This window comes from Dromiciops gliroides, chromosome 3 (genome assembly GCF_019393635.1).
Source record: "Dromiciops gliroides isolate mDroGli1 chromosome 3, mDroGli1.pri, whole genome shotgun sequence".
NCBI lineage: Eukaryota > Metazoa > Chordata > Mammalia > Microbiotheria > Microbiotheriidae > Dromiciops > Dromiciops gliroides.
In genome coordinates, this window is record NC_057863.1 from 521,983,970 (window position 1) to 522,041,278 (window position 57,309).

General features: G+C 37.3%; 1 protein-coding gene across 1 annotated transcript; it reads left to right on the forward strand.

Annotated features, from left to right (window-relative positions):
* The first annotated feature begins 45,794 nt into the window (after window positions 1–45,794).
* LOC122749208 (baculoviral IAP repeat-containing protein 2-like) lies at window positions 45,795–56,581 on the forward strand. The gene is made up of 7 exons (XM_043995444.1): window positions 45,795–46,778; window positions 46,886–46,985; window positions 51,432–51,510; window positions 52,987–53,035; window positions 53,454–53,696; window positions 56,123–56,164; window positions 56,267–56,581. The coding sequence occupies exons 1-7, from the start codon at window positions 45,926–45,928 to the stop codon at window positions 56,458–56,460; spliced, it is 1,560 nt and encodes a 519-aa protein (XP_043851379.1). The 5' UTR covers window positions 45,795–45,925; the 3' UTR covers window positions 56,461–56,581.
* The last annotated feature ends 728 nt before the right edge of the window (window positions 56,582–57,309 follow it).

Genomic DNA, 57,309 nt, shown 5'->3' on the forward strand with positions numbered 1-57,309 from the left:
TCAGTCATCTATAAAAGTACCTGCCAGTCTCCTGCTCGAGGAGATTGGTATCTCAGAGCCACTCTCTCTGTGCCTTTCTCCCCATGAGAAGTCCAAGGACTTCTTTCATGGTTTCCCTTCCCCTCCCTTCCCCTTCCTCTAAATAAACTACCATCTTATTTTAACTGCTTTTGTGTGCAAGAGGGTGTAATTCTTTGTTTTTGTTTTTGTTTTGGTGGGGCAATGAGGGTTAAGTGACTTGCCCAGGGTCACACAGCTAGTAAGTGTCAAGTGTCTGAAACTAAATTTGAACTCGGGTCCTCCTGAATCCAGGACTGGTGCTTTATCCACTGCGCCACCTAGCTGCCCCTGGGTGTAATTCTTTAAAGAGGAATTCCTAAGGACCCCAAACCCCTATCCCTTCCCAAACCCCCTACCCTATTTTCCCCATGACATAAGCATCATAGACTATAATAAATGTTAGCGATTTTTATTGTTGTTGTTATTGTTACTATTTCTTTCCTTCACACACTCTCTTTTTTTTTTTTTTTTTTTTTTTTTGCGGGGCAATGGGGGTTAAGTGACTTGCCCACCGTCACACAGCTAGTTAGTGTCAAGTGTCAGACTGGATTTGAACTCAGGTACTCCTGAATCCAGGGCCGGTGCTTTATCCACTGTGCCATCTAGCTGCCCCCCTTCACACACTCTTGAATCCATCCAAACTGGCTTTCTGGGTGTTCCTCACACCTGATACTCCATCTCCTATCTTTGTACAGACTGTCCCCCACACACAGAATGTAGGGTTGTTTTTGTTGTTGCTCATCCTTTGTTTTCTTTGTTTTCTTTTTTTTTTTTAGTGAGGCAATTGGGGTTAAGTGACTTGCTCAGGGTCAGTCACATAGCTAGTAAGTGTTAAGTGTCTGAGGCTGGATTTGAACTCAGGTACTCCTGACTCCAGGGCCAGTGCTCTATCCACTGCGCCATCTAGCTGCCCCTCGTCCTTTGTTTTCAAAGAGGACCAGTGACATCTCAGGATGATGGCTTGATTTGTGCATGAATTGTATTTAAGTGAGTCAGAGCTGTACAAAGTCATCAGCCTTACTCTCTCTTCCAGAGTCACTGAATTCCAGTGGTAAGACAAAAGTCAGGAAGACTGTCATTGGCCCAGGATGCAATGGATGGCCATAGCATCTTTGCTGTCTGACCAAGCTCTAAATGCTTTTGTGACCATTGGAATAAGTTGTTTTTATCTGCCTATTCCACCAGGGGAGGTCTTCACATGCTTGGGGTAGACATCCCCCTGCCTCACCAATGAGTTTGAGGTCTGTTGGTTACCTTCAACTTGGTTTATGGCGTATATGCGATGTTCAGGGAGGACTAGCACCTTTCCTGTGAGGGCTTCCAAGCCCTTTTCAGGGCTGTTTTCCACTTTTGGGGTCACAAAGAGTTGGATGTGACTGAAACAACTGAACAACAACTACACTTAAAATATGTAAAATTTGGGGTTATAATTATGTGAGAAATTCAGTTATATTTTAATGTGACAACAGCAAAATGTTGGTCAACTGATACCTTTTTTGGAAACCTCTTCCTCATGGGAGGGTGAATGGACTTTCTCAAACTCATTCAGGATTTCTTAAATTAAAAGGCAGCAGTAATAACACTAAGGAAATGGGATTCTACAACTTCTAGGATCACATTGAGTAGTCTAGAACTTGGAATGGAGCCTTAGTTTTCTTTAGAAATACAATTGAATTAGTGTTCCCTTCTAGCCTTATGACTTTTTTTCACATGTTTTTTTCTTTTCTCTTCAATGTTCACACTTAAGGAAAATCAGGTTTTAATTAGGTAAGAATAAGGAGGTAGATGGAAACATTTGCAGAGATTATGTAGGGGACTTCTGGACTTTTTGTCTTGGTCAGAATGCGTGATTTCTTTGGTATTGGAAGCCCCCTCATGAGGAAATTCCCTCTACCAACACAGATTGGCAACTGCTCTGAAACTTACAGTCTGAGTACCTGGGGAATCAAAAGGTTAAATGACTTGCTTATGGTCACAAGACTAACACGTGTCAGAGGCAGCACGTGAGTCCAGTGTGTCCAAATTCTGAGGCTAGCTCTCTCTCTCTCTCTCTCCACTGTCAAGCTACTTCTGGTTATTTTCAAGAGTTTTGGAGATTGATGACACCAGTTCTTTATTATGCCTAATTTCACTTCAAAACTTATAATTTTCCTTCCCTGTACTAAATATTGATGGTAGCACTTCCTGAAAATAAGTCAAAAATGAAATGGGAGTAATAAGTTCCTTGTCTTAAAGAGGTCTTAAGGCAGAAGTTGGAATATCATTATCTGGAACACTGTAGTAGGGATTTATGGTAAAGTTGGGGGTGGAACTGACTTTTAAAGTTCCTTCCAATGCTCAGATTCTATTATTTAGCCTATATCTTGCTTCTGAAGTCACACTAGTATAACCTGAGGTTCAAGCCTGGGTATTTGCATAAGATTCTCCTCCTTGGTAAAGAGAATGATTACTCAATACTAAATACTTGAATGAGGGGGCAGAGAGTTCCCAGGAACTTGGGAGAGCTTTTCTTCTGACTTCTGGCTTTGAGAGATGACACATAGAGTTCCAGGATTTCTTCAGAGACAGGTCCCTGGGGCAGTGAAAGACTGGAAATAAGCCAAATATGTAGAGGAGCTGGTTCCTTGACATGTCCCTCATAGTTTGCCTCACTAGAGACTTCAGGAAATTTCTCCTTGGCACCTATGAGACTGAGGAATCTATCTCTGCCTTGGTTGAGTTGAGATATCTCACCCCCAGTGGGAAAGTTTATTCACTCTCTGTATTGTCTGCTGTTTTCTAATCTATATAACATCTCTTATATAAGTAGTGTTTGGTGGAAAGTGAGTCAAGCCTTTCAATACATCTTGTGGCATTCCCTCTTTGTTAAGTAATAGTGACTAGGAAAGAATTTTGAACCTAAAAACCATTTCCCCTAGACTAGTAATATTGGGGTGGGTGGGTGGGGAACAGACAGATGGCATTCTGTTCCAGTGTCCCTTATATGAGGAGGACAGAGAGAGCTAGCCCCATGACCCAAGTCACCTGCTTCCCTCTGGGCAGAAATCAATCGCCCTTGGAATGAGGTATTTGAGATTTGAGAGATATTTCATGTCTCTGTGAGTTGAATTTACATGTGGATGTACACATAACTGTGTTGTGTGTACATGGGCATACACTAGTAAAATAATTGTGGACACTTTTAAAATACCAGAGAAAGAAAGGCTACAACTTACTTGACAGACCTATTTCAGTACTCCTGCTAAAATTTAAACTTATTTTGTCTTGCCTTGGCCATACATAATCATTCATTCACTCATTCACTCATTCACTCATTCACTCATTCACTCATTCATTCATTCATTCATTCATTCATTCATTCATTCATTCATTCATTCATTCAAATATTTAAAAACTATTGCTGAGGGCAGCTAGGTAGATAAAGCACCGGCCCTGGATTCAGGAGGACCTGAGTTCAAATATGGCCTCAGACACTTAACACTTACTAGCTGTGTGCCCCACAAAAAACAAAACAAAACAAAACTATTGCTGATGATGAGAAGGCAGAGCTAGGATGGTAGAGAGGCAGGAAAAAATATGGCTGAATTCCACCTCTCTCCCCAGCAAAACCAAAACTACCCCCCCCCCAAAAAAACCCAACCCTCTTCCAAAAAACTCTAGAAAATGCTCCAGACCAAATCTGGAGGGAGAAATCCAATAAAAAATCATAGTGATTCATTTTTCAGCCCAGGTATGCATAGAGAGACAGCTGGAGATAAGGTCTGGCTTGTGTGCTTTCCATGGAAAATTCTCCAGCATAAGGAAGAAGGAATGTGGCAAGGTGTGGCCTCAAACCCAATTGGGACACCTTGATCTTATGCAGGCTGGGGGTGACAGAAGTCATATGGTTTGTCACCCACTACCCAGTTCTGGATCACAGATGTCGGGCAGAATGAAGAGGGGACTGCGCTGAGGGTGCAGTCTTCCTGGGTAAGAAGCATCAGTTTAAGGCCCTGGGCTATGTATTGAAAGGAGACAATTAGGAGCAAGCAGCAGGTGTGTGACTCTGACCCTAGGGTGGAACAGCATCTCAGTTCCAACCTCTAGCCTGTAGAGGAATCAGCAGGACAAAAATACTGGAACAAAGGGGAGCCTACAGTTTTGTCACTCAACCAGCAGAGTTTCCTGAACTGGCTGAAAGGAGCTGAGTCCAGGGACAGTTTATTGTTACCCAGACCCAAAGCCAGGTCAGGAACTTTCAGAGCTCAAACTGGGAGGGGGAGGTGAGAGTGGGTGTGTAGGAGGGTAATGATCAGACTTTGTCCTGAATCAGAACACTTTGGGATTGCTGAGCTGTCCCTGAGACCCTGGAATAATTAAACAACATTTAAGAATCTTGAGTAGGCAGAAGTGCAGAGTCTAGCCCTAACATAAAGTCCAAAATTAGGGAGTAGGCTAATTTAACGTGGGCCATTTATAAAGTTCCACCACACTGATCCACTCCCAAATTGATAAGCAAAATATTAAGAAGCCTTTTAACTAAATAATCAAAGCAGAGTTTATTTATGAGATACTATTGAAAATTAAGAGTACAGGGAAATAAAATGTACAACCTGACTGCATTGCAGTGTGTCTCTTTCCACTGCATCTCTTTCCCACCTGCTGCACTTCAAACTTCTTGAATACAATAAAGGCCTTAGCTGCCTCCTGCCTCAGGGCACATTGCTCAACTACTTTCTTCTAACTCCTCTTAATCTTCACTTTCTCCAACCTATACCCTGTGCTGACTGCTTCTGTGCTCTCCGCTGCCTCCTGTTCAGTCTGTCTTCTGCCGCCTTTGCTCCTAGTCCTGCGTTGCTGTCCGTCTTGTTACCGTTCATCTGGTCCCCCCTGATAGATCCTAACTAATCTAACTCCCAGGTCTAAATATACCTTTTCTTCTCTCCACTCAAATCTCAGGGCTTCCTGCGCCCCCACAGACCAAGCTAATCTGCCAGTCAGGGCTGCGGCTGGGGGAGGTGGTGCTCCTCCAGCTTCACATGCCTCAGCACAGGCTACACCAGAGCCCCAAATCTCTCAGATACCTCCGCTCAGGTCAGAGGGAGCTGGGGGCTTTTTCCCCCCAGCTGTCTGACCTGGCATCTTGTACAGCCCACGGGGCTTTTTGGCTCAGCTGAAGCTGAGGAGGAGGGGAAGAGACCCTGAGGGTCTAAGGCTTTCTAATCTCAGCCTAAAGGTAGGGTCCCCAAATCAAAATAAATTTCCACAGTCTGAGGCTGGATTTGAACTCAGGTACTCCTGACTCCAGGGCTGGTGCTATATCCACTGCGCCACCTAGCTGCCCAAGTTCCGTTATGTCTTGATGATCTTGAGAGAAAAATGGAAAGAGGGGAGAGGGAAGAAGAGGGGAAGGAAAGGAAGTTTAGGAAAATTATCTCATTATCAGGTAGACACAAGTAGATATCTATACAAACAAGGAGGAGAGGGTAGAAGAGGATGGATGTAGCTGACATTTGACCATCACTCTCATCTGCACTGTTCAAAGGAGTGGAAAATACATACTCCCATACATACACATTTGGGTATAGAAGTACAAACTGTTTAATCCTGTTTGCCTCACTTTCCTCCTCTGTACAATGAGCTGGAGAAAGAAATGAAAAAGCACTCCAGAATCTTTGCCAAGAAAACCTCAAATGGGGTCATGAAGAGTCTAATATGATTGAAACAACTGAACAATAACAAAATCCTAAGCAAAATAAACTCTAAGAATGTATAAAAATATTTATAGCTTTTTTTGAAGCAGCAAAGAATGGGAACCTGAGGACATTCCCATAAATTGGGGAATGACTGAACAAGTTATGATATATAAATGTGATATAATTGTGTTCTAAGAAATGATGAAGGGGATAGTTTCAGAGGAAACTGGGAAGACTGATAAGAATTTATGCAGAGTGAAGTGAAATGAACTGGGTGAACAATTTCTACTATGATAATAATATGGTAAAGACGGACAACTTTGAAAGCATTAGGAACTCTGATCAGCAAACACCTTCAGAGAACTAATGATGAAACATGTTAACCCACCTCCTGATACAGAGATGAAGGACTCAGAGTGTAGAAAGAGATGTATGTATTTTTTGAACATGGTCAATGTAGAAATTTGTTTGGTTTAACTATAGATGTTTGCAGTAGGTTGGGTTTTTTTTCCCCTTTCATTCTCAATGAAGGCAGGTTAAGGGGGGGTGAGGATTGGAGAGAAGGAAGATTTTTACTAATTGGAATATATATATATATATATATATATAATTTTTTAAAGACTATTACTTGTTTAAAATACCCACTCTAGTCTTCATGAAGTAAGCATGGTTATTTTGTTCTTTCCACATAATAACTATTTTTTCATATCTCTTAATCATGGTTTAGTTGGTCATTCTGACTTCTAAGTTTCTTGCTTCAGTAATAGGGCTCAAAGTTGAATACAGTAGTCATAAGGGTCTGATCAGTGCTGAATAATTGCCTTGCTTCTATGTCAATGCTCCTATTCATAAAACCTGTGATTTTGCTTGGTATAATACTATACTGCTGACTCATAGTACATATTATACTTCTGACTCAGCTTGCAGTATATTAATTTCCTGAATCCTTTTTTTTTTTTTTTTGGCTAGGCTTGTGAAAAAACTAGGCCAGCTTCAAATCTTCCTTTGTTTCAGCTCCTTTATATCCACTTATTATACATGTTTAACGGAATTTTAATCTAGTTCTTGAAGGTGTTGGTTATCCCACTAAATTTGAGATCAGCAGACTTAATGCGTACTTGTCTGTTTTATCATCTTCTGCAGTTGGGACGGTCACTAATATGGATTAGTACTATCACTACGATTACTAAACACAGCATTTACATAGCACTTTATAGAGCACACAGCTATATAATGCAGGTAACGCAGTAGATAGAGTGCCAGGTTTGGAGTCAGGAAGACTGTTCTTCCTGAATTCAAATCTAGCCTCAGACACTTACTAACTATGTGACCCTAGGCAAGTCACTCAACGCTGTTTACCTAGTTTCCTCATCTATAAAATTAGTTATAGAAGAAAATGGTCTACCATCCCAATATCTTTGTCAGGAAAATCCCAAAATGGGGGCACAAAGACTCAGGTACAAATGAAAAAAATGACAACTTAACAAGTGCTTTAAGGTTTGCAATATTCTATGCATATGTTGTTATTAGCTACTTTGCTTTCCATCAAATTCAGGCTTCTGACTTTAATATTACAGTAAATTTAATATATTACATATTATAGTATACTTTATAGTACATTATATCCCACCTTCTCTATTTCCATTTCACCTCCATCATTCTTCTTATTTCTTTGCCAAAACCAATGTTCTTTATTCTTCATCCTTTTTGCCCTGTATACACAAATATTCACCATACTACCTTAAAACTATAGCTCAAGTCAACTTTTAAGAATTTTTAAACTACCTGCCTGACTAAATATCTAAGGTCAAAAACAGCATAACCTTCTACAAATGGTTCTTTCCTTTGTTACTCCATAAAATGTCACTAGGAAGGCTTTTGCAAATTGATTTTGCTTTGACATAGTGTACATTTCCCAAAGAAGCATGCAATTAAATCTTCCACAAAGTATAATCTTTTCACAAGTGAAAAATGAAGCAAAACAGCATGAAAGAGTGATTGAAGATCATAGTTATGTTAGTTCAGGGATGAGGACTGGATCTATGATGTCATTGATATAGGGATCTGCCAGCTGAGGAAACTCCCTCCATTGCAACTCCTCTTTAACTTCTAGTTTTAGACTATTACTGGGGACATCGAGAGGTTAAGTAATAAGCAACTGGTATGTTTCAGAGGTAGAACTTGAACTTCAGTCTTCAGTTTTTGAAACCGACTCTTTTTTATTATACCATATGGTCTCATATACTTTAGCTCACTGCTTGTTAAAAGAAAGGAGACATGTATGCTTTAACGTAAATTAGAATCAACAATGTCCAACCAATACCTTTTTTTTTTTCCAGAGCAACAAGGGTTAAGTGACTTGCTCAGGGTCACACAGCTAGTAAGTGTCAAGTGTCTGAGGCCAGATTTGAACTCAGGCCCTCCTGACTCCAAGGCCAGTGCTCTATCTACTGTACTACCTAGCTGCTCCTATTTTTCTTCTATATTATTCTCAGTATAATAATAATAAGACTCTTGCATTTGAATTTTAATTTCCTCCTCAGTTCTGGTCTTTTGGTCAGAAATCCTTGAATTGAAAGTCCTCTGTTCTATGAAAGGCCCCTTTTGTTCCCCTATAGGGTTATACTCAGCTTTTGAAGATAAGTTGTTCTTAGTTGTAGTTCTTTTGTCTTTTGGAATATTATATTCCAACATCTCCTCTTGCTCATAGAAGAAACTGCCAGGTCTTGTGTGATCTTGACTATAGTTCCTTTGAATTTAAATTGCTCCTTTCTTTGTTCTCATAGTATTTTTTCTTTGACAGTAGAGCTTTTGATTTGGACTGTAACATTCCTAGAACTATTCCTTTTGTTATTCTTTTTAGGAAATGATTCTGAAGTTCCTACCTTTGCTTTTTTGGTTCTAATAGAATTGAGCAATTTTCATTTGAGTTCTTGAAATATGGTGTCCAGTCATTTTTTAAATGATAATTTTCAGAGAATCCAGTCAATCTTATATTAATCTCTCCTTGATCTATTTTCCAGATCAGTCATTTTTTATATCAGATATTAAAATATATTTTATTTTCTTAAAATTCTTAAATGCTTGGATTTTGTTCTAATATTTCTTGCTATCTCATGGAATTGTTGATTTCTTTTCTATACTAATTTTTAAAGAGTCTATTTTTGGGGGTAAATTTTACAACTTTCTCTTCTAAGCTATTTATTCTCTTTACAATTCTTTCCTCCAGAGCTTTGCTTAATTTTGTATGCCTTACTTCATTTCTTCTAGACATTCATGTAGTCCTTATAGAAAATACATTCAACCAATAAACTCTTCAAGGTCAAATTCAACTGTCTCTTATTGGTTCTCATCTTTTATTGTCTTCTCCCTGTTTTTGATACTGCCAACCACTCCCTCTTTCTTCAAGTTCTATGATTGACTTTTTTTTTTTGCAGGGCAATTGGGGTTAAGTGACTTGCCCAGGGTCACATAGCTAGTTTAGTGTCAAGTGTCTGAGGCCAGACCAGGGCCAGTGCTTTATCCACTGTGCCACCTAGCTGTCCCTCTGTGATTGACTTTTAAAACGTGGTTTTGAAGATGGTGGAGGAAAGGTAGTAAGCTCTCAGAACTCACAACACGATTGCTCCAGAAAAACTCCAAATAATGCCATAGGAAAAATCTTGGAGCAGAAAAACCCACAAAAGAATGGGCTGGATAATTTTCTATCCAAAGACGACATAGAAGGTCGGCAGGAGGGGGGCTGCTGTGCCGAGACATGAATGGAGCCCAACCCTGAGGTCACACTGACACAGATCCAGTCCCAGGGAGGCTGAGACAGGGAAAGAGACCCCCTGAGCCTTTGAATCAGCTGCAGTGCCAGTGTCATCTGGAACCAAGCTCACAGTCTGGTGAGAGGGCTGAGCCCTTGGCAGGAGGAAGATTACAGAGGTCTCTGCTGGTGCTGAGGAGGAACTTGGGTTTTTCACCCCTGCTGGGAACCAGAAAGTAGTCTTGAGTAGCAGTGGCCCAGGTTGGGGAGGGGTGCAGGCTTGTCAGAACTAACAACCACAGCACAAAAAGTTTTGCTGCCAGATTAATTTGCAAGTTGGCAACAGGGAAGGCAAGTGAAGAACCTGCCCCTCCTTAAATCATACCACCTGGGATACCTTGAAGCTTGGGACAATGCAGCCTACAAACAGTGCCCCACTTTAAGGAGTTAAGAGTCAAGTAAAAGACAGGCATGATGAACAGACAGAGAAAGGTGAGAACCATAGAAAGTTCCTTTAGTGACAAGGAAGATAGAGGTATAACCTCAGAAGAGGATAGTAACATCCAAAGCTTCCAAGAAAAATGTGAATTGGTCTCAGGCCATAGAGGTGCTCAAAAAGGACATTGAAAATAAAGTAAGAGAGGTAGAGAAAAATGGAAAGAGAAATGAGAGTGATACAGGAGGGTCATGAAAAAAAGTCAACAGCTTGAAAAGCCAAATTGGCCAAATGGAAAAGGAGGAACAAAAGCTCTCTGAAGAAAATCATTGCTTAAAAACTAGTACTGAGCAAATAGAAGCTAATGACTTTATGAGAAATCAAGACACAATAAAACAAATCCAAATGAATAAAAAAAATAGTGGGCAATGTGAAATATCTCCTTGGAAAAACAGCTGACCTGGAAAATAGATCCAGAAGAGATCATTTGAAAATTATTGGACTACCTGAAAACCATGATCAAAATAATAGCTTAGACATCATCTTCCATGAAATTGTCAAGGAAAATTGCCCTGATATTCTAGAAGCAGAAGGTAAAATAGAAATTGAAATAATCAACTGATCACCTCCTGAAAGAGATCCCAAAATGAGAACTTCCAGGAATGTTATAGCCAAATTCCAGAGATCCCAGGTCAAGGAGAAAATATTGCAAGTAGCCAGAAAGAAACAGTTCACATACTGTGGAGCCACAGTCAGGATAGCACAAGATCTAGCAGCTTCTACACTAAAAGATCAGAGGGCATGGAATATGATATTCCAGAGGGCAAAGGAATTGGGACTACAACAAAGAATCACCTATCTAGAAAAACTGAGTATAATCTTTCAGGGGAAAAATGGGACTTCAATGAAAAAGAGTGTTCATGATGAAAAGACCTGAACTGAATAGAAAATTTTACTTTCAAATATATAGAGACCATAGAGAAACATAAAAAGGTAAATAGGAAAAAGAAATTAAGAGGGATGTTAAAAGGTTAAACTGTTTACATTCCTACATGGGAATGATACTTATAACTCATAAGAACTTTCTCAGTATTAGGGTAAATGATAGAAATAAATTTATACAGAGGGCACAGGTGGGAATTGATTATGAAGGGATGATATCTGTAAAGTATTTATTTTTTGTTTATCTTTTTTTTTGTGGGGTGGTTGGAGTTGGGTGACATGCCTGGGGTCACACAGTGGGTGAGTGTCTTGTGTCTGAAGCTAGATTTGGGGTTGGGTCCTCCTGGGTCCAGTGTGGGTGCTTTGTCCACTGTGTCACTGAGCTGCCCCATGACATCTTTAGGGTAAAATTTAGGGGTGAGATAAATGCAATGGGGGAGGTGGAAGGGGAGAGGCAGAATGGGGTGAAATCCCACATGAAAGAAACAGGAAAGGCCTTATGGAGTGGGGGAAGAGATGGGGAAGGAACAGGGCAGTAAATGAACCTTACACTCATCAGAATAGGTTCAAAGACATTAATCTCATCAGAGTTGGCTCAGTATGGGAATAGGTAGATTAATCTATCTAAACTGGGCAGGGAGGGAATAACATACACACTCAATTGGGTGGAGTAATCTATCTAACCTTGCAGGCAAGTAGGAGGAGAAGGGGATAAGGAGGGAGGGGTAAAAGAAGGGAGGGCAGATTGGTGAAGGGGGCAGTCAGAAGCAAATCCCTTTTGAGGAGGAATAGGGTGAAAGAAGATAGAAAATAGAGTAAATATCATGGGGAAGGGAATAGGATGAAGTGAAACAGTTAACAATAGTAATTGTGAAAAAAGAGAAAAGGAAAAAAATACACAAAAAATATTTATGGCAACTTTGTGGTGGATAAGAATTGGAAAATGAAGGAATGTCCATCAACTGGGGAATGACTGAAGAAGCTGTGGTATATGATTGTAATGGAATATTATTGTGCTATAAGAAATGACAAGCAGGATGATTTCAGAAAAACCTGGAAAGACTCATATGAACTGAAGTATATTGAAGTGAGCAGAACCAGGAGAACATTGTGCACAGTGACAGCATTATCGCTCTATGAGCAATTGTGAATGACTCAACTACTCTCATCAATGCAGTGATCCAGGACAATCCCAAAGGACTAACGATGACGTATACTATCCACCTCCAGAGAAAGAACTGATATTGATTGAACACAGACTGAAGCATGCTATTTTGAGGGTTCTTTTTTTTTCTTTACTTGAGTCTTTTTATGTAAAATGACTAATATGGTAATGTTTTACATAATTGCACATGTAAAACCTATACTGATTGCTTGCAACCTTGGTGAGGGGGAGGGTAGGGAAGGAGGGAATGAGAGAGGGATAGAATTTGGAATTCAAAACTTTAAATAAGTAAATAAATAAATTCAGAAAGATGAAAAAAAATTTAAAAACCTGGTATTTTGATAGCTTCTGTCTTTTCTATCTCATTTCTCTTCCTACTGCTCTTAAAACACTGTATCCTTTTTTCTTTTTGTGAATTCATCTGATTATAATGAACTAGTTACTATATATAAATATATAATTTTAAATCCCCTTCTCTAACTCTAAACTCTGATACTTTTTTCATAATAAAAAATCATCCCCCAACTCCCATCCCCAGTTTGTGTAGATGCTTTGGGGAAAGAAGCCTTTATTTCGTAAAAGGGATCCATTTCTAAAGAGGCTGTTTGATCCCTTGAAACCAAAATGATGCTTTGCTCTAGCCAGAATGGAGTTTTGTAAGACTTAAAGCTTTCCCTAATCCTAAAAAAAGAAATTAGAAGGAATCTATCTAGAGATTTGTTTCTTTTGCACAGACCTTGGACTCTAAGGGATTGATTGGGCTACATGGTGTTAAAGTACATGCTCTTATCATGGAGACTCAGAATGGACTGGGTTAAATGCACTAATGCCTGCTAGCATCATGGAGGATGACTCTTTAGATCTGATGAGCTATTTATTCCCAAAAGACTATTGACAGAGACCTGGATCCATCTGGGTAAGGAGAGACCTGGTGAGATGTACATGTATAATCATGTTGATTGTTTATATTCAATAAACATGGTGTTCTGTAATTATTTGCTTCATTGATTTAATCTTCCCATCATGAACTTGAACTTAGAGGCAGTCTAAAACTGGCCAAAGACCAGTTAGTATATAACTAAATAATACAAATGGCCAATATCCATTGTTGAGAAATGTGAGCTCAGTGTGATACAATAGTGAATTTAATTCTCTCTTGAACAAGACCCAAGATTCATTCCCTTGCTAATGCACTGGTATTAAGATATATTGTGGCAAAATGAGTAGGGGGAAGCAGTGTTGGAGACTGCAAATCATTGTTTAAAAAAGATGAACAGTAGGCACAGAGAGACTTAAAGTCCTCACTGACCTCATAGTAACCATAAGAGAATGGGAAAAGCAAAGTAGACACATGATGTACTATTTCAATAGAGAAAAATTCAATAGATAGAATATCAAAGGGAGACTTTTACAAATAGTATTCTGTAGTAGATCACATCTTTATTATCACACAATTGACTAAAAGGTGCAGAAAATACAAAATCACCCCATGCTTATTTTTGTAGTTTTTTTTAAAAGCATGTAACTTGAGATAGCAAAATTACTTCAACAGCTCTTTCCAAACAGGCATTTCCCATCAATAGTTTGTCATATAGAATTCTTTGATAGATTCAACTATGAAGATTAGTTTATTAAAGTATCTGATTATTTATTTATTTATTTATTTATTTATTTATTTATTTATTTATTTATTTATTTTTGTGAGGCAATTGTGGTTAAGTGACTTGCCCAGGGTCACACAGCTAGTAAGTGTTAAGTGTCTGAGGCCAGATTTGAACTCAGGTCCTCCTGACTTCAGGGCTGGTGTTCTATCCACTGCGCCACCTAGCTGTCCCCAAGTGTCTGATTATTAACATCAAGTGAGAAACAAACCAGAGATATATGCTCATCAAAGGTGTTATCCTCTAGAATGGAGAATATTCACATATGATTTTGTGATTCTGTACTGAACTAAAGCAAAGATATTCGAACATCAACAGTAAATCCAATGAATTCAACATAAATAAAAATTTTCAAGTGGAAGCTGGCATTTGTTAGAGATTTTGTGTGTGGTAAGATTGGAGATAATAGTATTAATTTATAAGCAATTGCCAGAGAGGTACACTGAGCAACAAAGCTCTCTGTTTGGACAAATTCAAAGGAATTTTTATAGCAACAGTAATACAAAGGAAGGGTAAAATATAGGATTTTCACTTATAATGTTATATCTTTTAACATAACAGGAATAAACATGGACATACCCTTGGAAAGATATTGTCAACAGTTCTGACCTCTTTGGAGATCTAGGGCCACACATTAATCCTCTCAAAATACAAAGTTAGGGGCAGCTAGGTGGCGCAGTGGATAGAGCACCAGCCCTGAAGTTAGGAGGACCTGAGTTCAAATCCAGCCTCAGACACTTAACACTTACTAGCTGCTATGTGACCCTAGGCAAGTCACTTAACCCCAATTGCCTCACCAAAAAAAGAAAAATACAAAGCTAATCTTTACCTTTTACAATACAAAGGGGCCCATGGTATTTGTAGACCTGTTGGGCAGCCTGTTTACTGAATGGTGATGCAAAAATGATTACCATAGCTACAACTTGCCTCTATGCTAAAGTAACCTAATAGTATGTTCTCATCAGGATATTGCCCATTTTTTCACTTTTGATTCTCAATCTCTCTACCATCCTTACTCCCTCAGATAGTCACAGGTGAGTGACCTAGGTAGTTGAGGGAAACTTCTAACCACCTGCCTTCATCAGTGGAGCTTTGTCCCTCCACGTACTCTAGGCCTAGATTCATTCCCAATGGTTTAGCATGCTTCCCCACCCTAGTAATACTTATTTCCCAATTGCCAAAGGAGAGCCCCCCCCCACCTCATCTGTTCTTTCCTGTCAATTTCAACCCTAGCTACCCCACACCCATGTTCCATTCCATATCTACTTATTTCTTCCATTTTGCCCCCAGGATACAGACCTAGTTGAGGTATTGCTGAATCAAAGGATATACACAGTTTTATATCCCTTTGGGCATAGTTCCAAATTCTACTCCAGAATGGTTCTACTAGTTCACAATTCTAACAATAGTGCATTAATACCCCTGTTTTTGAATATCCCTTCTAGCATTTATCATTTTATTTTTCTATCATGTTAGTCAATCCAATAGGTGTGAGGTGGCATCTCAGAGTTGTTTTAGTTTGCATTTATCTGAACAATAGTGATGTAGAGCATTTTTTCATATAACTATAGATGGCTATGACTTTTTCTGAAAACTACCTGTTCAATATCCTTTGACACTTTAACAATTGGGGAATGGTTTTTATTTTTATAAATTTTATTCAATTCCCTATGTATTTGGGATATGAAGCTTTGATCAGAGAATTTCTATGTAAAAATTCTTTCCCAGTTTTCTTCTTTCTTTCTAATTTTGGCTGCATTGGGTTTGTTTGTGTAAAACCTTTTTAATTTCATATAATTAGAACTATCATTCAAACTTCTCATAATCCTCTCAGTCTCTTGTTTGGTCATAAACTCTTCCCTTATTCATAAATCTGACAGGTAAAAATTTTCATGCTCCATTAATTTGCTTATGATATCACCCTTTATGTTTAAATCATATATCAATTTTTACCTACAGTCAAATATATGGTATGAAATATTGCTCTATGCCAGTGTTTGCCAAACAGCAGTCTTTGTCAAAAGTGAGTTTTTTCCCCCCAAAACTTGGATCTTTGAGTTTATCATACACCAGATAAATGACAATTGTCATTTATTACTTTGTATTGTATACACTGAACCACCACTCTATTTCTTTTATTTTGATGATTACTGCTTGTTAATGCAGTTTGAAATCTGGTACTGCTAGGCAACTTTCTTTCAATGTTTTTTCATTGATTCCCTTGATATTCTTGACCTTTTGTTTTTCCAGATGAATTTTATTTTTTTTCTACCTCTATAAAATAATATTTTGGAAGTTTTATTGGTACCAAATAAATAAATAAATCTAGGTAAAATTGTCATTTTTATTATATTTGCTCAGCTTACCCATGAGTAATTAATATTTCTCCAATTGTTTGTCTAGGTTTGACTTTATTTATGTGAAAAGTGTTTTGTAATTTTGTTAATAATTCCTGGATTTGTCTGGGCAGATAGACTCTCAAGTATTTTATATTGTCTACAGTTATTTTAAATAGAATTTCTCTATCTATTCCTGGTGGGTTTATAGTAGAAATATACATTATACAGAAATATACAGAAATGCTAATGATTTATGTAGGTTTATTTTATATTCTACAACTTTGCTAAAGTTGTTAATTGTTTCAACCAGTTTTTAAAAAATTGATTCTCATAGGTTTAATGTTATTTTCATATATATATATATAACCTATATCAGATTACCTGCTGTCTAGGGGAGGGGGGAGGGAGGGGAGGGGAGGGAGGGAGAAAAATCTGAAATTGGAAAGCTTGTATAAACAAATGCTGAGAACTATCTTTATATGTAACTGGAAAAAATACTTTTATCAGGAAAAAAAATGATTCTCTAACATACCATCATATCATTTGCAGAGTGATAGTTTTATTTTTTCATTGTCTATTCTTATTCCTTTGATTTCTTTTTCTTGTCTTATTGTTATAGCTAGCATTTCTAGTACAATATTGGTGATAATGGACAGCCCTGCTTCACCCCTGATTTTACTGGGAAGGCTTCAAGTTTATCTTCATTACAGATAATGCTTGCTCTTGGGATTGGATGGATACCGCTTCTCATTTTTTAAAAGGCTCCATTGATTTCTATGCTTTTTAGTGTTTTAATAAGAATGGGTGTTATATTTTGTTGAAGGCTTTTTCTGCATCTATTGCATATGATTTGTGTTGTTTTTGTTATTGATATGGTCAATTATGTGATAGTTTTCCTAATATAGAACCAGCCCTGCATTCCTAGTATAAATCCTACCTGGTCATATTGTATGACCTTTGTGATATATTACTATCATTTCTTTGCTGGTATTCTATTTTTTAATTTTTGTATTAATTTTCATTAAGGAAAATGGCCTACACTTTTCTTTCCCTGTTTTTGCTATTTCTGGTTTAGGTATCAAAATTATATTTGTGTTCTAGAAGGAATTTGGTAGGATTCCTTCTTTACCTATTTTTTTCTAATAGTTTCTGTAGTATGGTGATGAACTATTCCTTAAATGTTTGGTAGAATTCACTTGAGAATCCTTCTGGTCTTGGGATTTTTAATTAGGGAGCTTATTTAAGGCTTTCTTCCCCTTCCCCTACATGGGGTTAAGTATTTTATTTCCTCTTCTGTTAATCTGAAGAGTTTGCATTTTGTAAATATTAATTTATTTCAATTAGATTGTCAGTTTTATTTGGATATAAAAAGTGGGGAAAATAACTTCTAACAATTGCTTTAATTTTATCTTCATTGGTGATACATTCACTCTTCATTTTTCATACTGGTAACTTGGTTTTCTTCTTTTTTCTATTAATCATATTAACAAATAGTTTAGCTATTTTATTGGTTTTTTTCAGAAAATCAGATTCTGCATTTATTACTTCAATGTATTTTTTTTAACTTTCAATTTTATTTATCTCTTCTTTAATTTTTCAGGATTTCCATTTTGGTGTTTGGAAATTTTAAATTTGTTTTTTCTAGTTTTTTAGTAATTTTATACCAATTCATTTATTTGTTCTTTCTCTTTTTTAATTGACATAAGTATTTAAAGATAAAAAATTTCCCCAAAGTACTATTTTGGCTACATCTGACAAATTATGGTATGTTTTCTCATTTTTGTCATTATTTTTCATAAATTATTGATCGTTTCTATGATTTGTTCTTTGACCGACTAATTCTTTAGGATTCAATTCCTTTTCAATTAATTTTTGATCTATGTTTCCAATGACCTTTATTGAGTGTAATTTTTATTGTATAATGGAACAAAAAGGGTGAATTTAATATTTCTACTTTTCTGCATTTAATTGTGAAGTTCTTATGTCTTAATGCATGGTCAATTTTTCTGAAGGTGATGTGTGCAGTTCAGGAAAAGGTATATTGCTTTCTATTTCAATTTAGTTCTAATTTTGCTTTTTCTTTGTCTGTGATCATAATTGTTACTCACACCTTTTTACCTCAGCTGAAGCATAATATATTCTGCTTCAGCCCCATAATTTATCCCTGTGTATGTCTTTCTGTTTCAAATGATTTGGGGTTTTTGTTGTTGTTGTTGTTTTGTAAACAATATACTCTTGTACTCTGGTTTCAATCCATTCTGCTGTTTCAATTTTATGAATGAATTTATCCCATTCACATTCAGTTATGATTAGTGTGTATTTCCTTCCACCTTATTTTCTTCTGATTATCCTCTCTCTTTTATATTGTCCCTCCTCAAAAGTTTGTTTTGCTTGACAATTGCTTCCCTTAATCTGTCCTCCCTTTTTATCACCCTTCCTTCTCTTATTCCCTTCTCCTCCTCCTTGTTTTTTGGGCAAGATAGATTTTTATACCCAATTGAATGTGTGGATATTCTATCTATCCATCTATATTCTTCCCTTTTTGAACTAATTCTGATGAAAATGAGGTTAAAGAATTGCTTACTCAGGGGCAGCTAGGTGGCGCAGTGGATAGAGCACCGGCCCTGGAGTCAGGAGTACCTGAGTTCAAATCTGGCCTCAGACACTTAACACTTACTAGCTGTGTGACCTTAGGCAAGTCACTTAACCCCAATTGCCTCACTAAAAAAAAAAAAAAAAAAAAAAAAAAAAGAATTGCTTACTCAACTTTTACCCTCTCCACTGTAGAAGCTTTTCCTTACATTCCTTTTTAATGTGAGATAATTTTCTCCATTATTCTTTTCCCTTGCCTCTTCTCCCAGTGCAGCCCTCTTTCTCAACCCTTCGTGGTTTGTTTTTTTTTTAGATCATCCAAACTAATTGACTCACACCTATGCCCTGTATCTATGTAGACTTGTTCTAACTGCCCTAATAATGAGGTTCTTAGGATTTACATGTATCATCTTCCCATGTAAGAATATAAACAATTTAACCGTATTAAGTTCTTTATGATTTCTCTTATATATTTATCTTTTTAATACTTCCCTTGTGTCTTGTGTTTCAATGTCAGATTTTTGATTTAGCTCTTGTCTTTTCATCAGGACTGCGTGAAAATGCTCTATTTAATTAAATTACCATCTTCTCCTTTGAAGGATTATACTTGTTTTTCAAGGTAGGTTATTCTTGGTTGTAATACTAGCTCCTTTGCTTGCCAGAATATCCTATTACAAGCTCTTCACTCCTTAATGTGGAAGCTGCTCAATCTTGTACAATCCTAATTGTAGCTCCATGATATTTAATGGTTGTTTATAATATATTCCCCTTGACCTGGATGTTCTGGAATTTGACTATAATATTGCTGGGAGTTTTCATTTTGGGATCCCTTTCAGAAGGTGATCAGTGAATTCTTTCAATTTTTATTTTACCCTCTGGTTCTAAATATTGGTGTAGTTTTCCTTTATAAATTTTTGAAATATGATATTTAACTTCTTTTTTTATCACAGTTTTTAGGTAGCCCCAAAATTCTTAAATTATCTCTCCTCAATTCATTTTCCAGGTCAGTTTTTTAAAAACGAGATATTTCCCATTTCCTTCTATTTTTTCATTCTTTTGACTTTGTTTTGTTTCTTGCTATCTTATAGAGTTATTAGCTTTCATTGCCCAGTGAACTGTTTTCTTCAGTGAGCTTTTGTATCTCTTTTTCCATTTGGCCAATTATGCTTTTTAAGAAGTTCTTTTCCTCAGTTAATTTTTGTGCCTCTTTTATCATTTGGCCAATTATGGTTTTTGAAGTGTTATTTTCTTATTTTTGGTGTCTCTTTTTACCAAGCTATTAATTTCCCTTTCATTATTCTCATTTGTTTTCCCAATTTTTCTTTTACCATTCTTGTCTCTTTTCAAGAAATTCTTGTTGGGCTTTTATCCAATTTGCAGTTTTCTTTGAGTTTTCTTTTCTTAGTTGAAGCTATTTTCATATTGTTGTCTCATTAGTTTGTATCTTGATCTTCCTTGTCACTATAATAACTTTTTATGAACAGTTAATTTTTTTCTTTGTTCATTTTTCCATCTTATTTCTTGACTTTGAACTTTGTGTTAAAGTTGAATTCTGTTCACCTGGGGGTAAGGACACAGTGTACCAAGCTTCAGGTATTTTATCTCTGCTATTTTCAGAGCTAGTTCTGGGAGTCTATAAATTTTTAGTGTTTCCAAGGTGATGTGATCTGGGAGGAGGTGTGATCACTGCTGTCCTGGTCTGCACTCTGGTCTTTGCCCCTGTAATGATTGGAATGATGCCACCTACTGGAGACTTACTATAGGAAAGCTCCACCATGAGGAAAATGCCTCAGAGAGCAAGGCCATGTGGCTTTTCCTTGGCATCAGGAAGTGATGTTTGCTCATGGGTGCTGTCTATCAAGGCTACCAGCCAATCAACTTGAGGAGCCTCCTATTTTCTGGGAGGAGAGAGGAAGGAGGAAAGATGGCCTGTGCGGAGAGCTCTCTCTCTTTTGGGTTCCTGACTTGATGGTGGTGGTGGCGGCAGAGGACTTCACAGGAAATTTGAGGAAAGATAGGAATGCCAAGCTGTTGGAATTCTGTTCTCAATCTTTCTCTTTCTATTTTTCAATAAACCCTTAAAAACCTAAACTCGTTTTATCAGTGATTTTAGTCAGTTTCCCCCAAAACTGGGGGAACAGATTAGAATCCACATTTAGAATCTTAAATTACACACCTAGGAAAGGTCCCTTACTACCTGTTCCTTAGCTAATAGTTCTGTGGAACTGTGACCAGAGCCTCAAATCCCTTGTGACCAACAACATGCTCCTTTCCATCCTTGAACTGAAACTGTGACTTAGAACTGATTATAAGCATTAAAATTGCCAAACAGTGCCAGATCTTGTGTCCATTGCCAGCAAAAGATCCCCTATAATCTCTTTCTGACCATTCATCAGACCCCTTTACAGTCTCTGGTCTGAGAGCCTCTGAAGTTGCTGCTGCTGCTGTACCCAAGGTCCACCAATGATGTTGTTGCCAGGTGCACTTTGGACCAGCCCCCATCCTGGTGTCATAGACATCTGCCAACTTCCTAAGTTGTTTGGGCCTGGAAAAAATGTCTCATCCTGACCTTCTTTTGGCTATGCCCCTCCAGAATTCAATTTGACGCATTATTTTCAAGTTGTTTAGAGAGTGTTGAGAGAGTTTTGCTGGGTTGTTGCTTTTTTTACTCTTCTATCTTGGCTCCACCTGACCTGTGTCCTTTACTTTCAAATCCCATGGTCTCTTGTCCTATTGTCTTATCAAAACCAACCCTGAATTTACCTCCTGTAAAGTTGTTATCTGTAAGGGGCTAAAATTATAGCTAAACTGTCAAAAAATCTAATGAGCAGTTGCCATAAATTATAAGCTTTAGCAAGAGTTTAGACTTTTAAGTATTTATTAAGGAACATAAGAATTTGGAGAGGAGAGAGAAAGAGGCCAAGATTCCTTCATCTATCTACCTCAGGGAGCCAGTATCTTAGCTCTACTCAGAATGAGGACCTGGGCAAAAGAGAGACCCTTGCCCCTTTCTTTGTCCCAGAAGCCTCCCACAAAAAAACAGAAACAGGGCCATTCACACACGCACAGCTCCAAGCTAATTGGCTGGTAGCTTTGAACAACACCCACAAGCAAATGTCACTTCCTGACGCCAAGAACACATGGCTTGTCCTCAGGCCAGAGCTCACAAAATGTTCCTCCCAGCACAGGGTGTTATTCCAACTCTCACACTCCTTTGCTCTTACACATGTGCTGCTGAAAACAGACTAAGGAAGCCACATTACAAAGCTCATGGATCTACTACAAATTTAAATTGTATAATCCCAGGTGGGCCCTCACTATAGCAGGGAAATCCTCCCACTCCTTCCTAAATGATCCCCTGTCACACTCATCTTAGCTGCTGTTCCAAAGTTTCTCTTCCCTCCTAAAATCTCCCACAACCCCCACGCCCTCAGTTAAGGTCCTTGCTTCATATCTTATTAAAAAAAAATGATGCCATTTGCCAGAAACTTCCTCTTTTCCCTGCCTCTTCCTCTTACATTGCTTGATGTCATCCCCTGGTACATCCTCTTTTCTCTATTCTCTTCCCTGCCTAGGCCAACCTCTCTATATTTCCAACATTCACAACCATCATTAGTGAGAGCAACTCCTGTGGTGAAGTTTTGGTGGTGGTTTTTTTTTTTTGGAGGGGCAATGGGGGTTAAGTGACTTGCCCAGGGTCACTCAGCTAGTAAGTATCAAGTGTCTGAGGCAGGACTCAGGTCCTCCTGAATCCAGGGCCAGTGCTTTATCCACTGCACCCCCTAGCTGCCCCCGCTGTGGTGAAGTTTTAGACATACCCACTGAATGCCAATTGAATGCCACAAACAAGCTATCTAGCCTAGATGAAGCACCAAGGCATTATAAGGAAGAGATAGGAGGTGCCTGCATGCCTCAGGCAAGTCAAACCACCACACTTTGATCATCATCTCCCTTCAAATCCTGATGGATATGGACCAGGATCCTGAACCAAGAGCCCTGGGAATAGCAGGTGCCCAGGGACCTCAGCCATCATCTTGCAAAGCAAACCCTATAGGGATGAAGCTATAGCTATAGCTACTGAAGACTCAGAAAGGAAAGTTCTTGCCACCAAAATCCTTGGCACTGTCAAATGGTTTAACACGAGAAACTTCTATTTTATCAGTGGAAATGACATTAAAGAAGCATTACCATTTACTTTGCTGCTGCACTCTAGGGACCATGCGACCTTTCCATGTAACTTGTAGATGAGAACTTCCAAATGTGTTGTCTCCCATTAGAATGTGAACTCTTTGAAAGTAGGGACTATAGGAAAAATAGGGATAATGTAATTTGCTTGGGTCCCTGTTTTTCAGGTAACTAGAGGACTATATGGGGACTTAGATGACATACCAACATTTTATTGCAGGAACTAGGAGCAGACCCTCTGAAGAACTGGAGTTTATATCAGCTTATCTACAGAGACTCTCATCTGCATTTGTCTTACTGTTTATGCTTAAGGCTGGAACTGTCAGATTTTGAATGGAATGAGGAACTCAAGTGCTTGTGCTTGTACTTGTCCTTATCAGCATCAGTGAGAGAATCCTGATTGTATAAACATCTCATTTACCAGAAAAAAAAATCAAGGCCATAAATCTTAACTATACCCCCTAAAATTATGACCTGTCTGCTTAAATATCCCCTTTCCCCAAGTTAATCTGGGAGGGGGTGGTCTCTCTAAAGATTGCCCATGCATGCATGTCCATTTTACTGAGAAGAAATAAAATGGGTGCTTATCTAGACAACTGTGCTTCACTCTGTTTCTGTTTTCTGTGGAGGACAGGTTTCTGTTTTTGACAGGACTATCTTACTTTTCTATGTGTAGTGTATCCTCAGTGTTTAGCACAGTGCTTTGTACATAGCAATCACTTAATAAATACTTTATTTCTTCATTCACTTATTACTCAACTGAAGCAACTCTCTCCAAAGTTACTAATAATCTCTTAATGGCCAAATCTAATGCCTTCCTCCCAAATCTCATCTTTCTTGATTTCCCTGAAACATTTGACACTTTTCTCTTGGTTATGCATAGAACAGTAGATAAGTCACTAGACTTTAAGTCAGGAAAACCTTGTTCTAAATCCAGCCTCAGGGTCAGAGCCAAGATGGCAGGGTGTTGGAAGCAGGACAAAGGAGCTTCCCTTCACAAAACTCCTCCAAAGAGATCCCAGAAAATGCACCAGACAATCTTGATGGGGTAATCTATAAAACACCATAGTGAATTATTTGTCCAGTCCAGCTTAGCATAAAGAGACAGACAGAGAGATTTATGGACACTGAAGATTCAGTAAGCTCAGAAGCATGCCATCAAGAAAGCACACCAGTGCTCAAAGAAAGGCTGTGAACAATGGCTAGAGGGGGTCCCAGACCCATCATGGAGCATCACCAGACCCTTACTATGGCACTGAAAAAGGATTGTGAGAAATGATTATTTGTAACTAATCTCTTGGCAATTCAGTCCTGACTTTCCCAGTCCTGACTTTGATATTCTAAGATAAGTGGGTATAATTGGGGATAACCAAACATTACAGAAATCCAAATTCTTCATTATCTTCCTTTCACAATGTGGCTCTTTGTGATATAGCAGACAGCTCCTACAACCAGTACAAAATATTTCAGCTGTCACAAGATGCTGAAACCCAATCTATGGCACCTCTGCAGACAATTTGAAAACTAAACCAAACTGTTATAATGGCAACATGGGATGTTATAATGGGTTGCCACTATAACAGTTTGGTTTAGTTTTCAAATGAGATGAGATGAGATGAGATTGCTGCCTAGAAAGGGATTCAGTGTTTGATGGGTTACAAAGTTCACTGCTTCTTTGGCTTAAGAAAAAATCTCCAAAAATATCAGGATATGTACAAATGCTTAGGTCCTCTGCTCATTTCCCATAATACACCCAAGAGTGGGGAGTTTTCAGATTTCCAAATCTCATGAAATATTGACTCAGATTTATAGTTATGCTTGGCAGGACTTATCTAACATCTTTAGTCCAAGTCTTCCAACCATCAGGAGACTGGCACCAGCAATTAAGCCTTTTAGCATGAATTTTTCAGAGTTGTAGAATCTCATTCCCATGATGCCAGTCAGAGTCCCTGATGCATCTAGGGAAACCCAAATGTTCTTGGGATCCTGAGATACCTAATAAGTTCCCAGGCTTGCCAGACCACCAAAGAGCGGGGGACAGAACACTTCCAGCTATGTGGCCTTGAATAAGTCACACAACTATGGCTCTCTTCCTTACCTGCTTTTTCATAGCCAATTATTCCACCATAAGCAACCAGCGCATCATAGCTAATGTCAATCCAGTCTAGAACCATACTGTCTAAGGAGGCATGAGTAGAGCTGAAGGTCCTACAGAGAGAACATCTGGACTCACGCCATTCCATAATAATAGAACACTTCTGGGAAGAATGAATGGGTGTCACTGAAAGAGCCTTCCTTTAAAAAAAACCAAAGTCCTTTTTGATCAGATAAAGTCAATTCTCCTTGGTCCTGGTCAGGGCTATAAATCTCTAGGAGTCTTGATAAAATCAAACTGACCCTTCTAAATTTTTGTTACAGTCATAAAAATTTGGTCTGGGGTAGAGATGCCCATTGTGTCCTGTTAGGAAGATAGATCTTTTTTTTTAGCTAGGAAGGCCTCTCCTCCTATGATGAGGGGCTGTTCACTTGTTTGAAAGAGGATACGCATTCTTTGAATAATTGGCCCAAGGTTGGGGGTGGTCTGTTCTTAACCCTTCATTTTAATATAACCCACCTATCAATTAAGTTAACCAATCAGAGGTTATTAGGCATTCCTCAGGAATACTTTCTCTTCAAAGTGCATTTAAGCTGTAACCCAACCACCATTAGGGGTCTTTTGTCTGAGAGAGACAATAAAATGACCATCCTTTTATTAATAACCTACCAGTCTTATTAATAAAATGATTAAATTACCTAGAAACTATGTCTCTCATAATTTTAGTCATCACAGGGACCAGGTGAACTGGCAGCTTATAACCCAGTTTCAGGTCACAGATCCAGGGTGGACTGAAAAGGTGACCTGACCATGGTGGCAGTAGGGAGGTCTTGAGCATGTTCTATTAAAAAAGGAGATAGTTCAAAAACCACTATCAACAGCTGTATAGTTCAGATCCCAGGCCCATTTTTAGCATTTAGCCTAGTTTACAGAAGAATAACCAGAGTAGGAATCGCAGACCAAAGGGAAGCCTACAATTCTTCAACTCTGAACCAACAGAGTTTCCCAGGTGGCTGATAGGGGTGGAGTCCAGGAGCAGAATACTTTTGCAAAGATCCAAATGCAAGCCAGGAACTTGTAGAGCTCAGACCAGCTCAGACCACTTTGCTCTGGATCAGACCAGTTTGGGAGTAATGAAGGCTTACAGGTCCCAAACCTGAACCTTAGATCCAGTTACAGCACTCAACACTCCAAGAAAACAATAGGACCCACCCAGACCTTCCCTCTAGAAGTGTGGAAGATCCCAGCCCTAATATCAAGTCCAAAGTCAGGAGGCAGGCTGGAAGAATAAGGAAAACAAAAAAAGGAGTCACACTGTGTTAAAATTGTATCTTAACTAAAGGAATGCCCATCAATTGGGGAATGGCTAAACAAGCTGTGGTATATGATGGTGATAGAATATTATTGTGTTATAAGAAATGACAAACAGGATGACTTCAGAAAGGCCTGGAAAGACTTGTATGAACTGATGTATGGTGAAGTGAGTAGAACCAAGGGAACAATGTGAAGAGAGATATCAATATTGTTTGAAGAAGAACTGTGAATTACTTAACTATTCTCAACAATACAATGATCCAAGAAAAGGACTGTTGACGAAACATACTATCCACCTCCAAAGAAAGAAATTATATTGGTGGAACATAGACTGAAGCATGCTATTTTTCTTTCACTTTCTTTCATTTTTTCTTTTATTCAAGTTTTCTTGTACAAAATTACTAATATGGAAATGTTTTACATAATCGTATATGTATAACCCATATCTTAATGCTTTCCATCTCAGGGAAGGGGGAGGGAAGGAAGGAAAGGGGGGATAAAAATTGGAACTCAAAACAATAAATAAAAATTATTATTTTAAAAAAATTGTATCTTGTTTTGGTCTCCCCGAACTGTTCAAAGGAAGGAAAAATATATACTCATATACATACAGAAATACATTTCACTTAAGAAAGGGTAGAAGAAAAAAAAGAAAAGAATCTGAGGGAGGGTAGATAAGGGAAGGATTAGTCATAAGAAAAACAAACTTTAAGAATGCACAAAAATATTTATAACTTTTTTGAGGTGGCAAAGAAAGGGAATCTGAGGGAGTACCTATAAATTGGGGAATGGCTTAACAAATTATAAATTATAAACTTGAAGGATTTTTCCCTCCCAGACTGATCTGTTTGTGGTGGTAAATCCAGGGACCATTACCTTTTGCCTCAGTTTTTACCTGGCCCTTAGTGATTTTTTGGACATTGCCTCAGGCAAGCAAACTGAGAAAACCCCTTGACTTAGAAAGTTTCTGGAAATTGTTTATCTGGTCAGGTTTTTTTTTTTTTTCTGAAGGGGATTTCATTTTGTCATTCGGAAGACTTTTTGCTTGCATTTTTTTCAGAATGGGGTTGCAGAAATCATGCCTCTGATACTTTCTAGCTATGTGACCCTGGGCAAGTCACTTAACCACTCTGTAACCCAATTTCTCATCTGTAAAATATGAGCTTCCTATGAACTGCCTGCTTATAAGTACATTATTATTTAAAGATTGTGACAACTCTCCTCACCTGACCTCCCTTCTTCCTAACCCATCTTGATCAGAAGTCTTCAATTTTTTTTTTAGATTGTACAGCCCTAACAATAACATACACACAATCTATGTACATTTACTTATAGGTACATGTTACTATATAATAATAATTATGTACATTATAAAACATTAAAATATAAATTTTAAATGATGAGGTAAAGATGAAATAAGATATTATCTGAATCAATAGGAAATCACTGGATTTAATGAGTAGATAAGTGACCTGGACTTTTCCTGCCAGCAGGGGATTAGAGAGAGACTCTACTCCATCACCTGCAGTCTCTTCACCAGGCCTATTGCTGCTTGCTGGAGATCTCTTTTTACCTGGAAGGGATCAGAGAGATGTACTGCATTCCTATCAGTTTAGTAACCTAGTTTTTTCCTGCCAACAGGAAATTGGTGCCGTTCTCTGTCATGCTAGTCCCCTGGGCTGGCCTCTTCCTGCTTACTGGTGATCCTTCCTGTCTGCAGAAGACTGAGAGACACCATTCCTTCCTGCTCTTTCTATTTATCTATCTCCTGGCCTACCTTGCCCTCAGGGATAGGACAGAAATGCTATTCCATGACTTCCCAGCACTGGTCCCCTTGACTGAGCTACCTATTAATCCCTGAGAGGACATAAACTTGAAGCTGAACCCCTCAAGATGTTAATAAACTTCCTGTACTCATTCTACAATGATTAACTGCCACCCAATCATACCCTAAACTTTAGCTGTTTTTATTTTAAGTTTAGTGGTTTTTAAAAATTTAACTTTATTTTCAGTTCCAAATTATTTCCTTCCAAGTTCTCCTTCCCTCCCTGCCTCCCTTCCTCGTTGAGGAAGCAAGAAAAACAAAATGTTTTATAAACAAATGTGGTCAAGCAAAACAAATTCCAGCATTAGCAATGTACCCGTACCCCACCCTGCTAAACACACACAATATGCTACAGTCTGTACTCTGAGTCTATCATCTCTCTTAGAAGTGGAAAGAATGTGTCATAACAAGCCTCAGGAATTGTGGTTGATCATTGCATTAATCAGAGTTCCTAAGTCTTTCAAAGTTGTTAATCTTTTCTTTTTGTTTGTTTGTTTTTTTTTGTTTTGGGGGGGGCAGGGCAATGAGGGTTAAGTGACTTGCCCAGGGTCACACAGCTAGTTAAGTGTCAAGTGTCTGAGGCTGGATTTGAACTCAGGCCCTCCTGAATCCAAGGCCAGTGCTTTATTCACTGCGCCACCTAGCTGCCCCCAGTCTTTTTTTTTTTTTATCTTAATAGTATTTTTTTCCAGTTGTATATAAAGATAGTTTCAACATTCATTTTTATAAGATTTTGAGTTCCAAATTTTTCTCCCTTCCTCCATTTCCTCCCCACCCCACTCCCAATATGGCAAGCAATCTGATATAAGTTATATGTGGTCAATCACATTAAACATTTCCACATTAGTCATGTTATGAAAGAAAAATCAGAACAAAAGGGGAAAGTAGAAATACTATGGTTCAATCTGCATTTAGATTCCATAGTTGTTGTTTTTTTTCTAGACGTGGAGAGCATTTTCCATCATGAGTCCTTGAATTGTCTTGGATCATTGTATTGCTGAGAAGAGCTAAATCTATCACATTTGATCATCCCACAATGCTTCTGTTACTGTGTACAATGTTCTCCTGGTTCTGCTACTTCACTCAGCATCAGTCCACTTAAGTATTTCCAGGTTTTTCTGAAATCTGCCTGCTTATCATTTCTTATAGCACAATAGTATTCCATTACATTCATCTACCACAACTTGTTCAGCCATTCCCTAATTGATGGGTATCCCCTTGATTTCCAATTCTTTGCCACCACAAAGAGAGATGCTATAAATACATGTGGGTCCATTTCCCTTTTTTATGATCTCTTTGGGATAGAGACCTAGTAGTGGAATTACTGGGTCAAAGTGTCAAAGTTGTTTATCTTTTCAAAGGTATTGCTATTGTATAAATTGCTCTCCTGGTTTTACTCACTTTACTTTGTATCAGTTCATATCAGTTTTCCCAGGTTTCTTTTTTAAACCAAGGGAAACACTCTCTTACTGGAATTTAGGTGTCTCTTTCCCCAAAGGGGAAGACCAGAGCACACAAAGGCCAGTTCTGGAGATTTAAATCCCATTCTTACTAAAAGTGAAGGAAACCAGAGAAAGACAATGCCTGTGAAAATTAAAGTAAGGCTTTATTAAGCAGGGAAGAAAAAATTTTTTTTAACATGCTGTATGGGTACTATCCAGCCTATGCTGAATGGGATCAGTTAGTAGATCCTGGGGGTTTATATACATTTTTTTTTTTTTGGTGAGGCAATTGGGGTTAAGTGAGTTGTCCAGGGTCACACAGCTAGTAAGTGTTAAGTGTTTGAAGTCAGATTTGAACTCAGGTCCTCCTGAATCCAGGGCTGGTGCTCTATCCACTACACCGACTAGCTGCCCCCTGTTTATATACATTTTAAACAAAGGCAGTTAAGGAATTTTAGAAAGGTGGGTGTAGTCATTGTATTCCATTCTCAAGGGGAGGGGGAGTGAGGAATTCTAGGGGTCACAAAGGTGGCCTTTGATACAAAAATCAGAAAGCATCCTTGGTGATAAGCTGTTCACAGTTCAAGATTAGTAGATGTTCTGATAAGGAGAGTTCTTAAAAAACAAACAAACAGGATAACTCTGAGAGTTATATAACCAGAGTTAGGGGAGACAAGATCATAAACAGGATATGTTCATAGTCTCATAACTTGCAGTCATGTAAGATAAGAATGTCTCTTGAAGGTCCATAAATCACCATCACCAAATAGTTCAGGATTTTCTTCAATGCTGGTTTGACCTTAATATTAATTTTCTAGCTAGGTTGATGTTGGTCACTGCAAAAGGATTGTTGGTATGTTAGCCAATGCAGCCAGTCCTCATAAGTTGTTCTGATTACCTGGATAATTAGGGTATTCAAACAAATCAAGGTATCTGTCATGGGGAAGAAGTGGTGGTTCTTAGATATTCCTCAATAAAGATTACACTCTCACATACAGTCCAATTAGAATTAAAGTGGTCTTTTATTTGGCCATAGGAAAGTGACCAAGTGGGAAGTCAAAGACTTCATTCCCCCCCTCCTGCCAGGGAGGAGGCTTAGAAACATCATTCTCCTAGAACAGAAGGAAGGCAAAAGCTTTTACAGAGGATAGATGGGGTGTCTACTTGAAAACTGGAAGGTTCTCTTTTGGGGTGGGGTGGGGAAAGCTTGGATGCTTGTCATATTCCTGAGCCAAGGGGGATTTTTTTGAAATGATGGCTCTGATCTTTGTGGTTATCTCTGTCTCCTAGCTCCAGTCAGGTAGTGGCAATGCCTAATTGACTTTCCTACAATAGAATCTTATGTCCCCTTACTCCTTCGATATGTCTGTCCTGATATCTAGTTGGTCAATCTAAACTTTAATAGTTCCTTGATTCCTTGATATGTCTGTCCTGTTATCTGGTCATTGTTGGTTTTGCTTCTCACAGGAGAAATTTCTTCTGATTTATCCTTTCTTTCTTTCCTTCCTTCTTTTTTTTTTTTTTGGTGAGGCCATTGGGGTTAAGTGACTTGCCCTGGGTCAGACAGCTTGTAAGTGTCAAGTGTCTGAGGCTGGATTTGAACTCAGGTCCTCCTGAATCCAGGGCAGGTACTTTATCCACTGTGCCACCTAGCTGCCCCCTGATTTATCCTAAACCCCATATCAGTATCCATTTTCACAATGCCAACTTTTCTTTAGATTGCAAAAGGAAAAGATTCTGGGAAGAAACCAACATGAAAAAAAAACTGGCAGTTTCCATAATACTCCTATCCACAGCTTGCTGTACTAGACTCCAGGAAATGTCCCCTTGGATGAGATCTAGGACTCTTTCTAGGTTGAGCTGAGTTACATGTCTCCCAATGGGAGGATTCCTTCACACTCTATTGTCTAGTATAAATTCTCCTACATATACTTGCTTTGGCTTTTGTTTTTTTGCTATCAACTTGGATAAATGGGTATTTGGCTACCTGACATGTATGCCCATTATGGAACTAGAATCTGGAGAGAAGGGAGTCCAGCTGTGGATATAAAGCTTGGGTCCTGTTTTCCCCATAACAAATAGTGATTAGAAGTTATATTGAAGATATTTGGTATCCATCTGGTCCTGGGGGTTTTTTCTTAGGGAGCTCATTTTGGGTTTGTTCAATTTATTTCAATTTATTTTTCTTATATATATATATATATATATATATATATATTTACATATAAGGTATTTTATTTTTTCCGTTACATGTAAAGATAGTTCTCAACTTTTGTTTATACAAGCTTTACAATTTCAGATTTTTCTCCCTCCCTCCCCTCCTTCCCCCCTCCCCTAGACAGCAGGTAATCTGATATAGGTTTTATCTATATATCTATATCTATATACATATACATATAGATATAGATATATACACATATATTAATATATTTTTCTAATATACTTTATTTCCTATTCTGTTAATATGGGTGATTTGTAGGTTTGTACCTATTAATTCATTTCACTTAGATGATCAGTTTTATTGGCATATAGTTGAGTGAAACAGCTCCTAATAATTTCTTTTATTTCTTCTTCATTGGTTGTGAATTAACTTTTTCATTTTTGATACCGATAATTTTTTTAAATCAAGCTAGCTAGTTGCTTATCTTTTTCTTCTTCAAAAAAAATCTTCTCATATTATTTTCTTAATTCAATAAAGTTTGGGTTTTTTCCTTTCAATTTGGTTGTTTTCTTCTTTAATTTTCAGGATTTCTAGTTTGGTGTTTAATTGGGGGCCTTTAATTTGTTGGATTAAAAAAATTTAGTTACATGTCCAATTCATTGATCTACTCTTCCTCTTTTATCAATTAAAACATTTAGAAACATAAATTTTCCCTGCTGTGGCTGCATATCACCACTGTCCAACAGCATCTTTTCTATATCCCTGAATCACTGAGCTAGAAAATGACTTCCTATGACTTTTTCTTGGATTTCTCAATCAGATTTCATTCTGGTGCATTTTCTAGATTTTTTTTTTTTGGAGGAGGGTTAGTTGGTGAGTTAGACTGTATCTCTTCCTATTTAGGGCATCTTGGTTCTGCCTCTCCTAGCTATTTTTATACAAGCCCTGTTTTCTATACTCTATTGCTCGCTCCTTTATTTCTATGCCCCTAAACCTAACCCTTCCTATGTTGTCCTCTAAACCTACCTTCCCCTACAATCAATCTATAACATTTATTAAGCAACTACTATGCGCCAGGCACTGTGCCTGCAAATCGTTGAAATGTGCCAGAACTACAAAAAGAGGCAAAAGACAGTCCCTGTCCTCAAGGAGCTTAAACTGTAATCTAATGGGGAAGACAACAGGCAAACAAATATATGCAAATTATAAATGGGAAAATAAGTAAATATATAAATATGCTACATATAGGGATATATACACACATTTATAGGTACAGTTATATCTATATACAGAAAAAATAGGAAATAATTGATAGAGGGAGGGCACTAGAATTAAAAGGGGCTGAGAATGGCTTCCTGTAAAAGATCAGAGTTTGTTTGTCCTTCGTTCTTGAAAAGGACCAATGACTTCAGGAGGGTGATGGATTTAAGTGAGGTAGAGCTGTGCAAGATCATCAGCCTCACTGTCTCCTCCAGGGTTGGCCAGGGAGGTCAGTAGTTGGAGTAGAGATCATTCCACTTGGGGGACAGCAACAGAAAATGCCCAGAGGGGCATTTACAGAAACAGCCTGAAAGCCAGTGTCACGGGATCAAAAAGTACTTGGGGGCTGGGGGGAATAAAGTGTAAGAAGGTGGGAAATATAGAAATGTTGGGGGGATTTGCAATGTGGATGGGGGTGGAGGGGTGTAGTTCACCCAAAGAATTGGAGGCTCATCACGAATCTTGTAAAATAAAAAAATTTATAGGGGCAGCTAGATGTTGCAGTGGATAAAACACTGGCCCTGGATTCAAATCTGGCCTGAAACACTTGACACTTACTAGCTGTGTGACTCTGGACAAGTCACTTAACCCTCATTGCTCTAAATAAATAAATAAATAAAGATTTATTAGGAGAGAAGAATATATGGGGGGGGGGCAGGGACAGAAACATGATGGAAACCTGTCCCTCTGGGTAAGAGAAGACCTGTTCTTTTGCATGTTAACAGACAAAAGCTGTCTGCAAAGCAGCTGGGAGGGGAAAAACAACTGGAAGGGAAACAACTGGGAAGGAGTGCCTGGGTATGAATAGCACCCATCCATATCAATATATCATCTTTGTTCCAATCCTGGGTCTTGGTGCTCAGCCACACCATATTTCTGAGTTTCGAGGCAGAGCTGCTTTTATCATGGGAAAGTTTAAGGGTTCCTTGGGGGGTTGGGGTCTGTCCTCTCGCAACGGGAAGGTTAGGTTCTAAAGGGCTCTGAATGCTAAACTGCATTTCAGATTTGATCCTGGAGGCAATAGAGAGCCACTGGAGTTTGCCAAGTAGGAGAGTGACATCCCTGGACCTGTGCTTTTTACCAGCCCTTTCACTGTACTCCCCGACATACCACTCTACTGCTGACAAACTTGCTTTCATCTTACATTTTTTCCTTTCCTATTCTTTCATCTTCTGGCTTTCACTGAAATGTAGCATCCTCTTGATCAGTGAGCCACCCTAGCAACCTTCAGCATTGCTTTCACTTTCATTTACTGCAACTTTCTGGATCTATTTGGGAAGTGGAATACTCCTTGCTCCTCAGTGCCACTTCTAAGCTCTCCCATGATCTGTATCACTCAATAACCTCTTCTCTTTTGAGGTTCATTCAATTCATATGTACCCCACAAAATTCTGGTAGCTGTTGTGAATAGACCTAGGGGTTCAATGCCTGGCTCACAGTCTTTGTCTCCTCCCCATCTCCTGTCCTCATACTAGGGGACTTCAATATACATATTCATACTCTCTCAAAAACGTTTACTTCCCAATTATTTAATTTATTCATTTCCCACAACCTAATTCTCCACCTTACCTTAGCTACACACAGACATGGTCATAGTCTTGATCTTGGCATCATTCACAAATGCACCACTTCCATGTTTATGAACTCTGAAATTCCCTTACCTAATCACAATTTGTTGTAACTTCACCTCTCCCTCTGCCTTGAAACCCCAGGCTCTATTCTTCATCCTTACCCTGACTTATGATTCTTCCACCCCTTAATTCTCTTGCACCTACTACATTCTTCTTTCCCAATCCTGACCTCTTAGTGAACCAGCTGAATCTATTCTACCCTCTTCTCTTGAATACTTTGTCCCTTTATTCCATCACTGATCTTGTCTTGTTACTCCTATCAGGTACTGCCTTTGCTCCTACTCTGTCAAATTGATATGGGCCTGGGATAACTCAGAAGTTTTATCCTTGAGAAGCAAAACTAAAGGATGGACACACCTAAGAAGTAAAGGGAGATAAGTCCATTAGATGTGTCTACTACTTGAACAGGGGACCCAGATAACTCCATAAATCAGGACCACCACCCCTCATTCAAGCTTTCCCCACTCTACCCCTCATTCAAGCTTTCCCCACCCCACTCCAAAAAGGAATTTTCCATTGTCAGGTAGTCACCCCATCTATCCTCTATAAAAGCTTTGGCCTTTCTTGTTTTAGGAGGAGAAAGATCTCTCTAAGCCATCTCTTCCCCTTGAGGCAAAGTCTTAGACTTCCTTCTTGGTCACTTTCTCTAGCACCATTTTAATTCTAATTGGACTGTGTGCAAGAGTATAATTCTTTACATAGGAATACCTAAGGACCTGCACCACCTCTTTCCCAGAAACAAAGTGAAGCTAGAGAAAGGCATAAAATTGTGCTAACTGGATCCACTACAAATTTACATTATGTAACCTTAACTGGAACTTCATAGTAGCAAGGTAATTCTTTTATATCTCCTTAATCAACTCTACCCCACTTATAACAGCAATTTAAAAAAAATTTTTTTTTGGTGAGGCAATTGGGGTTAAGTGACTTGCCCAGAATCACACAGCTAGTAAGTGTCTGAGGCTGGATTTGAACTCAGGTACTCCTGAATCCAGGGCTGGTGCTTTTCCACTGTGCCATCTAGCTGCCCCATAACAGCAATTTTAAAAAACTTTTTCATCTCTTCTAAAACTCTTCTAAATGGTTATGCCTTGAAGCCATGCCTTAACACTTTTGGAGTCATGTCATAGCCAAGTTGGGATGCACGGGCCTTCATTTTGGATACCATTGGTTTATGTAGTATTACTCAAAAGGGAAAACAAATTTCTATTATGGCATAAGAATCTACATCAGTAACAATTCTACCAAAAATCCAGCTGGTTATCCCCATCTCTGGAGAAAATGTGTGCCCTTGGGACACACTTCAGGGAAGCTGTCCAAGGGATTTCTCAAGCATAAAGATAATTTCTAACACCAACCCTGACTTTATTAGGAAAGAACATTGGATTTGGTGCCAGAAGACCTGAGTTTCAATTCTATCCATACTATTTAGGAATTAATTGACAAAGGCCAAATGACCAGGCCTCCGCATTTTCCTGATTTGTAAAAGAAGCAATTTGTGCTAAATGGCTTAATCCAAAGGTCCCTTAGAACTCTGCATCCTATGGTTTTATAATGGCATTGAGAGAAACATATGCTTAGGAGCAAATATAGTTCCCTAAGAAACATTTGCCACATTCACTCAAACAGAGAAGGCAGTTAATGATTATAAACCGAGATGCCTCATGTTCTCAAAGTCCAATATCAAGGCTTCATAACTGAAGGTTGTTCACCAGTATTATGGTAAAATATCTCTCTGATATTGACTTTTTTGTTAGATATTTATTTGTAAACTTTAAAATTTGTTCATTCTCAGACAGTAGACCTTCAAACAGTATTTAGTTGGGAATCATGTTTTAAAAATCCAACCAAAGATTCTTATACTTCATTGAAAATTCTTGTGTGACTGTCAAAGCACTGGGAAATTCCCAGAAATCACTCACAATGACACATGTACTTAGGGGTTAAAATAGTCTGTTCCCTCTCTTAAGTTTCATTTTCAGTTCTTCTAAGAGAGGGAAAGAACTTCAGAAGATATGTAATTCAATCTGTATGTGACCAAGAATCTCTTCTAAAATATAACCAACAAGCATTCATCCAGTATCCAGGAAACTTGTTACCACCCAAGGTACCCAATTCCACTTCTTGATAGTTCTGTTAGGGAGTTTTATATCCTGTCAAGCCTAAATCTCTTCCCCTCTGCTTTCCTGAATGCCTACATTTTTATTTTCATGCACCTACTTCTTCCCTATAAGACCAAGCAAAAACAAGCCTAATTCCATTTCTATATAACAGCCCTTCAAGTACTTAAAAACCCTTATAAATCATTTCCAGGTCTTCTCTTCTCCAGTCTAAACATTTCCAATTCCTACAGCTGGTTTTTGTATGGCATAGTATTTAATCCTCTCCCACTATTCCAATTGTAATCTTATCATCTTAGCCATCTTTTTCAGGACATATGCCGGCTTGTTGATGCACTTTCTAAAATGCAACAGTCAGGACTGAATGAAATTCTACCAATGTAGTTTGACTGGGACAGAAGACAGCAGGACTATCACTTCTCTTGTTCTAGATACCATGCTTCTCTTAATTCAGCTAGCTTTTTGACTGTTGTTACACCATTGACTCATGTTGAGTTTATGGTCCACTAAAACCCTAAGATCTTTTTCACAGGTACTATAGTCTAGCCATATGTTCTCCATCCTCTACTGGGCATTTAAAAAACCCTTGTGAAACTTTACATTAAACTTATCATTTAATCCATCATTTTCTAATCTATTGAGATCTTTTTGGATCTATCCAATCATCCTATTCCATGTCAGCCTATCCCTCCCAGCTTTATGTAATCTGCAAATTTGGTAAGCTTACGTTCTATGCCTTCATCAAAATCAGCGATGCAAATTTTGAACAGTTCAAAGGAAAAAACAGATACCCAGGGTACTTCACTAGAGATATCTTTCCAAGCTGGCAGTGACCCAATAATGTATTTTGCTCTAGTCATTCAGTTAGGTATGAATACACCTGACTATACTATCACATACCCCATATCTCTCTAGCTTGTTCATAAGCACAACTCAGAGTCTTTGCCAAATCTTTTTCTAAAATCGTGTTATGTCATGCCTATAGCATGCCCTTATCTACCAGTCTAGTTACCTTATTTTTGATTAAGCAATGATGGCTTGGGGCAGCTAGGTGGCGCAGTGGATAGAGCACTGGCTCTGGAGTCAGGAGTACCTGAGTTCAAATCTGGCCTCAGACACTTAACACTTACTAGCTGTGTGACCCTGGGCAAGTCACTTAACCCCAATTGCCTCGCTAAAAAAAAAAAAAAAAAAAAAAGCAATGATGGCTTTTAGTGGTTACTGCTTTCCTTTCTATACGTTCATAGATCATTCCTTTAACAATATTTTTTAGATTTCTTTTCTAAGAACAGGAGCCAAGTTTAGAAAAAAAAATTAGAATATATGCACTTTTCCAGGTCCAGTAGTGCTCCTCCCATTCTCCATATACTTCTATGTTCACTAGCAAGGCCTCAAAAATCACATCTTGCAATTCTTTCAGTGCTCTAGAATGTAATTCTTCAGGCCCTGGGAGAATGAATTTACCAAAGGAAGATAGTTAGCCTCTTACCATTGTCTCACTTCCATCACTTATTTCTGGGCATAATCTGTTTCATTAATTTAATAATAATAATAATAGCTCATATTTATATAGAACTTATTGTTCTGCAAAGCACTTTACAAATATGATCATATTTTGTCCTTATAACAACTCTAACAGTTGTTATTAATCCAAATTTACAGATGAGAAAATTGAAACAGTTATGTGATATCTGGATTCCAAAAGTAATGCTCTCTACCCACTATACCAACTCTTTTTTTTTTTTTTTTTGGTGAGGCAATTGGGGTTAAGTGACTTGCCCAGGGTCACACAGCTAGTAAGTGTGTCAAGTGTCTGAGGCTGGATTTGAACTCAGGTCCTCCTGAATCCAGGGCCGGTGCTCTATCCACTACGCCACCTAGCTGCCCCTATACCAACTCTTGATTCAAGAGTGAAAAACATTCTTTGTCTAGAACAATTAGTCTCAAAGTATAGTGTGGAAACAAACACAAATTCAATATGAAGCTCCTTTTAGCTTTATCAGACTGTGGAATTATCCCCAGACCAATTTTTCAGACCAAAGTACTACCAAAGAAAAAAAAAGTTCTAAATGGACTAAAGACAGAATCGCTAGAGTTTATTAAAGTTTTATATTGACATGTTTTATTTTGACATGACTTGCTCTTGATGGCTTTTAGTCGTCAATGAAAGCCACTCTTCACCTTCCATTCTACATGACCAGCATCAGAAGGGGAATGATAAAACATAGTAATGTTAGTTTTAGAAGAAGTGGAAGATACATATGGAGAATTAACTGTGGTGTGTATCTTATTTTCTAAAAACACTTTTTTTTTGTTTCTTAACTTTAGAATGACATATGAAAAAATGAGACAATGAGGGTTGGGGAAGAATAACATTTATAGGTATTAGACGGTTATATGCAGTATATTGAAAAGGTTCGAGGAAAAGAAAAATGAAATGGCAAGGGAATAGAAAAGAGAATCTGTCATATCCCCAATCAAATTTAATTTAGCTTAATTTTTTTCTTTGTTGAATGAAATTTAATTTTTCATTAATCTTAGAAGTTGGCCAAAGTGTGTAGAGAGGTACCATTACAGGCTGAAACAATTCTGAAAGTTCTGATTCACCTGATGGGGTTCTAAAGAGATGGGAGCAGTTCAGGGACTACTCTAGAAGTCTGACTTGACTCCAGGCTTGGTAGAAAATGGCTCAGAGAGTTGAAGACTAAACTGGATTCTCTCTAAAAGGGAAACTGAATCACTAAAAATTGATTCATTCTTCCATAGATATATCATACTCTTGATATGTAAAACAAAGCCATTTGGCACTCTGGAGGCTGCCGTGGACCATAGTGGATGGAGACCTAGGTCTCCATCTACACAGATGCACATTCTTAGAACCAGCTTCTGAGTATCTAAAGAGTGTTTGCCTTGCATACTTCTACTTAAGGATGGATCTCTGAAGAGTAGGAAGGACACAAGAGGAATATGAATTTTGGGAAGTTTCTAACTTTCTAAGATTATCTTCCTTCTTGGGGTGGGAGGAAGTTGAAAGGATAAGAAGGAAGATGTCATAATAACTACAACCATAGTTTACATTTAGAAGATACCTTTGCTGTCTAGTTTATCCTTAGCTTGCACTGCTTAAATTGCCTGCTGCAAAGCTTTCAGCAGATTAGAAAGTTGAGGTAGGGGTGGGGTGCAGGGTAGGGGGGAGGGGTGCCACGTAGTCAGATTCCTAGACTTTGAGCTTTATGTACAAAAAGCCAGTTCAAATAAAATGCTTCCATTTGGGATGAAAGAGCAAAGTAGAGCTGTTTTAACAACCACATCCTACTTTTAAAAAAACTCTTATTTTTTCAATATGCAAAAAAATTGGTCATTTTAATGTTAACTACTATCTGGAAGCATGCAGAAATCAAGGGGAATGATTATAAATTGCCACAATATAAATAAATAAATGAATGAATAAATAAAGATTTTAAATAATTACAATAGACTTCTGGTTATTTAAGTTTCAAATTTCCTCCCAAAACCACGTTCATAACCTTATCTTGCTCGGGACCAGAAGTGAAAAAAGGACATAAAAAAAAATCCCACAATTTAAAAGATAATTATTCTGGGTTTTTTTATACTTTTTTCTGGGTCTGAAAAAGTGGTGACTTAAAATGGAAAACTAAATAATGTTTAAACCAAAAGTATATTTTTGGAGGGGGAAAGAGAAAAGAATGTTCTTCTAGTCATAGCAATGACATATTTCTTATCGCAGTACTTCTGCTCTACTGTTTATTACTGTCGAACCAGTTAGGAGAGCCAGGAAATACTAAACGGTTTAGTGTCATGGAATTCCCCTAGTATGCCTGCTGAGTAAGGGGAAGTCTTAAGTGGTTTCTGCCCTAGGAGTTCCCCTAGAATGAGGAAAGCACCTCATTCAAAGGTCGAGGGGCAGGGCTAAAATAGGGAGGAACTGAGATGATTTAAAAAGTTTCACCCTGAACAGCCAATGACCGACCCTTTGCTGTTGTCACAGTTATTGTAACAGTCATCACAGAAGACAACATTTCTCAGTAAACGAGGTGTCTGACTTGGGAGAAGCAGGTCTGTGATGATTTGTGTCTTTTATGTACCATGATAAGATTGTCATTCTTAACATACTTGATTGAGCAAGAGTATCTGTGAATGGGGTTCAAGGTTGAAGTTTATAGGGGAAGGTTCCACCTGGTGCTGTCACTCCTCAAATTGGGGAGCCTGGGAGGACCACAGAAGCCTCTGCTTGGGAACTGTAGAATGGATTTGCTAATTTTGGACAATTCAAACAGTCTCGGTTGGGGGTGGGGGAGGGGGGGAAAAGGGGGGAGTCAGAGACTGGGCCAGGTTGTGCTATGGAGATCATGGGTTTCTAGATCTAGAGCTGAAAGGGACCTTAGAGGCTTCAGAAGTCAAACTCATTCTTTGTACAGATGAGAAAACTGTGGCACAGAAAGATGAAAAGACTTGCCCAGGGTTACACAGCTAGTGGGAAAGTGTGAAGCCTTGAGGGGCAAAGACTGCCAGACCCCAAGTACAAGGCTACTGGCCCTGCTGGACTAGTTTACTCTCAGCTCTTCTTACCTCCATTCTCTCCTTTTTTACTGACCCTGTCATACAGGGTACAGTGGAAAGAGCCCTGGACTTCAAGTCTGAATCCTGGCTGGGTTCCTTACTATCTGCATGACCTTGGGTAAGTCAGTTTTCCTTTCAAGGCCTCAGTTTCTTTTTCTGTCAAATGGACTGGATGACCTCTGAGGTCCTTTCCAACTCTAAAATCTAGGATCCTGTCAGCTTGGAGCCACTTCTTATGGTTCTGATACCACACCAGGATGCGAGATCAGTGACCACCAAGAGGAAGAGGAGGGGTGTGCATGCGTGTGAATCTTCCTAACTAAAAGTTAACCTTTAACCCAGAAATTCCCTCAGGCCTTGTTCAGAAGTGGAAATGTTTGCCAGGAATAGATGAAAGAGGATGTCGAGGTGGATGATTCAAGAGCTTATTAATTATGTGCTAAATGTGCCAAACCTTTTGGATATGAAGACATAAATGAAATAGCCTCTGACCTCAAGGAGCAATTGTATTCCATTATGGAGATAACATCTATGTACATGGGAATATTTTAATATACACAAAATAAAAACAAGGTAATCAGAGGCAAACACTAGAAGCTGTGGTGTCAGGATAGGGAGGGAATCAGGAAAGGTTTCTTATAAAAGGTGGCAGGAATTGAGATTTGAAAGAAACAAAGGATTTAAAGCAGCAGTGAGGAAGGAGAACATTCACAACCCAGAGAAAAGCCTTTGCAAAAGCTAGAGGGGAGTGATGAGGTTGGCCCCCAGATTATAAAGGAGAGGGGAAATGTGTGAGCAACAGCTAGAAGGCCTCTCGAATAGAAAAAGAGAGTGAGGGAATGTCTAAGAAGGTTGGGGAGGTAGGTTGGAGCTAATTGTGAAGGGTGTTCAAAAACCAGACAGAGGATTTTATGTTTGATCCTGAAAGCAAGAGCAAGCCATAGGATTATTTATTTATTTTTGAGTAGAGCAGTGACGTGGTCAGAAGATCAGTTTGGCAGTTGTGTGGAAAATAGATTGGAGTGAGGAGACGTGAGAGAGAGACACCTGTCCTCTCTCAGTCACACAGGATACATGTGTGAGAAGAGGGCCTTGAACATAGGGGTTTCTGGCTTCATTGTCAGTACTCTGTCCATTAGGTTGGGCTGACTCTTCTAAAAGCTGATGTTGTTTGCATTTTATTCTAAAGGCTGAGAAGCTGTGACTGAAGTTTTCGAGGAAGGGAGGGAGTAAAATGATCAAAGCAGAAAGTTCATTTGGAACAATATGTAAATAAAAGTAAAAGGGAAGAAATTTGAGAGAAACTAATTAGGGGACTTGCAAAAGTCTAGGTGTGAACTAAGGTAATGTAATGACAATGCTGCTTTATTAATCCTACCTTATTTATTATTAAAAAATATTGTGAACGAAAATATTGACAAATGCTGGTAATTTGGTATGAGGTGGATTTTGAAGGTTTGTTCACCGGATATTGAAACTAAGAACACAGAAATAAAGAAATTTGGTTTGGTAATAAACATTGATGGGCTTGGTTTGGACACCCAGAAAAAATTATATAGCACATCATGATGGTTGGACATTCTGAACTGGGGCTTGAGAAAGAAGGCCAGGGATGGAAATGCCAATTTCAGAATCATTTTGCCAGCAGTGATTATCAACAAAGGAGCGCATGAGATCTGAGAGAAAATAACACAGACTTTTAGACCGGTCTTGCCTAGTATACACAGCATTAGTATTTTAGATTGGTTCTGAGAAAACAGGCTATTCTGTATTCGTGTAAAGCCACTGACTGACTTTAAGTAGGGCCTTTGCTCTAAACTTTTGCCAATACACAAATATCCAGCCTCATATCATTGATTACTCAAAAGCACTGCATTAAATGAGATAGAAACAGGTATTTCCATAGGAAGAATGTTATATATGGAAAGTTAGATAATCCATGTTAGAATGAACATGTGGTAGAGTAATCATCTTACATTGGGCTGTCATTATGCAGGAGGTGACTGTGCAGCAGACTCTTAATGTAGGGGAGTAGAGCTGAGAGCAGAGGAGAAGATAGAGGGTGTATTTAAAATAGAATTACACAATAGTGTGGTTTATCTTAGTACTGAAAATAGATAGATAGAAAAAGTAACATAGCTCTACCTGTCCCTCTTCCTCCCATAGATAGGAAGACAACTGTATTGAGGAAAACTGAATTTGTATCCATTTTAATCTCACTGTATCTGGAGTCAGAGGCAGAATTGTAAAGTACGCAGTGTCTCTTTTTGCTTTTTCCCCCACATCCCTTTGGAAAATTTCTTCCACACAAACTTTCTTTCTCCTGCCTCTCAACACCCAGGACTCTTGCCATTCTCCTTAATTTAGGAAATTCCCTTTTTCTTTTCCATTTATAATATTTCATATTGGGATTGCTCTGTAGACTCAGGGATTATCTAATTCAGGCAAGTCACATCATGGAATTAATGATGCTTAACCATTCTAAAATTTTGTTAAGATTAGTATCTAATTCAAAAAGATTTTGTGTTGAGAATATGGCAAAAGTCCTAGAATGAGTTTTGCTGCAGAAAACGCTTACCCTGTTGCTTCTTCTTTGCAAACTCCAGAATCTCAGTAAAGAGTTCTTTCAGGCATCAGTCAAGGCAAATATTTGATAGAGATAGGACTTGACCTGTGGTTTTTATTGATATAGAGCTCATGCTGAAGAATTTACATCTATCAATGCAGATCAGGACCTTCTTTTATTAGATCACTGAGTAGTTAAAAAACTTGCCTAGGGTCACATAGCTAGTATGTGTCAGAGCTAAGACTTGAATTCACTTCTTAGTCTTGAGGCCTGCTCTCAAATATTTGATACTGAGATTGAAATGAGGGAGCTTTCAGTAATGGTAATACATTTGAGTTTATCCACTTGTACATTTTCCCATTCTGTCTCATGACCAATAATGTGTATTTTTATGATGGCCAAAAAAGAGCAAAATTAATTCCTTTATGTGAGATTAAATCCATGATTTGGGTTACATCATAATGGAATTAGTGTTAATAATTTATGTTGAAAAGCAATTTGCATGATATATTTTTGGAATTAAGTTGTATTTCCTAGTTTATCATTTTTTAAAATTAGATTTTATAATATTAATATAAATTCCTATGAATACTTTGTATTCTAAAATTCTCCTTTTTTTTTTAACAGGTTTTACAGGGAGAAGAATCTTGTTCTCTCTCTCTCTCTTTTTTTCATTTTCTTTTGTGGACCAAAAATACCAGTATGGAGACTTAAACCCTTAGAAGGGGCATAGTCTAAACTCGGGGGGGGGTAGTTTTGTGCATGAGTAAAGAAAACAGTTAATTAAAGTTATTGGTAACTAATGCTTATTAAATTTTGAAACATGGTCCATAGAAAAATGGCCTAACTATAATGTGATGAAAATTGATATCTCTATATGGCATATAGAAAATAAAAGTGATCATACCAAGGACATTAGTGTACAGCAATAAACCTTTGAAGGTCACCTAGTGCTAACAGCTGTAGTGAAAAGAAGTGAATATTTTCTATTAGTATAAAAATGAATTCCTTAGAGCAAAGAATTAGCCTTAAATTTTTTGTGAAGTTAACTAAATCTTCAAGTAAGACATATGTCATGTTAAAAAAGACTTGTGGGGATGAAAAAATAGCAAGACCAAGAATTTTTGACTGGCATGAAAGGTTTAAAGAAAGCAGGGAAGAAGTCAGTGGTGGTACATGAAGTTAGTTGTCTAATCACCTGTAAGACCAATGAAGATCAGAGAATCAAGGAATTCTAGAATGGGAAAGGACCTTAGAGGTTGCCTGATCCAACCCCTTCTGTGCAGTAGATAATTCTCCTCTACAGTATCTCTAAGTGGTCATGTGACTTCTGTTTGACCACATCTAGTGATTCAAACAACTCACCTTACAAGGCAGTCCATTCCATTCGAGGAAAGTTCTTTTGTGAGCTGAACTCTGCTTCCTGATAACATCTGTAACATTCCAGATTACTGTCTGATCAGCACATATTACACTAAGACTGAGATGCTGAAAAGGTCTAAGACTTAGCTCAGTCACATAGTCATTGGAAGAGTGATAAAGATAAAGAAATGGATTTACTCTGAAAAAAAAACCCCAAACTTGAACATGGAGAATCTGGGAAACATATAATGCATTTTGCAAACTTGGTATTTGATCTTTCAAAGAAAACTAGACAAAATAGAAGCATTTGTTGAAAACTGAGAACTAACAAAAATTTTTTTGTAAGGTAAACACTATTAAATATATTAATCATTTAAAGCTGGTAGTATACTGTTGCATCTCAGTAACCTGGAATAATTTATGTACCTCAAAGTATCTGACACTAACTGGGGGGGTCAGAAACACTTTACACACCTCCAAAGGTATCTAACTTTAACCATTAAGTTTATAATGGTGCATATATAAAGAGTAATAAAGACAGTGATATATAACTTCAAAGTGTGCTAGATCCTTTTTGAAAGTAGGTGAAGTCTCTAGCTACCATAATAAAATTTAGCATATCTCTATGAAACTCAAGTATTTGGCATGAAATATTATACATAATTTCATTACCAGGTTTTTAGCCTGGTACTAAAACCATGAAGGATGCACAAAACTACCTCCCCAGAGAAAGACTTGTCCCACTTTTGCCCCTAGGATCTCATGAATATAATTGAAAATAGCATGTTCTTATCAAATACGAACACCAGCAACCTATATGAACTGAAATACGACTTTTCTTGTGAACTCTACAGAATATCTACATACTCTGCTTTCCCAGTCAATGTTCCAGTCTCAGAAAGGAGTCTTGCTCGTGCTGGATTTTATTACACTGGTGTGAATGACAGAGTTAAATGTTTCTGTTGTGGTTTAATGCTGGATAATTGGAAACAAGGAGACAACGCTATTGACAAACACAAACAGCTATATCCTAGCTGTGCCTTTGTTCAAAATCTGATTTCAGTTAACAATCTAGGATCATCCTCTCAGGCTGCATTTTCTTCTTCAGGAATAAATAATGTCACATGTTCATTATCTCCCAATTCAGAACAAAGTGGATATTTCAGTGGTTCTTATTCTAGTTTTCCACTGGATCCAGTGACTTCCAGGGCAGTTGAGGACTTGTCTTCTTTGAACACCAGCCCCTACAGTTATTCAATGAATACTGAAGAAGCTAGATTTCTTACTTACCAGACATGGCCACTGACATTTATGTCACCATCAGATTTGGCAAAAGCTGGTTTTTACTACATAGGACCTGGAGACACAGTAGCTTGCTTTGCCTGTGGTGGGAAACTGAGTAATTGGGAACCAAAAGATGATGCCATGTCAGAACATCGGAGACATTTTCCTAACTGTCCTTTCCTGGAAAATCAACTCCAAGAAACATCAAGGTTAAGCGTCTCTAATCTGAGCATGCAAACCCATGCAGCCCGTATGAAAACCTTTGTGACCTGGCCACCTCAAATTCCTGTCCATCCAGAGCAGCTTGCAAGTGCTGGCTTTTATTATGTGGGTAAGAAATCTAAATTAATAGAAGAAATATTTATAACTATTAGCCAATAAATTTGCATTTAACTTATGCATATTCAAGTTTTGGCTCACTTTTTTTGTTGTTGTTAGGTTGCAATGATGATGTCAAATGCTTTTGCTGTGATGGTGGACTGAGGTGCTGGGAATCAGGAGATGATCCTTGGGTGGAGCATGCCAAATGGTTCCCAAGGTAATTATTTTAAGTTCTTCCTTGTAAAATTCTATAATAAGAAAAGTTGTTTAAATGATAAATTTAGAGCTTCATGTTCTCTAATATAAACCAGCCCCCTCTGCTACACGGTAATTCTTTTCTTCAATTTCCGATGAGCATCATTAGACCATTAGCTACTTGAGAACTCAAAGGACTGATTTTTGTCTTTTCTTTGTATCCCCAGCACTTAGCACTGTGCCTACCATACAGAGGGTGATTGATTAATTGCTTATCATACTTCTCAGTGTTGATCAGTTGATTCAAATATCCTCTCTTCTTTAGCTCTAGAATTTCAAGCTACTACCCCATCCTACCCTGGGGCAGATGACCTCATTTCCTACTTTAATCCATTTGTCAAGAGCTCCCTTGGCTCCTCTCCATACCTCAAAACCCTTTTTGTCTTCACTCATTCCCTTCCTTCTTTCCTCTTGCTCTCAAGGATGAAACCCTCTTTGATAAAGCTGATCCCCTCTAATTATGTCTTTGATCATATTCCTTCTTCTCTTGATCATTCTCTATCTCTCATCTTCAATTTCACTTTCTTTACTGGTTTCTTTCCCTCTGCCAGTAGAATGTCAGCTTTGTGATAACTCTGTTTATTTGTCTCTTATCATCTATTGATGACACTACTGTTATCTTGGCTATTCAGGCCCAAAATATCAATTAATTTTGATTCTCTGTTATTCTACTGCAGTTGGTTGTCCACAGCCAGTTGGTTGTTAAGTTCTATTATATGTCAATCAACATTTATTAAATACCTATAATCTACCAGGTATTGATAAGTGCTGGAGTTGCAAAGAAAGAGAAAAGACAGACCCTGCTCTTGAGGAACTCACATCTTTCCCAGCTGTTCTTCATACAGCTACCAAAATATTTTTCTTAATGGGAGAATATGATTACATCACTCCTCTGCATGTAAACTTTCTTTTTTTTTTGCGGGGCAGTGGGGGTTAAGTGACTTGCCCAGGGTCACACAGCTAGTAAATGTCAAGTGTCTGAGGCCAGATTTGAACTCAGGAACTCCTGAATCCAGGGCCGGTGCTTTATCCACTGCCCCACCTAGCTGCCCTGCATGTAAATTCTTAAAGACTTTGCTTTTAGTAGAAAATGTATTTCTTCACAAAGTGGTTTCATCTTTAGCTAAAAGTAATCTCTTCATCATTTTTCTTGTAGCATGTTGTTTGGTTCTTTCCTTGTATTATACTTATTTGTATATGTTATTTTTTAATTTTTTTTTTTTTAGTGAGGCAATTGTGGTTAAGTGACTTGCCCAGGGTCACACAGCTCGTAAGTGTTAAGTGTCTGAGGCCGGATTTGAACTCAGGTCCTCCTAACTCCAGGGCTGGTGCTCTATCCACTGTGCCACCTAGCTGCCCCTTATTAGATTATAATAGGGCAGGAACTGTAGTGTTTTTCATCTCTGTGTCCCAGGGCCTTTTAAACACAATGAGGAAAAGGACAGCTAAGTGAGAAGAGGCCATTAGATTTGGGAATTAAGAAGCTACTACAGACTTTTGAGAAGGTAGTTGCATTAGAGTGAATGAAAAAGAAATTTTGACTAGAGGAGCTCAAAGAATAATGGGGTAGTGAGGAAATAGAAGTAATGAGCGAACTGTTCTTTAGAGCAGGGACTTTACTGTTTCTCTTTGGATCCCAGTGCTTTTTATAGATTTGGTGCTAAATCTGTGTTTTTAATTGAATTGATATTTTTGAAATAAAAAAATGGCACTCTACAGCAATATGTAAGGTTTTTGAAATTAGTTCATGAATAGCCTTTCCATAGATTCCTTAGCCACTTTTGTTATATAAAGTTATAATTAAAAACTGAAATAGTGGGGCAGCTAGGTGGCACAGTGGATGGAGCACCAGCCCTGGATTCAGGAGGACCTGAGTTCAAATCCGGCCTCAGACACAACAATTACTAGCTGTGTGACCCTAGGCAAGTCACTTGACCCCAATTGCCTCACCAAAAAACAAAAACAAAAACTGAAATAATATTATATTCTTAATTATAGGTACTTGGGACACTGTTTTGGTCCTTCCTTTACCTTTTTCTTCAGATGATCTAGAATTACATTTTTCATAGTTTAAAATATTTTAATGTAGACTGTTAATAAGCTATTTTTAGCATGCCAGCTTTAGGACATGTATTTTTCTGCATTTATGAGGATAGCCAAATATTATATGTGTTACACTTATCAGATTTTAATAAATATGACTATCATAAAGAAAAATACACTTAAAACTTCTCTCAGTACTACTAAACATATCAGTTCCCCATAACAATATGTAATCCATTTTAACATTAGAGAACACATTTTTGTATTTAGTTTTGAATATACATGAGATTGATTTAATAATACACAATTATGAAGATTCATTTGCAAACAGGTTTAGTTTTTCCATTCTTTATCTTTCAGGTCTATTATTTCTTCCCATCCTTTCCTCCCTAATTCATCTCCTTTCACCCAAATCCATGTATGAGATAAATAATATCATCAACAGTTTATCAATTTTTCCTTCAAGTTCCATGACTTTTCTTAATGCAGGAAGTTGTTTTGCCTCTCAGTGTTTTTTGGAGCCTTAGAACAAATACAATGAAGTGATCTCAGGAATGTGTTTACATGTTGAGAGTAAGGAGGCCACAAAGGTTGGAGAAGGAAAGTGGGGAACAATATAATATCAATTATGCTTAGTTTGGATCAGAGCTGCCATTTAGGTCTCCAATCAAAAGAAAAAAGCTGAAATAAATTAGTTACCTCACAATTTTGAAGTACATATCATGTGTCTTCTGTACTTGGGATAAAAAAAATTATAGAGTTCAGAGAGACCCTACAGGTTCACCCCTCTTGTTTTATGAATGAGGAAAGTGACACCTAGAGAAGAGAAATGATATCTCAAATTACACAAGTAGGAAGTACCAGATTTGAGAGATTAAAATCCAAAACTTCTGACTCTAAATCCAGTGTTTTTTTCCACTACAACTCAATACCTTTCTATGCTTACTGGTTATAACTTTAGGTGGTATTTGAGAGTGCTGGATAAGACTCTTAAAATGTATTTATAAACTTAAAAATAGAACGAAATATACCTTCTGTCCTCTCACTTCAGATTTTTACTTGATTAAGTTTTGGGGATTTTAATGAAATTGTGATAATAAAGAATAATAATTGAAGAAGAAAGAAAAAAATAAAGGAAAAGACTTATAAAGCAAACTGCTAGGATCTGTGGAGAAGAGAAAAAAGGGTTAGGGTTAGTCAAAAGCAAGCTGCCACTGATATTTTTCTACCTGTACTGTATATATTTTAACTTTTCTAATGAAGAAAATACAAAGTCATAAAGAAATTAAAATTAAACCGTGAAAGATTAATTCTGTTTAATTGTATTATTCAATTAAAACAAAGATAAAAACACATCCATATTCATTTTCCTAAATTGTTTTCACCCAGGATAAGATAGAAATAAAAACTGGAAAATGGGGCTGGGGTAGGGAGTAGGGAATAGTCTTCTTAGAAATGCAAATGTCATTATTTTGAATATGTGTTCGTATTAAACCCCAAAATTGATGAGTAGTGTTTTGGGGAGATATTTAGTTTTAAGACATAATGTTGTTGTTCCTTCATTTTGAAGAGGGCCAATGACATCACGGGGTGATCCAATGTGAATTGGATTTAAGTGAGACAAAGTTGCACAAAGTCATCAGCCTCACTCTCCTCCCATTGAAGGCCAGTGACCAGAAATAAAAGAAGACTGGTAATGGCCAATGGCCTGGGGTGTAGTGGATGACCTTGGCCTTTCTAAATTAAGGTCTTTCCCAGGCCTCCATTTATCCATTCCTTTTGTTTATTCCACTCCATTTGTTTATTCATGTTATTCCAAGTAAAGAGCTGATAGTCATAATGGGTTTGGATACTACTGTTTGGGGCCATTGGAGCTAAGGTGTGTACATTCATGTTATTTAAAAAGGTTCTTTACAGTTGAATAAAATTAATCACAAGTTTCACTTTTTTATTAGAGCCATGGGGGTTTTAGGCTTTTCCCTTCTGGAGAATCTACCTCTCCCCTGATTGATAACTACCCTACTTAGCCACTTTTTCAGGCAGGCCACAGCCCAGCTGTATTTTTCTCCTTACACATTGGCCATCTTTTCACTAATTACAGTACTGCACATACCACTACTCTCCACTTTATACCACCTTATAGCTCTAGAATCATGATCAAATCAATTCTGCCTTTGCTCCTGGGAAGGTTATATCAATCAGCTCCCCAAACTGTGTTATCTCCCCTTACTAGAATATAAGCTCCTTGAGGGTAGAGAGTTTGTTTGATTTTATATCTGTATCCCCAGTGTTTAGCACAATACTTGGTATATAATAAGAGTTTAATAAGTGATTTTTTTCATGCATTAATTTATTAATATTTTAGGTGTGAATACTTGGCTGAAATGAAAGGACAACAGTTCATCAATCAAATTCAGGCTAATTATCCTCATCTTCTTGAACAGGTATAAAGAATTTTTTGTAACTTTTGTTACTTCCTCTAACTGATGATTTTAGGAATTTCAATAGATTCAGCTATTCTTAATGAAAAAAATCCAAGAGGAAGCATGGATTATGTGCCATATAGAACGCTGGTCTTGGAGTCAGGAAGAGCTGGCTTCAATTCTTCCCTTTTATAATAGCCATTTGAGCACAGGCAAATCAAGGCCTTGGACTTGTTCAAACCTCTGGCAAAACTACTGAGTGTTGAATTAGGTTATGATCTGCATTTTTCCCACAAATGAAATAAAAAAAAAACTTTGACCTGAAGTAGATGTTTACTTTATAAATGTCTTTTTTTGGTTGTCATTTAGAAAAGCAGGAGTAATCCAAGAAAAGACTTAGAAAAAGCTAACATATATTAAAAATATATATGTCTGTATATAGATACATAAGGACATATGTTTACATATATACACACATATATATTATAACACGCTTTACATGTTAATCTCATTCTATCTCTACCACAGTCCTGTGAGATGGGTGTCATTATTATTCCTATTTTACAGATGAGAAAACTGAGCCCGAGAGGTGAAATGACTTGTCTAGAATCACATCACTAAGTTTCTGAGTTGGATTTAAATTTAGCTCTTCTTGATTCTAGGAACAGCATATTTATTATATTACTTAGCTGTAAATATAGCAACTAATATTTATATAGTATTTTGATGTCTAAAAAGTAGCATCTTTATGACAACCCAGTGATATAAGTATTTTTCTTCCCATTTTATGGGTGAGAAAAATAGGTCAGGAAGGTTAACCCAATGAAAGCATAACCAGAAAATATCAGAGATGAGATTTTTATATATCTTCTGACTCGATGACCAATGGTCTTTCTAGTCTGTCATGATGATCATGAAAAATAGTTTTGTGGTAGATATGTGTGTTTTCTCCATTTTTGTGGGGAAAAAATAACTAGCAAAAACAAACAAAATGAGTAGCCAAACTATGTAAATCTAAGGTGTGGGAAGAAGTCTTTGCTGTTCTACCTAGTCTTCCTGGAAAATCAGCTGTTTTGAATAAGTGACATGGTCATTTGAGGATTAGGAAACTCAAAAATAGCTGGGACCATAACTGATGTGATGATGCCTTCATGTATATACTTGTGTGTGTGTGTGTGTGTGTGTGTGTACTTGCCCTAAAGGCTCACCCAGTAACTGTTTCTTATACTTATTAAATATTTGTTGAAGGCATCTTTCAAAAAAGCATTATTTTCCTTACCTTACTGATAAGGAAAGAAAAAAAAATGACAGCTTTGCTTGGAGCCACAAGGAGAGTTGGATTGTTAAATGTAAATGAAAATTTTTAGTATCTTTGTGTGTTTTTTAAAAAATTATAATTTTGCTAATATTAGTATGATGTTATATGTATCAAGCAATTCTTTTTGAGATAGGAAGGTAATTTAAGATTTTTACTTATGTAGTCTTTTTATCCCACAGCTGCTATCTACATCAGATGCTTCAGTGGATGAAAGTGTTGAGCTACCAAGTATGTACAATCATAATGTTCCCTTAAATTTAAATAGCATTATTTTATACTGAATGTCAAGAAAACATATAAAGAAAGTGTGTATAAGATTATTATAAAAATAAATAAATGAAAGTTATAAAATTGAAGGAAGCACAATTCTGAGTAGAAAAAAGTCTATTTTCTTTCTTGCATTTAATATTTTAAAAAATAAATTATATACTGGATATTTGGAATTTGGGAAATGGGAATTTTCTATGTTCTTTTTTACTTACTCAACTTTAGTCCATTTAACTTAGTAAATCACAGATAAAATGACTGTATAAAATGTCAATTTTATATAATTTTGATTTATATATTTTTAACATTTTGATATCTGTGCAATTTAAACAATTTAAAGATCATCCTAATTTTCATAAAAATCCTTCATTCTAAATAGTTATTCATTATGGACCAGGAGAAAACCATGCAGAAGATGCAGTCATGATGAATACATCTGTGGTCAGAGCAGCTTTGGAAATGGGTTTTAATAGAAGCCTAATAAAACAGACAGTTCAGAGTAAAATCTTAACAACTGGAGAAAACTACAAAACAATCAGTGATCTTGTATCAGATTTGCTTAAAGCAGAAGATGAAACAAGAGAAGAGGAGAAGGAACAACAATCTGAGGAAATAGAATCAGGTAAATGTGAGCTACTAGTTATATAACGATAATTGATTTTAATTGAGCTCCATGTTTCTTTACAAGTGTAAAAATTACTTTCAGTACTTGAAAATGCATTCCTCCTATCCCTCTTCTATGAAATTCATCCCAAAATCAAGTGTAAATGATGTTTTGATTATTTTGTGCGTCACTGCACATTTAATTGAAAGTCATCTACATATGCATATTATATTGTTCTAGTTCTCTCTTTCTGGATGCTCTTTCTATGTTTCTTTCTCTAGTATTATTTCTTCTTTTTATTCCTAAAATATATCCAAAGCTGAAAGTTCAGTTTTCTTATTTGTGAAATGAATGGTTGGACTAGATCAAGAGTTCTCAAAGTATAGTTTGCAGACCTCTGTGGGGGTCCCCAAGATGATTTTAGGGAATCCTCAAGGTCAAAACTATTTTCATAATAATTCAAAACCATTATTTGCCTATTAGAACGTTCCTCTTTTATCCAACTACATAGCTGTGAGGCCTTATTTTCTTCATATACTTGAACCAAAATAACAGATTGTAACTGATTGCTTACAGCAGATATGAAAACTCAGTTGTTTTTTATTAAGCCAGGCACCAAAGAGAATTTGCAAAAATAAATAAAACAAAACACTCTACATTTTAGGGGGAGGAAAATATAGTTACATTTCATAAAAATATGTTATTTGTGTTAGCATATGAGTTTATTATTACTATTTTAAAATAGATTAATAAATATTTAAAATTTATCAATTTTAATAATACAGTAAATACACACAATCACAGTAATAATATTTAAGAGTATAAATGGCTCTGAGACCAAAATGTTCCATATCCACTGGACTAGATAATTTCTAAGGTCTATTCAAGCCAGTAGTATACTAATAAATGTTTACTGACCAACTCTCTGGGGGGAAAAAGGTATCCATGACATGTTTTTAATTATGAGAATATGTTTGGTGAGTTTACTAGAAAAGTATTTTTCTAAAGCATCATAGATCATTAGCCATGTATATTCATCAATAGGGCAGCTAGGTGGTGCAGTGAATAGAGCACTGGCCTTGAAGTCAGGAGGACCTGAGTTAAAAATCTCACCTCAGATATTTACTAGCAGTGTGTGGCACTGGGCAAGTCACTTAACCCCAATTACTTTAAAGAGCTGGGGCCATCTCCAGTTGTCCTGATATATATATATATATATATATATACACATACACATATACATATATATACATATATATACATATATACACATATATATACATATATACACATATATATACATATATACATACATACATACATATATATATATATATATATATCTTGCTACTGGACCCAGATGACTCTAGAGGAGAGAGTGAGGTTGGTGACCTTGCACAGCCTTCCCACACTTAAATCCAATTCAGTGCAAGTCATAACATCACTCCAATGTCATGGTCCTCTTTGGGAACAAAGGACAAAGAACAACAATATTTTTCAATATCTATGATAAATTTAACCCAAATAATAGACAATAGTTTATGCATTTCACTCATGGCAAGATTGAAGGATTTTATTCCCTTTATAGTTTATTTGAATATAATAAGTCTTTATGATATTCAACCTGAATCTCAATTGTTATGCTTTGGAGAAATGATGTACTCTACCCATATCTGAATTATTCTATTAAATTCTAGGTAGGAACATTTTAGGAAGGACACAGATGAGCCAGAGAATATTCAGATGATCAGCTGGAGGAATGTAAAAAATGTTTAGCCAGAAAAGAAAAAAAAAGTTTTAATTAAATGTTATTCATATATTTTGCTTTTATACCATCTATATTATCTAATATATCTCTTCTGCCTTCCTCTCCCAGAGTCAGTCAACAAGCATTTATTGAGTACCTACTATGTGCCAGGCATTGTGCTAAGTGCTGCAGATAACTAACCTTTATAACAAAGAATAAAAGGGAAAAAACAGTTCAACAAAAACTAACTAATCTATCAAAAAAGGATGATGTTATATGTAGTGTTCCACAGCCATGGTCCCCAACTTCTGCAAAGGTGGGGGTGTTGTTCCTTTAAATAGAAGATTTAAGACATGATAGCTACCTTCAGGTATTGAAAGATGGTCTTGTGGAAAAGAGATTAGATTTGACCCCAGCAGGCAGAACTAAGTGTATGGGTAGAAAGTCTAGTGAGGCAGATTTAGGTTCAATGTAAAGAAAGACTCCCTAATAATTAGAATTATCCAAAAGTAGAATAGGATATAGTGGAGATGCTGGGTTCCCTCTTATTTTTTCTTACAAGAAAAAGCTTAAAGATGAATTTTCTGCTATTTGTAGAGAGGATTCTCATTTAGGTACAGATTGGACATGCTCTGCAGCTTATAGTTTAAGAAGTAGATGTCTAACGTGATTTTTTTTTCATTTTTTTCTCCCCCAGTGGAAAAGAACATGAAGTATATTCCAGCAGAAGATATTTCTGGTAAAATAATATTATCACTTAAAACTAACATTAATGGTCTGCTTTTTTCTTATCTTACATGTGAAAAAACAAATTGTATTTCATCATTTTTTTTCTTTATAGACTTGTCAATAGAAGAGCAGCTGAGGCGATTACAAGAAGAAAGAACATGTAAAGTTTGCATGGACAAAGAAGTATCGGTTGTATTTATTCCATGTGGACATCTAGTAGTTTGCAAAGAATGTGCGCCTTCCCTAAGAAAGTGTCCTATTTGTAGAAGTACAATCAAGGGTACAATTCGTACATTTCTTTCATAAAGAAAAATTAATAATCTTCCAAACTTTTATAACTAAGGAATTTGAAATGTTATTTTACGCCTTCTTAAGTAAAGACTATTGTTATTTGTACCTGATTAACTTCTATTCTGACTTTTCCCCCTCTCTCCCACCAAAAATAAATTATTCCATTGAGTTACTACTCCTAAATTGTTTGTGTTCCTTACACATCGGGTGGGAGGATGGGATGGTGGGAACATGGCAGGAGATATCACAATTTGCTCTTGAACAAAGAAAGGAATATAGAATATTAGAGGGGTTGTAATAATTTAGTGGTCAGAGGTATGCAAATTTGTAAACAAACACATTCAGAATTTTAATTTAATCTTTCTGTATGTTAAGTATACTGTGGCGGAATGATGGGAACTGATAAATACAACATTTCATAGTTCTTACACTCTACCTCTTTGTAAAATGGGAAATAAAACATGGTATGGGGGAATTTCATATGTAATGAAGCTATGATGAATAATATAGTAAAGTAATCCAAAAAGGCTACTTTGGTCGAAATGTTTTTCTCATTTAAGTACAGATTGGACTAGATAGATAGCCTCTGAAGTTCCTTCCAACTATGATATTCTGTGAAGATATGCAAATTGTCAATGTCATCATTATTATGCTATGCTTTATGCACCTCAGTGCCATCTAATGTGGTAGTTATCGTTCTTGGTTTGTGCAATCTAAAAACTGGATTATGATACCACCTAAGATTTAGTACAAGTCATTGATAAAAATGTTGAACAGAATGAGGAGCCTAGGGACTTCTTTCCAAGTTGATACCAAATCATTAGTGGCTATTCTTTTAGAAAATCAGTATATGATTTAGAAAAT

What these genes read in the sequence shown, in the direction of transcription:
- LOC122749208 (XM_043995444.1), top strand. Translation starts at nt 45,926, where the DNA reads ATGAATATAATTGAAAATAGCATGTTCTTATCAAATACGAACACCAGC. An exon ending in CATGCCAAATGGTTCCCAAG is followed by an intron (nt 46,986 to 51,431) that starts GTAATTATTTTA and finishes TTAATATTTTAG; the next exon opens with GTGTGAATACTTGGCTGAAA. An exon ending in TGAAAGTGTTGAGCTACCAA is followed by an intron (nt 53,036 to 53,453) that starts GTATGTACAATC and finishes CATTCTAAATAG; the next exon opens with TTATTCATTATGGACCAGGA.